The 70,138-nt window shown below is 52.5% G+C and overlaps 1 protein-coding gene across 4 annotated transcripts; it reads left to right on the top strand.

The window, feature by feature from the left end:
* The first annotated feature begins 16,086 nt into the window (after positions 1-16,086).
* Positions 16,087-67,188, top strand: PRDM11 (PR/SET domain 11). Of its 4 annotated transcripts, none has more exons than XM_057750901.1 (8): positions 16,087-16,191; positions 17,734-17,858; positions 18,222-18,325; positions 18,914-19,176; positions 43,558-43,625; positions 58,326-58,513; positions 62,453-63,079; positions 64,116-67,188. In XM_057750901.1, the coding sequence occupies exons 2-8, from the start codon at positions 17,740-17,742 to the stop codon at positions 66,278-66,280; spliced, it is 3,534 nt and encodes a 1,177-aa protein (XP_057606884.1). In that variant the 5' UTR covers positions 16,087-16,191; positions 17,734-17,739; the 3' UTR covers positions 66,281-67,188. The 4 variants fall into 4 exon arrangements, with proteins under 4 accessions (XP_057606884.1, XP_057606883.1, XP_057606882.1 ...); XM_057750900.1 differs by lacking the exon at positions 16,087-16,191 and adding an exon at positions 16,530-16,577; XM_057750899.1 differs by lacking the exon at positions 16,087-16,191 and adding an exon at positions 16,951-17,130.
* Positions 67,189-70,138: the final 2,950 nt, after the last annotated feature.

Genomic DNA, 70,138 nt, shown 5'->3' with positions numbered 1-70,138 from the left:
TTTACTGAGCACTTGCTCTGTGCCAGGTGCTGTTCTATGTCTTGACCCATAATATTTCACGTAATCGTCTGAATAACCTCATGAGGTAGGCACCATTATTACTCTCCGTTTACGGAGGCAACTGAGGCACGGAGAGGTGACTTCCCCAGGTCACGTGGGGGTGAAGCTGGGGTTGGGACCCAGCAGAGTGGCTCGCGGTTGCCTCTCCTCCTGGCACCGTGCCTGGTGCAGGGCAGGCCTGGGTGTACCTTTGCCAAGTGAAGAATTGCGTGAATGGACGTGAGGCTTTGGCCAAGTGACAGCCTCTCCGCGTGTAAGTAAAGTGAGGACTCAGCCACCTCTCCTCCGGCGCTGATGGGGAGAGTCCGGTGCAGTGATGTGGGAAAGTGCGGGGCCCGGGGCGGGGCCCACGGCAGCTGCGGTCCTTCTGGGGAGACGGCGCCTCTGAGCTGCTCTGAACTGCGGGGTGCGGGGGGAGGTGCGGCGCTGAGCTGGGTCACAGGTGCGCAGCTGGCCAGCCCCAGGCACAGAGGCAAGTCCTCTCTGCATGGGTGGCTGCGGGGTGTCGCCTGTGGCTGGCCTTGCGCTTCCTCTGAGGAACGCCAGGGGCCAGAGGGGCTGAGGGCGAGCACCGTGGCCGGGCTTGTGCGGGACCCCTGCCTTCCCGTGGGGCGCTCACGGCCTGCTGGGTGGTTCACACACACGTTTTCCTTGTCAGTTCCCCGCGCCCGTCTTTCATCCAGGCTCAGGGAGGCGAGGTGACTCACCCAGGTTCCCACAGGTGTGGAGCGGGATTCCAGACGGCCTCACCTACCGCCTTCTGAGGGGCCCCTCCACGTCCTCACTGTGGGCTCCTAAGGTGGGGGCAGATGCCTGGAGCAGGCCCAGATCCAGGGCCCCTGGAGGTCTCGGGTGGCTCCCGCCTCAGCTGTGCCTGCGTGTCAGGAGCCCCCATTCAGATTTGCTCCCTTTGTGAACAGCTCTGACAGTGGGCTCTCTGCAGTGGGACTCGGGAGATGCAGTTCCATCCCAGGCTCTGCTGTAGATCTGCTGTGTGGCCTTGAGTAAGTTGCCACCCCTCTCTGGGCCTTGGTGTATGGCCCCGTGAAGTGGGACCATGGGGCTCACTGATACCTGCTGTTCTGTCCTTCCCTTTTAGGGGTACGATTTCGGCCTCAGGGCCCAGATTGGCATTTTCTCAACTCCTTTTGAAGATACTGGGGACTGCCCGCCTTGCCAGTTGGGACAACTGGGCTTGGAGTCAAGGACCAGGTTCTGGTCCCAAATGGTCCTGAGACTGAGAAGCACATGGCAGGACGAGGTTGGGCCTGCCAGGGAACCCTGCTGGGGCCGCCCCCCTCGCCCCACCCTGAGAAACTGGGGTTCAGCAGACAGCACCCTGCGTGGGGGGGGGGCAGTGCTTCTTGGAAGCCACAAGATCTGGGTTTGAACGTGAGCTTTGCCACTCCCCTTTGGCCGCTCACCTGGCCTCTCTGAGTCTGTTTCCTCACCTGTGGAAACAGGAGGTGAGACTCTCCGCCTAAGGTCGAGGCGAGGATGAAACGTGTGCGTGCCTCCCCAGCCACCCGCTGACACAGCAGGCCCCCAGTGGCATGCGCGGATCTGTTGGGGGGGTGTAAGGGGGTCAGAGAAAGCTCCGGAAGCCTCGCCAACAGCCCTGGAGGCTGAGTCCAGAAAGAGAAGACCCCAGAGGCAGAGGCTCCCGATGGCCAGGCTGGCCTCCGCCAGCCCCCAGGAGGCCACCCTGAGCTGGCAGCGGGGGCCGCCGCCCTCCTGGGGCTGCTGGCTGCATACATTACTCGGCAGCCTCTGGGCTAATTTTACCTTCTTGGTTTTCATGAATCATTTCCCATCCGGGGGCATGTGAGAGAAATGGAAACGGCTCTGCCAGCTGGATGCCCGGGCGCCAGCCACAGTGAAACGCCTGTGCCGAGCCCTGCTCGTGTGCTCGGAAGTGAGGACAGGACACCCTGGGGTCCCCAGAAGGGCCCCCGAGGGCCGGCTCCTTCCAGCTGTGTCCCTGTGCTTTTGGGGTTATGATTTGGAGTAGATGAGCCGCAGCAGGTCTTGGGACTGGAACTTGGGCTAAATCTAACTGAATTTGGAATCAAATGGTTATATGGAATGTCTGTGATTGGACATTCGGGTCTGTTTTGACCTCTGTGGTGGAGTGGTTTAGGAGAGAGACCCCTGTGACCTGCTGGGGTGCTTCTTTGTGGCCCAGCTCTGGGAGTCTGCAGGAATGCGGAATTTTCATAGTCACGGAATACCAGAGCTGGTAGGTTCCAGCAGAAAGTCAAACCTAACTGCCTTGGGTAAACTGAGGTTCAGCGAGGGAAAGGAGGTCACCTCAGGTCAGCGAAGGGTGGAAGAAGTCAGGCTGATCGTCACTTACAGACTGCCTACCATTTTGCTCACAACAATCCTCTTTGACTGTTATTCTCCCCCTTTTATGGAGGGGTAACTGAAGGCCCAGAAGGTGAGATAACTTCCCCAGGGGACACAGTTTTATGTGGTGGAGCCACAGTTTGTGCCCAAGCTGTCTCACTCCGCAGCCCAGGTTGTTCCCGACTTCTACACCAGGCTGCGTCTTGGAGTGGGTTTGTAAGGTCGCTGTGAGGCGGTCCAGGAAGCCCCCGGCTCACGCTCTCATCTTCTTCTTCCCTCCACCAAGTGTGTATTGAGCCCCTGCCGAGAACCGTTCTGGGCCCTGGGGACTCGGGAGCAGCCAGAGGGCACAGAGGCTGGGGGGCTGGCAGGGCCCCTCCCCAGCACCCCATCTCACCTGAAGCTGGGTTCTCAGAGGACAGCGGCTACACAGCACTTTGGTCTCTGCCACGCAGGCCGCACACTCAGCAGCCCAAGGGGACGTCCCTGAACGACATGGGCCGGCCGGAGATCTGGAAAGTAAGTGCCTCGCCTGATGGGCACCACCACCCAGCTCTGGCAAATTGCTGCCGTGTGGGCACCCCTGCCTGGCGTTGCTAGTGCTTCTGCGTCTCCAGAAAAGCTGAACATCCATGTTTTCACATGAAATCTTCTGTTTCCCTACAGTTGGCAACCAAAGCAAAAATAAAAATTGGAAAAAAACCCAGCCACCAGTTTGTAAGCTGTGGATTCTTTCCTCTGCTGCCTCTCTACGGGCCCGTCTCTGGTTAGAACAAGTCTTGTTCTAATCATCCCTCAGGGGCCACCTCTGCTAGGAGGTCCCTTCACTCCCTGCCGTGGAAGACCCTACCCCACCCTCGAATTGTAGTTTATCACTCAACACTAGACTGCCACCTTGGAGTAGTGGAAAAGGCATAGGCTTTGACTTGGAGAGTTTGCAGACAGCTGCCGTGTATCCTTGTTCAAGCCACTCAACCTCTCTGAGCCTCCATTTTTTAATCCAAAAAACAAGTAAAGTAAAACTGTACTCGGTAGATTGTTGAATGGACTAAATACAATCAGACAGAAACTCAGGTCAAGCAGGATTAGGCAAAAGTGGAATTTATGGGCTCAGCAGAGTGAGACGTCCAGGAGCCTCTACAGCTTCAGGCACAGTTGGATCCAGGGCTCATACAGTGTCCTCGGGACTCAGCTTGTCTATCCTAGGCTTTCTTCAGTGCTGGCTCCATTCATAGGCAGGACGCAGTATGTGGTGACAGTGGCCGGCTGCCAGCAGATCTGCACTTACGGTCTGTTCTTTCAGCAGTTCCTCTTCCCAGCAGGTTCCTCCAAAGCCCCCAAACTGCAGCTCGCGATCCCCTGGGCCCTGCACCCTTCACTGTGGTGGCCAGTTATGCGTGCTGATGGGTTGGTCCTTGGGTCAGCCAATCAGAGTGAAGCATTGTGAGATGGGGGCTCCCCAGGGACACCAGGGGGCTTGGTGCCTGAAGGGGGAATGAGTGCTCGTGGGGAAACGTACAGACATTTTACCCAGGCTGCACGCCTTACGAGGGCAGGGACCTAGTTCACCCCCGGTTCCCAGCACCTGGGACAGTGCCTGGCACCCCACAGCACGCAAAAGTCAGGAGTGAATGGATGGGTATCCTCCACAGTGCGTTTAGAACACCGGGCACAGAGCCTGGCATCAGCCGCACCCGCGTCCCCCCACCTCCTTCCCGGAGGACCGGGATGAAGGTCTTCCGTCCTTGCCGGGCTCACCCCCGTGGAGTGTCACGGTTCCGCAGAGCCTCTTCAGTGTGGAGCTTGTCAGCCCAGCTGGAGAAGCCCCAGGACACTGTTTGTTTGGTCCAGCTTGACACACAGTCATTATAATAATTAGTGATCACAGTGCCTTGCGCTCACAGGTATCCTCCAAAATCATCTCACCCCTTACTTCTTTGTGTCCAGATAATTTATGTTTGCTGCTGTTTCGAGATTGAGGGGCTGGTAGAGCTTCAATTTCTTCACATGTAAAACAGGGATAGAATCCACCCTGCAGATTTGCGAAGAGGATTAAGTGCAATAATGAAAAAGTGGAGCACCTGGCCTGCGGCCTGGCACAAAGTAGGTGCTCAGGAAGGGCCAGGTTCCCTTTGAATCCCCTCAAATCGAGGTCCTAGTATAAACCCACATGTGTGAAGATAATGAATTCTTCGTCAATGGCCACTCATGGTACATACACACATATGAATGGACCTACACACACACACATATAGTTAGGAAAGAGCCCCAATCTCTTGGCGTAGAGGCTACACGTGGCCAAGACTCCATGGGCCAGCAAGACAGGTTATTACCCCCAGCACAGAAGCAGCAGGATCACTGCCATGGTAGCACCAGGTCCTGTGCCCCCGAGTCCCATGGGGTGACAGGAGGGACCCAGATGGTGACTGTGGCTTACACCGCACTGGAAGAGCTCAGGGCTGAGGAAGAGCTCAGGGCTGAGGGCTCGGCACCTTTTGCAGCAAGCAGTAAACAAGCCAGTTCCCCTTCCCCGGGGAGTGACCAGTTGTATGGTAGTATTCATGCTGTGGTCACCACGACCTACGACGTTACCTATGTGGCTCGCTACAGAAATGGCTAAGGGTTGCCAGATGGTGTGGGCTTGCAATTTGACAAACTCAGCAGGGGACGCTCAGGACCCCTGGTGGACCTCCCCTCCCATCACATACACACATGCACGCACGCACGCACGCACACATGCCTTACTTGTCCAAAGAGGGGATGGTGGCCCGGCTGCTTGGTCCCAGGTTGGAGGTGTTCGAGCATGGTATGCTCAGTGATGATATACGCTGTGGCTTCAAGCTGCGTACAGTTTAGGTTAGTGCTTCTCAAACTCTGCTGTGCATAGAAATCACCTGGGGTGTCTCCTCTTTTAAGGCAGACTGTGATTCGGGAGTACGGCCTGGGGTAGAGCTCGGGACTCTGTATTTCTAACAAGCGCCGTGTGATGGCCCTACTGCTGGTCTGTGGACCAGATCTGCAGAAGCAAGGATTTAGGTGACTTTTTTTTTTAATTTTAAAAATATTTTATTTTGTGATAATGGTACATACAGCTGTAGGCAATAATACAGAGAGACCCCCTTATAAGGATTCAGGTGACTTTTGAGGTTTCTTCTAATTCTGCGACTGTGGGCAGGACGGGGTGAACGAGCAGCCAGTGAGATGGCAGGGCGGGGCGGAGCAGCGAGGAAGGGAGGGCGCAGAGGAATCTGCAGAAGTGAAGGCTGGCGCCGGGGCCCTGCAGCCTCCCTCCATAGGCTTTTCCCGCTGGGCTCGTGGTGCAGACAGTGGGGGCCCTCTCCGTGTGGCCAGGTGTTTCACCAGGGTCCTACCTGGCTACACAGAGGCTCCAGGTCCGTGGGTGAGTCAGGAGGCGTGTAGAGGTGAGAATGCTGAACACCGTGGAGAGGGGCACGGAGGGCAGAGCTGGGGGAGGGGTTGCCGAGTTCCTCTGGGAGGCCTTGAGCAAGTCACTTCCCTTTTGGGCCTTCCTCTCCTCGTTTCCTCGTCTAGAAAGGAGAGGCTTGGACCGGGAGGCCTGGGTACATCCTGGCAGCTTTAGCAGCCTGTCGGAGGCAGCCAGATGTGAGAGCACGCCTTCCCCAGCCCTGCCCCTGAAGATCCACAGATGCAACGTGGGGGCAGACGAAAGACTCTCTGCCTTCCGCATTAGCATCGTAGGGGTGAAGAGCTGAGGACACCGGAGGACTTACACCTGGCAGGCTATCAATGCAGAATGCCTCTGATTATCGTTAAATGAATATATATATCCAGGCCTTTTTCCGTCAAGACCTTCCCTTCCTTCCACTTTGGCATCTGCACGTGTGGCCTCCCTGAGCCTCTGGTAGCTCAGTCCAGCGACCCTGTGCTGCTTGCAGCCTGACCGGGCCCTCCACAGCCACGTCCCCTTCTCCCCCAGCCATATTTGGCTGTGGTCCACTTGGTGCTTGGAATCCTGGAGCCAGGTGGGCGTCAGGGAATTTGTCTGGACTCCAGGGTCCCCCTCCATGCGGACAGCAGGCGGTCGAAAGGAGCCCCTCACCCCCACGCCCGCCCACCCTCCCTCCAGCAGCAGATGTGGTCTCCCCTTCTGCTCCGTTCACTGGCACGCTGGCAGGGGAGGTGGCAGGGGAGCCTGGGACTTATTTTTTAGACTATTAATACTGATATGTACTTTAAAACTTTTTTCCTATACAAAAAAGATAGATAGAAGGTATAATAAGCTTCCATGCCCCTGTCACCCGGCCTCGACGATAAATAACACCTAGTCGTTACTAATCTGTTGTTTAAATTAGAAATGCATGGATCTGGTATAAAATTCAGTGAGAATTTTCCTCCCTTTGCCCTCAGTCCCAAGAACAGTAGCTCTCATAGCCTAGAGCCATTCTATACACACATAAGCATAGACAAATGTGTATGCCCTTCTAATTTTATTAAAACAGGGCCTGTTTATCTTACATAGCACACATATATACAGCTTACTCACTTTGTGTCAGACACCATTCTAGGTAGATAACAAATATTAACTCCTTTAACCCTCATAACAGCCTTACCAGCTAGGTGCTATTGATATCCCCAGGCACAGAGAGGTTAAGGAACTCCCCCGACATCACACAGTGGTTGACACAGTTGGGCGTTGAAGCTACGCAGCCTGGTCTCAACCACCATTTTCTGCTGCCTCTCAGATTATACATAGTCTTCTTTACCTTGATTTTGTTTTCACCACAAGTTATGTAATCCATTTGGCACATGTGTATCGTGTGCTTAACTTTGCACCAGGCACTCTTCTAGCGGCAGAGGATACAGCACTGAACAAAACAGATAAGTATCTCTGCCTTCCTGGACCTACATTCTAGCCAGCCAGCCCTATAAATAAGTATGCATATATTTGATGGTGAAGAGTGCTCTGGAGGCAAGTGAAGCAGGGAAGGAGGGCAGGCAGTGTAAAGGAGTTGCAGTTTTATGCAGGTGACCCGCAGAATGTGACATTGAGCAAAGGGCTGAAGGGCATGAGGGAGTGCGCCCCATGGGCCCCTGGGGGAAGAGCATTCCAGGCAGAGGGAACAGCCAGTGCAAAGGTGCAGACACAGCGGGCCGTGTTGCAGGCTGAGCAAGGCAGCCTTGGGGGCTGTGGTGGCAGTGAAGGGGTAGTGGGAGGAGATGAGGTCCAGAGGGAGTGGGGGCAGACTGGGTCCGCCTGGCACGCCAACTGAAGAGCTTTGCTGTTGGCTCCGCGTGAGAGGAGGCTCCGAGAAGGGTTTTGAGCTGGGGGCCATTTGATCCGACCTAGGTTGTAACAGGTTCACCCTGGCTTCGGGATGGAGAGTGGACAATAGGGGCAGAGTGGAAGCAGGGGGTGGAGTTTGTTCCATCGCTTCCTTCTTTGAAACAGCTGCCTGTTGCATGGATATGCTATCATTTATTTAACCAACCTCCAGATGGACACGTTGGTTGTTCCTTGTGATTCCAGACAGTGCTGCCATGAATACACTTACACACGTGTTTTGGAGAAATTCCTAGAAGTGGAATTGCAGGATCGAAGATTATGTGCATTTTTGAAAGGTTCCCAGTGTCCAGTCCCAGCTCTCCCTAAAGGTACTAGTTTACGCTCCCAGCAGCAGGGCTTGAAAGAGAGAGCTCAGTTTATAGCTTCAGGTCAGATCCTGGGCTTAGGGGAGAGGGGTGGCAGGGGGTGTAATGCACAGCCCCCCACTTGCCGCTTTGTAGTCCAGGGCACCATTGAGGAGGATGCTCTACAGGGGCGCAGCCAGAGTTCTGATCCCTGCCCGATTGGACCCGTGGGTTGGTGGAGCCTGCGCCTTCGGTAGGGGTACCCGTGAGGATGGCTAGGGCCGCACGTAACAAAGACACTGTCCTACTCAGCCTTGAGTAAAAAAAAGTAACAGGAAGTGCAGGAGTAGGGCAGCGTTCAGGACCCGTTGATTTAATGCCTTAACCACGTCAATTAAAGTCCCCGTCTCGGGGATGTTTTCCGATACCGAGTGAACCATGCTCTGATTCTTCGACACCAGCTGAAACTTAACTATGCAGAAAGAGCACAGATCCCACAGGTTGGGGGCCTACTCCCTCAAGATTGTCCCCACTTCAGTCGCCACTTGCAAGTCCTGGGCCACCCATACTTCTGACCAACATAAATCAGCGGTTCCCACGCCCCCCTTCCCAGGTTCTATAACTTCCTAGAACAATTCACAGAACTCAGCCCCCAAGAAAGGGCTTCCCTTAAACTGTTTTTGGTGTATTATAAAGGATACAACTCAGGAAGAGCCGAGTGGAAGAGCTGCATAGAGCAAGGCATGGGGAGAGGGGCGTGGCACTTCCATGCCCTCTCCAGGTGTGCCACCCTCCCAGCACCTGGCTGTGTTCACCCACCAGGAAGCTCTCGGAATCTTAGGAATTTTTATAGAGTTCAATCTTTAACCCCCACCCTTAGCCCCCACCCTGACTCCCAGGTCAGTGGATGGGACTGAAATTTCTAACTCATCTCTTGGTCTTTCTGGTGATCAGCCCCATCTTGCATCTATCTAGGGGCCCCATCCTAAGTCACCCAGGGGCCGCGTCCTAGGGGCCCCATCCCAAGTCACCCAGGGGCCGCGTCCTAGGGGCCCCATCCCAAGTCACCCAGGGGCTGCGTCCTAGGGGCCCCATCCCAAGTCACCTCATTAGCATCAGCTTAGGTGTGACAGCAAGGAGCTCCTTGTGAATAACAAAAGACACTCCAGCTGGGAAATGCCAAGGGTTTTAGGAGCTCCGTTCCAGGAACTGGGGACAAAGACCAAATAGACTCATTACTGTACCACACGTCTCCTCTGCTCTGCTGGGCTAGCTCCATCCTAAAGGTGATTCCTGCCAGGGTCTTCCACAGGACATGGCTGCCATTTGTAACAAAGGCTGCGTGCCTTCTCCCAAGGGTAGGGCAGGAGGTCTGGTGAGGAAGGTGTAGCATCTATTTGAACAAAGTCCGAGTCCGTTAGTGGGAGGAAAGGGGAAATGGGAGCCAGGTAAGCCACCAACAGTATCCGCGGTAAGAAGCAAACTCCTAAAAAAGGTGCCATCCCTCACCAGCTGCGCCCCTTGACGCACGAACCTTTACACCGTTTCCTCCAACTCCTCACCAAAGTGTTGCCACGATGGAGTCCACACATTACCTCTGAAAGGTTCTGCAGGAGGGACCACCTTGGGAGAGTGTGTTCTACAGGCCTGGGCCAGCTGCACCGCGGACGCTCAGTGGAAACTGGCGTGCAGATAAAGGCCTGAAACCAGATCTGCCGTGACTGAGGCAGGAGCCTCAGCTGGCTGCACCCCAGTTCCCCCAGCTGCAAAGTCAGGGGCTGGATGGGGTTGGAGGTTCCCTGTGGGAGTTCCTTGCCCTGAGGGCCCCTGGGATTTTTTTCTTTGTTATTATTAATACACATATAAAAATGCACATATTATAAAAGCATGGCTCAATGTATTTTCACAAACTTAACACACCCATGGAACCGTACCCAGATCCAGAAATAAAGCATGACCACCACCCTAGAACCCCCTTTTCTGCCCCTTTCTATAATAATTATTTGCAAGGATAACCAGTAACACCTGCAACCACCATAGTTTTGCCTATTTTTAACTTCACATAAATTGAACCACACAGCATGTGCTCTTTGGGGTCTCGTTTCTTTTCTTGGCACTGTGACTCATCTATACTACAGCGTGCAGTTGTGGGCCAGTCTCCTTTCTGCGTAGTATTCTATCCACTGAGCTATTTTTTGAACACAGAGAAGGGTAATGAAAGTCGCCGGCTTCCTGTAATAGCAGGACAAGTGAATGAGCGAGCCAGATTTCTTTGCTTTTGCTTAGAATGACAGCAAAGAACCCACGTGTTCACCCTGGTTCTCACATAACCTGTGTGTATTAGAAAAACTAGGGAAATGATTGATCACACAACACATGCGGTATGTTTAGTAGACAAAATCTTTCCAACGGGAATCATAAAAAATTAAAAAGAGGTGCTTCGTGGTAGGAATATCGGGGCCCTTATTGCTCGGTGGGTCCACTGATTGATTCGTTCATTCATCCAATGTGCGTCAAGTGACACTTACATGCCTGGTGTCAAGTCTTTAATTTGGATTCCTTCTTCCTCCCAAATAATAGATTAGATCTCAGTATCTAATGACAAGTGGGTAAAGATGGAAGAACCTTAGTTATTGTCTTCTCTGGCCATTTCTCAGCTGAGTATAAAGAGTTCCTTTTGAGAAGTTTTAAGTGACTTTTATTCTCTTGAGCGAAAAAGAAGAAAACAGAAACTCTCTTTAACATAAGCCCCGCAGCTAACCACTAGTGATATCCCAATATGTATCCTCCCAGATCCGTGTGTGCTAAATATACATTTTTATATGGGATTATTTTGTATCTATCTTTGCATAATAGACTTTAAAAATAGACGATTTTTTAGAGCACGTTTAGGTTCACAGGAAAATCGAAGGGAGAGTAGAGCGTTCCCCTCTGCTCCCTGCCCCCACACATGCATGGCCTCCCCCACTAAGGACAGCAGCACCGGTCTCGGGACTAGCCCAGGCTCCGAGAGCTGGAGGTGTGCTTGGACCCATCAGTCCTCAGCTATGTGCCGGTCCAGTGGCCACCCCAGCAGGCATTTAACTGTTGGTTATACCGTTAAAACCAGAGGCACATACTTTTTTTTTTTTTTAGAGGCACGTGCATTCGTCACGACTGCCGAACCTACACTGACATCACTATCACGCAGAGACCACAGTCTACACTCAGGTTCGCTGGTGCCCCATCTTCTGTGGGTTTGGACAAATGTATAATGACCTACCCACCATCACAGTATCATCCAGGGTCGCTTCACTGCCCTGAAAATCCTCTCTGCTCTGCCTGTCCACCCCTCCCACCCTCTAAACCCCTGGCAACCACGGATACCTTTACTCTATAGTTTTGCCTTTTCCAGAATGTCATAGAGTTGGACGCGCACAGGATGTAGCCCTTTCAGATTGGCTTCTTTCACCTCATAACTTTCATTTTTCTTAACAGTATGTTGAGCATGTGTTTCCGTGTCCATAAATAATCTTCTAAAACATTGTTAATTGCTGTCTAATATTTCATTGTATAACATGTTATATATGAACCTCTCTCCTGTTTTCGAGGTTTAAGTTGTTTCCTGTTTTTTGCTACTAAAAATAGTGTTGCCGATGACAGCCTCGTGGGTAAATCTTTGCACACAATTTTAATTGTGACCTTAGGACAAATTCCTGGCTTTGGGATTGCTCCTACAAAGGTTTTGCTCATTTCAAGGCTTCGGATATGCATTGCCAAATTGCGCTGCAGAAATGTTACACCAATTTCGATTCCAAGTAGTAAGGTATGCAGGGTGTTTCCCCCACACTCTTACCAGCTCTGAGCAGTATTGAGATTTTTAATCTTTGCCAATTCAATAGAGGAGGAATGATAATTATTTGTTTAGTTTATATTTATTTGAGCATTAAAGTTTTGTGGTTTTCCATAAAGCATATGCGCCATTTGTCTTTTTTTCTTTTGCAAATTGCTTTTTCATGTTCTTTTCCATTTCCTTCTATTGGGATAATCATCTTTATAGTATAGATTTATTAACAGTGTTTCTCTATTAAGGGTATTGACTGCTTGTGAAGGCCCTCTTTTAATGTCAAAAAAATTTCACCAACATGCCCACCTGATGTGTGCCATGCTATTACATAATAAATAAAATGGATGATAAGAAGAACTCATATTTATAGAACGCTTCTTATATGCCAGGTGCTATGCTATGTAAAACAACCCTGTGAGACAGGTTCTCGTATCAGTCCCATTGGACAATGGGCAAACAAAGGTAGGAGAGGGTAATTCCTCAAGGTTACGCAGCTTGTGAGTGGCTATGCTGGTATCCGTTGATTAACAAAACATATGGTGACATAGGGCTTCTATGAACCAATAACAGTTTTTAGTAAATTGACCTCTTGTTCATCACAAAATTATCCACATACATTTGCAAATCTTAAGTATAAATTCAAGGCATATCGTTTATTCTTTCTATAGGCAATGCTTGCTGGATATATAAATCCAACAGCTCCCTGTAATAATCCCATGCTTTCCCCCAGTTACCCCGTGGTTTACTGTTAAGAACCACGTTGGAACTTTTATTTTTCAGGAAGAGGAGACTGAGGCTCACGGCCAGGCAGGACTTTGCTCAGGGTGACCTAACAAGTTTACGACACAGCCAGGACTGAGACCCAGGGCTTGGGATACTGACCCAACCCAGGTCAGTGTGTGACTTGGGCCAGCCCCCTCACTGCACGTCCCTTGGTCATCAGAGGAGACAACACAGGATGCTGTGGGGGTACAAGAGAAGACCTGCCAGATTTTCATGGTGCCAGCCTCTAGGGTACCCAAGTGGGTACAGACTCCTGGTCCTCTGGCCACACTGGCTGCCGGGCATTCCAGGACCTTGGCCCCCTGCCAAGGGTGAAAACAGAGCTGCAGGCTCCTGAGCTGCATTCTGCCCCCTCCTCTTGGGTCTGCATCTCGTTGCTGGGTTTGCAACGTGCCTAATCTCTGCGTGTGCAGACTCAGAGGAGCCAGCTGAGAGGGAGCACTGCCAGCAGCTCGGAGTCCTCCATGAGGCCTGCCGACCACCCCTCCCCCAAGCCCCTCACTGGGCAAGCGGGGCCAGAGCAGTCTGCGGAAATGGTTGCTGGAGCTTCACCTGGCTCCGGCCTTACAGTGCCTGCTGAGATGGACCCAGTGAAGGAGACAAGCCCGTGTTCTCCCTCTCTTCCCAAATGGAAGTTCATTCAGTACTGCCATTTCCCCTCTTCTTCCTCCCTGCTCCCATGGCTTTCATTACAGACACAGAAAGGAGCTGTAATACACATCGGTTATGTAAGTGAGAGTTGATTCTAGTTCTCCAGGCAGCTGGACCCCTCCAAGAATGAAAAGAAGTTAATTGTCTAGACAGTCAATAAATAGGTATCAAATCATGAGTACCTTGTGGCCCATCGAGTTTCCCTTTTTGCCTTAGCTGCCAGGGGGCTCAGAACTAGATGGAAAGCTAGATCACTAACCATCTTACAACAGATTGTGGGTATAATGGGCATCACTCCTTCTCCATGAACTGTTTCTGGTTGTTCAACTGTCATGTTGAGTATGGGTTTATGTTATAAATCATCACAATTTTTTAATGGGATGAAGGTGGGATGTAAGTGAAAAATAAGACATGAAAAGAAGTGGCCCATGGGCATCTCCACTTGGAGATTCAAATGAATGCATTTCTCATAAGGGGATGGTTTCCCCACACCATTTAAGACGTAGAAAAATGTCTGTGTGCCTTTTCCCTCCATGTCTCAGTCTCCCTCTCCCTTTCCACCTTCTTTTTTCTCTGATTTCTTCTCATCTCCCTCTTCCTCTCCAGCCTTTATTCTCTTACTATTGCCTACTTCTCCCTCCTTCCCTTCCCCCTTGGTCTCTTTTCCCTCCATCCCCTCTTCTCTCTCTTCCTGCTCACCCCCTTGCCTCTGGCAGCCAGTTTACTATTAATATCCCTTGCACACCCTTAGCGCTTGGCTCTTTCCAAGGGACCCAGCCTTTGTCTCACTGATTTCCCTGGAGCAGTTTTGATTATTTCCATTTTACCAAGGGAGACACTGAGGCCTAGAGAGTTGGAGTTGTGTGCTCATGACCGCACAGCTTACACTTTACACTTATTATCCGATTCCGGCTCCAGGCCTCGGGGATCTAATTCCGTCCCCCTCTCGCTTTCCCTCCCTGCCTCTCGATGCCAGCCTCACCCACCTTGTCTGGCAGAAGTCACGAGAAAGTACCCCGTGAAGAGGGGTTCCAAACAATAACCCACCCACCCTGTCTCACCCTCTGAGGTCTCTTACAGAGTTGAGATTCTCAAAGGAGCCAGAAGGACATATTAGTGGGAGACAGCGAGTGATGACATGGGTCATTTGGTCATGAGTTCACTTGGCAAATATTTATTGAGACTATGCTATGTGTTAGGCACGGCTGAGACCGGGATAAGGCAAGCAAGGCACCTAGGATGCAAAATTTAAGGAGGCACTCACTCTCAGGTGCCAATCCTGCAAGCACATGACCCTGAGAATGGGTGCCTCCTTAAAGTGTATGCCCTGGCACCTTGCTTGTCTTACACTTGTTCTGCCCCGATGTCAGGCACTGTGACAAGTGCTGGCTATACAGCGGTGGGCAAAAAGGCCTGCACTCTGCCCTTGAGGAGCTTCTGATCTATTATGGCAAACAGATATTAATCAAATGATCATGCTAGCAAAAGACTGCTCTAAGGGTGACAGGTGCCATGAGGAAAGGGACATGGGGCTACAGAGGGTATTAGGGAGGGGGGCCAGTGAGTGCTGAAGGATGGGTAGGAGTTTTCCAGGTGTGTTGCAGGTGGAGTACACAGAAGGTTCACAGCCCACCCCCACCCCCCACCCCCCGCGGTGGGGTGGAGCATGGCATACATGTGGAGCCCGGGGAGTGCAGAGGAGCTAGAACAGGAGAGCTCAATGTAAAATGGTCCCAAGGGGTCAGTTCCTCATATGGCACCAGAGTTTGCAAACGATTGACTTACAATAAGTCCAATCCAATGGAGAGAATTCAAAGCCACTCCTTAATGATGTCACACCTACCCACCTGCCTGACGGGCTTTCTTTTCTTCAGTGGGTGTATGGAGACGGTGCCTAGCTCCCTAGCTCGCTCCAAACTCTTCTCTGTGCATTTAATACAGCAGCGTCTGTGATAGAATCTAACACTTGCCACATCTTCCCGATGAAGAAATGGGAGCACAGAGACGTTCGATAACCTGCTGTCTTGGTCAGCTCAGGCTGTCACAGCAAAATGCCACACACTGGGTGGCTTAAGCAGCAGACATTTATTTCTCACAGTTCAGGATGCTGGGAAGTCCAACATCAAGGTGCTGGCCAATTTGGTTCCTTGTGAAGGCTCTCTTCCTGGCTTGCAGCCTGTTGCCTTCCCACTGTCCTCACCTGGTTGGGGGTGGGGGGGGGGGTAGGGACTCTGGGGTCTCTTCCCCTTCTTAAAGGGCACCAGCCCTATTAGATTAGGGCCGCATCCTTATAACCACATTTAACCTTTTCACCGCCTCACAGGCCCCCTCTCCAAATACAGGCACCCTGGGGCTTAGGGCATCAATATAGGAGATTGGGGGAGGGGGGAGGGGCACACACAAACTTTCAGTGCTAAACACCTGCTCCGGGTCACACAGCCAATCACTGGGGTATGAACACTGGCAGGGGGCTCTGGGGGCCCAGGCTCCCACCCTCCAGGCGAACTGCCTCAGGATGTGTGTGTGTGAATGCTGTCCACCCAGCGGAGGAGCGCTGCTCAGGGCAGGGGTGTTCAGTGACCCTTTACAAAGCCGTTGGGTCCTGCCCCCACTTGGCAGCTGGACCTGCGGGCGGAGTCCTGGACCCACCCGAGGCTGATTCAGGTGATCCTTCTGCAAGAAGACTGGGCTGAGGGTGTGGCATGGAAGGGAACCAGTCCCGGAGCAAAACGCTTATGTGTGGGGGGTCCTCCTGTTTCCAATTTACTCGGGCTCCAGGGCGGACTTCACCGGGAACGGCCTGTGTGACCGTGGGCGAGTCACTTGACGTCTTCCAGCCCTGGGCTCCCGCCGCCCTGACGGCTGGCTGGGGGCCCCTCGCAGACGCGGCGCCCGCAGCCCCGGCCCCGCAGGTGGGGAAGGGGCGGGCCGGCGGCGCGGGGCCCGGAGGGCGCGCGGCGGGCGGCGGGGCCCAGCCTCCCCGGCGCGATCAGCCCCAGCGGCCGCCCGCGCGGCGCCCCCCGGCCGGCGTGGGGGCCGAGCCCCGCGGGAGGGGCTGCACTGCCCCCCCCCCCCCCGGGCGGGCCCCCCGCCGCCGCCGCCGCCGCCGCCGCCGCGCCCGAGCCCGCTTCCTCCCGCTCCCCGCGCGCCCCCCTCGCGGCCGCCAGCCAACTGCGTGCCCCCGGGGCCGGCAAGAAGCCACATGCCCCCGCAAGGAATGCCGGGCCTGGCGGGCGGGGGGCGGGCGCCGGGCAGGGCCGGGCCGGGCCGGGCCGGGCCGGGAGCGCCCGCCGGGAAGGTGGGTGAGAGGCAGGGGGCGGCCCGCGCCCTCCCCGGCCCCCCGCGCCGCCCTCGCGCCCGGCCCGCTGCGCCGCGCGGGCCCGATCGCCGGGTCCCACACGTCCGCCGCCGGGACGGCCCGCGCGGGCTCCGGGGCCGGGGGTCCGGGGCGGGGGTGGGGGGTGGGGGGGGTCCCGGGGGGGTCGGGGCGGGGGGCCGAGGCGGGGCGGCTCCGGCCCGCCCCCGCCCCCGCCCCCGCCGCGCGCCCCCCGGCCCCCCGCCGCTCGGCGCAGGGGGCCGGCCGTCACGTCTGCCCACACCCCTCCCGCGGCCGGCGGCTCGGGGGCCCCGGTGGGGAGCAGGGGGCTGATTAGCCGAGGCGCAGGGGTGTGGCCAGCGGGGCCCCGCGTAGTGAGTCACACGCGCCGCTCGCCCAGTCCCGGGGCCGAGCGCGCTCCCCGCCCGCGCCGGCTGCGCGCTGTCCTGGCCCGAAGAGTGTCCCCGGGCTTGGCATGAGGACCCTGGGGTGCCGAGGGAGGGGCTGAAGGCCGGCGCGGTGGTGCAGGAGGGCGGTAAGCTGCGGGCGAGGGAGGCTGCCCTGGAGAGAGCTGGGTGGGGCTTGGAGTCAGGGCCGGCCCCCACGGGGACCCCCGGGCCCCGCCTGTACCTGCTCCGAGCTGGCAGGGCCAGCCGGGCTGCATTCCCTGGCAGCCCCTGGGCGAGAGGGGCTGTGCGGCCGGGCGCTCAGGGCCCGTGTCGTCTGCCTGCCCCCTTCGGCCCGAGCCCAACTTGAGTGGAGTGGATCCCTCCCCAGCTCCCCACTGCAGAGTTTTGTGCCCAGGCCCCTGTGGGTCCCTCATACCCTGTGCCCTTTGATCTTGGGATCCAGGCTGTGCTTCCCAGCCCTGCCTCCTGGCCTGAGCCACTCCCGGCCCCTGACCCCATGGGGCTGGTGGCTCCAGTCGTCCCCAGGACCAGCCCGGGATAGAAATGGCATTTCCTCTTGGCCGGGCTACAGCTGTTTTTGTTGTCTGTGTTCTCAAGCGCTTCCTCTGGGGATGGCAGGGAGGGTAACCAGACTCCAGGGGACCCCCGCTTGCCCTCTCCGCCACTCACCCCTCTTCCCCTGTCTCTTTGATCCTTTTCCTGTGCCGGTCCCGCCTTCGCGTCCCCAGGACAGAATGACTGAGACCATGAAGGAGTGCTTGGCGCAGACCAAGGCGGCCGTGGGGGAGATGGTGACGGTGGTGAAGACAGAGGTCTGCTCACCGCTCCGCGACCAGGAGTATGGCCAACCCTGGTGAGGCCCCAGTGTGGGGACAGGCGAGGGAGAAGGGGGGCATCGCTGGGCTGGGCTCACGGGAGACTCTGGGAAGATATCCCACGCTTTACACATCTTCCGTACCCTGCTCTGGGCAACTCCTAGGACCAGGGTTGAGCACAGGCCCTAGAAAAACCCAAGCGGTGGCCCAAGAAGGCCTCAGCTCAAGCCTCAGGACGCCTGTCTTTCCACCACCCGCTGCACCGAACGAGCAGGCTGCCTGGGGTTCCTCCACCTGCCCCACATCCCCGTGGCCTCCTGACCAAGTCCTCAGCTTATCTGCCCGCCAGCCTCTCACTCTGGTCGCTTTGTGCTTTCTCTGCTGGTGCCTGTCCTGGCCAGCTCTAGGAGACCAGACCCGTCCGCCATGGAAGTGGAGCCCAGGAAGCTGAAGGGGAAGCGTGACCTCATCATGCCCAAAAGCTTCCAGCAAGTGGACTTCTGGTGTAAGTGCAGCTGGGGGCTGTTCCTGGCCACGCCGCGCACCCTTCACCCCCCACCCCGTCTCTGCTTAGGAAGTTTGCAGTCAGGATACTGAAGGTAGACACTCACCTATTATGTACCAGACACAGGTCCAGGCCTCAGTTCATCCTCACCGTTAGCCACTGAGGTGTCTACTGTTTGGTCCCACTTTCCAGGGGAGGACACTGGGGCTTGGTGAGGGTTAAGCACCCCTGCCTCAGGTCCCGCAGCTCACAGATGCCCAGCTGTAATTCAAACCCAGACCCATCTGACTCCAGGCATGATCTTTCTTCCATTTTTTCAAATTTGAAACAGAGGGAGCTACTGGCTTCCTTGGTGTTGGCACGTGTGTTCCTTGAGTCCTCAGGGAGGGGAATGGGTTATTGCTACTGAAGACTCGGGGGCTTGTGGCCGGCTGGGGTGGAGCCAGGGTTGGGACTCCTGAGTCCCATGCTGTGTGCTTTCCACTGGCCTACACTGTCCTCAGGGTAGGCTTCCCATCAGCCCCTCAGCCACCTCATCGGGGTCCTACCTCCCAACTGAGGCTCTCTTTCCTCTTTCCATCCCTCCAGTCTGCGAGTCCTGCCAGGAGTACTTTGTGGATGAGTGCCCGAACCACGGTCCCCCGGTGTTTGTGTCCGACACGCCGGTGCCCGTGGGCATCCCAGACCGGGCGGCCCTCACCATCCCCCAGGGCATGGAGGTGGTCAAGGAAGCCAGTGGGGAGAATGACGTGCGTTGCATAAATGAGGTCATCCCCAAGGGCCACATCTTCGGCCCCTATGAGGGGCAGATCTCCACCCAGGACAAATCAGCTGGCTTCTTCTCGTGGCTGGTGAGTGTCTCCCGGGCTGTGCCTCGGAAAAGGGTGCCACGAGCATGGAAGGAAACCAGCAGGGGGCGCCATCGGCTGGCCCAGCCTGGCCCCAGAGCTTTTCTCCATCACTCCTGGACACGTGGATGATGGATCTTGCTGTCCCCTTGCCCCTGAGACCCTTGGCGGCCAAGGGCCATGGAGAGGAGCCCCATCTGGCAGTAGTCAGCACAGTCAGTGGTGGGGCAGTTTCCCCACAAATCCTCACGTGTGTGTCTGGCGGGCCATTCTATGACATTTATGAAGCGTTTACCCAAGCCCTCTGCTGGAGTGGGTGACCTGGAACTGGGGGCTGTGAAGATGCAGAGCGTGACATTCAGCTAAAAAAGCAGTAATATCCAGAGCTAGAGGTAAAGCCTCCAAGACAGGCACGGTCCCTGCCCTCAGGGAGTGGACCGTCTGGTGGGGAGAACAGGCAGTGAACAAACACATGCACGTGTGACCGTTGCTACTGAAGGGAGGAAACAGGACACTCTGGGTACACGGGGAGGTGGCATTGTTTGCAGTGCTCTGGAATCTGGGGCCTGGAGCCTGAGTTCATCATGTCAGCCAGGTTTGCTAGTTACTATCTAACGCGACCTTGGACGAGTCATTGAACCTCTCTGTGCCGGGTAATCATAGCTGATGGTGAGGCTGAAATGAGTCGGTGCTGCGCAGTTCTTAGAACCATGGTTGCCTTTAGCAAGCACGCAGTCAATATCAGCCGTTGTTGTTGTTCTTGGCCTGCCTGAGGGGTTTGGGCAAGTTTCCCCCTGGTCCGAGACTTGAAGAATGAGTAGCAGGTAGTAGAAAGGGGATGGGAAACTGCTCCATGTAGACGGAACAGCTGAGAGAGGGGAACCCAGACAAGTCCGGTGTGGAGGCAGCAGCGAGCCTGAGAGGCAGGGCAGGAGAGGGAGGCGGGGCCAGATCAAGTGTGTTTCATAGGCCGTGACAAGCGCAGCCTCCACACTGCGGGCCGGGGAAGCCTTCGGAACACGTCAAGCAGAGGTGTGACTTGGTGGGTTGCAGAATGGAGAACTGGGATTCTAGGTAAAAGGCTGGGGTGAGAGTTCACATAGGGAAAGATGGTGGCTTAAGCTCAGGTGCTACAGGTGGGCACATTTGAGAGAGATTTACGGGGGGAGAATCCCCAAGATTTGTTGATGGACAGGATGTGAAGGTAAGGAAGAGGTATTTTCAGATTCAAAAAGGGATTATGAAAGATGACTTTCAGGCAATCAAACTTGAATGGAGACGGGGGACGTGGGACAAACAGAGAAAGCGGGCGGGGGGGTAGGAAGATGATTCATTAATCATTAAATAAACAGTTCTTGAGGGTCTCCTTTGTGACAAGCACTGGGCTGGCTCTGGGGACACAGTGGTGGACCAGATCAGACATCAGTCCTGCCCACATAGAGTTTGCTGTGGGGAAGATGGAAGGAATTAAAGAATAAGTATCAATAAATGTAACATTGTGACTCTGAAAGGCAATGGAGAGATGGTGAGGCTAGGAAAAAAGTGATCACCCAAGGGATTTGGTGTAGCCAGAAGTCAGGGAAGGCTTCCTAATAGTTGAGCTGTGACTCAAGGAAGAGAACTCCCACCAGGTGATCATTGGTGAGGGGGTCAGGATGGATAGAATAGCATGAGCAAAGGTCCTGTGGCAGAAGACAGCATAGAACATATGTGTGAGCAGCTGGGAGGTCAGTGTGCCTGGAGTGCAGCGAACACGGGGCCTGGAAGAGACGGAGGCCTGGTCATGTAGGGCCTAGTGGGCCAAACTGGGACTTTCATTCTCTATTCTAAGAACAATGGGACGCTTTCATTTATGTTTTGAAAGGATGACTTAGCCTGCAGGCTGGAGAACTGATGCAGTAGAGGCATTGGTCAAGAATGGACGTCTGCACCCCAGTCAGAGGGCTGTGGTCGTTCTCTGCGTCGGTGATGGTGGAGGCTTAGGCTAGGGTGGGGCAGAGACATGGAGACAAGTGAACTGGTTTGTGAACTATTTCAGAGATGAAAGAGATTTGACTTGGGAAGAGACTGATTGGCCCAAGTAAGGCAGAGGGAAGTGTCAAGAACCACTCCTGCAGTGTTCTCCTCCCTACAGGTCAGGAATGGTGCCTTCCTGTGAGAAATGGGGGCTGCCAGGAGGGGACTGGGTTGAGGGAAAGATCCTGATTTTGGTTTTGGACTTGTTGAGTTTGGAGTGATGTCAAGATATCCAAGTGGTGATATCAACGAGACAGTTTTATATATATGGATTCAGGGGGAGGAAAGGCATTCTGGAGATGTCACTTCAGGAGTCACCTGTGCATCGGTGGTCAGTGGGGCCAAAGGGCTGGAGGACAGCCCCCGGGGAGAACAGGCAGAGTGAGAGCTGGAGCGGCCTAAGGACTAAGCTTTGAGGAGCTTCAGCAGTGAGTAGTCCCGGGGGGAGCTCGACCCTGCAGGGGAGACAGAGCACGAGCAGCCTGAGAGGTGGGAAGGCCAGAATGTCCAGCAGTGTCCAGCTCTACTGAGAAGCCAAGCAAGAGAAGGGCTCACGTGTATCCACTGGATTTAGTGCCAGGGAAGTCACCGGAGACTTTCGCAGGAACTGTCACTATAAAACAGTGGTTTTCAACCCCGGGGCAATTTATAACCCCTGCCCCCTCTCTGGGATAGTTGGAAATGTCTGGAGACATTTTTGGCCATCATAACTTAAGATGGGGGTATGCTACTGGCATCTAAAAGTAAGAGGCCAGGGATGCTGCTAAACCTTTTATAGTACACAGAACAGCCTCCTACAAGGGAGAAAAAAGTGATCTGGCCTCAACTGTCAGCAGTACCAGGGTTGAGAAATCCTGCAGAAGAGTAATGAGATGGGAACCTCATTAGAGTGGGGGTGACTGCTGTAGTCATTTCTCAGAAGTCTGATTAGAAATAAGAAGTGGAGGGACTTCCTAGGTGGCACACTGGTTAAGAATCTGCCTGCCAATACAGGGGACACGGGCTCAATCCCTGCTCCAGGAAGATCCCACATGCCGTGGAACAACTGAGCCCTTGCACCACAACTACTGAGCCTGTTCTCTAGAGCCCGTGAGCCACACGTATTGAGCCCATGTGCTGCAACTACTCAAGCCCACGCACCTAGAGCCCGTGCTCTACAACAAGAGAAGCCACTGCAATGAGGAGCCTGTGCACCGCAACGAAGAGTAGCCCCCACTCACCACAACTAGAGAAAGCCCGTGTGCAGCAACGAAGACCCAATGCAGCCAATAAACAAACAAACAAACAAATAAATAAATTTATAAAGAAATAAGTGGAGGTGAGAGACAGGAAGGGTGATGGTTGAGGGAAGACTGGGGTCAAGGGAGTTTGTTAATGAGACGTTAACTTCCTTAAAAAACCCAATGGAGGGAGTCCTGCTGAAGAAATGCTTGAATATACAGTGGAGATAAGGCAAGGTGGGTAAGCTTTTATATTACCTGAGAAGGTTCACGTGGAAACATCAGCTATGCAAAGGAGGTGGGTTAACATTTGTTCTGTCCCTGGAGGGATATCCTAGCAATTTGGAGCAGATGAAGGGAGATAAGTGCAGTAGGCCAAATAACAGCTCTCCAAAGATGGCCATGTCCCGATCCCTGGAACCTGGGAATGTCTTATCTTATGTGGTAAAAGGGACTTTGCACATGTGATCGAGTTAAGAATCTTGAGATGGAGAAAGTATCTTGGGTTATTGGCGTGGGTCCAGTGCAGTTGCAAGCGTCTTTATAAGAAGGAAGCAGGAGAGTCAGAGTCCGAAAGAAAAGACTGGAAGATGCCATGCCACTGGCCTTGAAGATGGGGAAGGAGCCAGGAGCCAAGGGATGCAAGCAGCCCCCAGAAGCTAGAAAAGGCCAGGAAACGGATTCTTCCCTCAGGCCTCCTGAAAAATCTCAGCGCTGCCGACACCTTGATTTTAGGATTCCTTACTTCCAGAAAAGTGAGACAATACATTTGTGTTGTTTGAAGCCACTGTGTTTGTGGTCGCTTGTGATAGCAGTAGTAGGACAGGAATCCAGTGGGCTTCTGTGTTTGGGGGGGACGTCTGCTAAAGTGTGCGGAGAGGTGGAGAGAGGGGGCCTGAGACTGAGGAGAAGGCGAGTTCAGGTTGGGGTGGGTAGAGCCGGAGGCGCCCACGAGATGCCCAGGTGGAGCTGTCCCGGGGCACATCGGGTGTGTGTGAGTCTGCAGCCGAGGGCAGGTGCCTGGGTATCGGGGATGGGGGTGGGAACCAAGTACATAAATGTATGCAGCTGAAGTCCTGGGAAGGATGGGCGGCGGGGTCCGTGCTGCAGAGGGCGAGAAGCTTGAGGAGCGAGAGCCCGGTGGCGCAGGCAGCACACAGGTCTGGTGTCCTTGGCAGGGGCACTTTCACAGCTGGAAGCCACATTGCTGTGCACTGAGGTGTGAGTGGAGGTGAGGAGGAGGAGCCAGCCAGGGTGATCGGCTTGTTTTCAAAGTCTGGCTGCTCATTTAGCAATTATTATATGCCAGGTGTTTACCACACTCTCCCTCAAAACAGTCCTGCAGGTGGGGGTGGCTGCCCTTCTCGTTCAGATGAGGGAACCTGGACTGAAGAGGTTAAGTAAAGCAGCCCCAACTCCTGTAGCTACGACCTGGCAGACCTTGGGTTCCTTCAAAGACAGTGTCCCTCCATGATGCCCGGGGCTTTAAGGAGCTCCTCGGTGGGGAGACGTGCCTGAGGAGGAGGAGCAGTGAACGTGGTTACATGTCCAGGTTCCATCCAGCCTCAGACACAGAGCAACCCCCCTGCCCTGGGCCCTGGCAGGAAGTTCTGGAGGTAACAGAAATGCATGAAGTTTGCTCTCTGTTCTTGCAGAGCCTGTGGTCCAGCCACAGGGAGCGGGGGCCGAGATAGATGAGAGGAGAGGAGGCCAGTTCCCAGCGCAGAGTGTTGCTGGTGACTGTGGTGCTGCAGTAGGCTCTGGGGGCGGGGACAAGGGGAGTTGTTTTTGGCTGGGTGAATTGGGGATGGGTATTGAAGGATGGGTAGAAATTCAGCAGAGGAGGCTGATGCCTTCTCAACCTGTGGGAAAGTCTCAGGGGAAAAAAATCTAGTGTCTTGCCCAGGAAAGGGCTAGTAGGATCCCCTTCTTTCCCACCAGAGTCTACCCCTTGGGACAGCCTAGCCTGGCAAGCTTGGGGTCTCTGAAGCAGGCAGCTTCCCCAGGTTCATGGCCTGGCATGGGTCTGGGGTCCGGAGAAAAGGGAGAATAGGAAGCCCTGGAGTTAGCAGCCTGGTCCTAGACCAGCTCCCCTGTCAAGAGTGGGTGTGGCCCACCGTTCAGGGGTGGGGCCAGAAGCAGCAGTGTTGCTTCCTTGGAGGTTCTTTCCAAGGGCCCCTGATCTGTGGCATGCACATGGGTGCTGACGGTGTGGCTGGAGGTCTCAGAACCTCATGGAGGCTTGGACCTTTGTGATGCAGAGAAGTAAGAGGCATCGAAGGCCTGGAGAGATGTGCAAAATGGCTCAAGCAGTGCCCGTGCGTGCGTGAGTGTGTATGTGTGTGTCTTTCTGTTTGTCCTCAGCTGAGGCCTCAGTTGGGGCAAAGCAAGAATGAGGAACAGCTCTGCCTGCTCAGACGATGGGTTGGCTGAATGGTGGGAGGGGGGGAAAGGTGGGCTGAACCACGGCCCTGATTTTGGACCAGCATCTGGAAACTCCACATCCTAAATAAACTGCATTTATTTGTCAAATCCTGTCCCAAAGCCATAGTTGATCTTGTCTGTTCTTGACCTTCTGCCTGCCTTGCAAAGCTCTGGCCCCCATCCAACACAACACATTTCCTTCCGTACCTCAATGTGCAGTCTCCTCCGGTAGAAACGATGGTGGTGCTATAAGGATAAGCATGGCCGTTATGATTGCTGAGCGCCTACTGTGTGTGTGGGTCTGTACTCGCACTTCACGGCATGATCTCATTTGATCCTAGTGATGCCCCTGTGAAGCAGGTATTGTTCTATCCATTGCACAGCTGAGAAAACTGAGGCCTGGAGAGGGTGAATTATTCTGCACAAAGCTAAACAGCTAGTGAGGAGCTGAGCTGGGATTCAAACCTGGGCAGTTTGACTTTAGAACCTACCCTTTCATTCCGCCTCCTGGTCCTCTCCAGCTTCCTTACTTGTCGGGCCTAATCCTACCTCCTGGCCTTGGTTGACTCTGTCCACTCATCCTTCCTGCCCAGTGCAGGGTCCCTCCCCATCTCCCCTCAGCCTGGAGGAAAGCTCGTCCCGCTGCATACAGCGTGATGCAGGGACAGGGCCTGGGTGTAGATGAGCCAAATGGCCATTTCCACTTTGCATCTCTCCTTCATGGGCCTAGCCTCCTCGGAAGGAGCTTTGCTCTCACCTCTGACTGCCAAGCTTGCCAGGCTGCTCTCAGACACTGCAGGCCCGAGAGGGTGCTGCAGGCCTGAGGTGCTTGAGGAGTGCCAGGCAGCCATGTGGTCTGGTAAAAGGCAGAAGAAAGAGAAGGCCCGCATAGGGTTTCTATTTAAGTTTTTCACTAAGACTCAGTCTGGTTCCAGAAGGGATTTAAGGCAGCCTAGCAGGATATATAAAATATAACATGATAGCATATTAAAACTGGGAGAGTGAGAAGAAAGCAAAACAAGGGTGGAGACCCTAAATGAAGCCAGGAATGAGGCTAAAAATGTACACCGTAGTGACCTGTGTGTGCACTTTCAGCTCTAGAGGGTCCAAATCTGGCAGCCACTGGGAAAAGGCAAGCCCGCTCAGCTACCAGTGCTTTCTGTCCATGCTGTGAGAAGTCCCAGGTGACTCCCAAGGCGGGCTGCTTTTCTGGGTAGGATGGGAGATTTCCCAGGGCTCGTGATAAAGAGGACACTGTGTGGTGGGATTGCTCCCCCACTGTCAGCCAGCCTCTCCGCCTGCCAGACTCCTACTGTTCTGGGGAGAAGCAGACGTGAAATGGGGTTTCAGTGTTTTCCATTTCAGCTTCCATCGTAAAAATGGAGATTTATTTGAAAACTCGAAACTGGATGTGCAGAGGCACACGACACACCCTCCAGAACAGTGTCTGAAAAACCCCGAGTGGCTGGGATAGATGAAGTGTGAGCAGATGGTTGCAATGGTGCAAGATGTCAGGCGGAGCGGGCAGGTCTGACTGAACTGGGGGAGGGGCTCAGAGAAGAGCAAGGGGCTGGTCCAGGAAGGAGAGGAGGACCATTTGAAACAGGTTGGGCTTTTGTGTGTGTGAGAGTCTGAGCAGGTACGTTTCATGCTTATTTGTTAATTTCTATTAACTCTTTATTCTGAAAATTTCAAACTCTACAAAAATATAATAGGAAGATCAATAGCCACTCACCCTACATACAGATTCACTTGCTGCTAACATTTTATAATAATTGCTTCAGTCTATGTATGTGTACCTACAGGCATGTGCGTGTGTGGGCAGGAGTGCACACACACACACAGACATTCTTTTTTTGCTTGTTTTTTCTGAACTGTTCAAGCTATAGTTGCAGACACCATCAGGCTTCGTGGGCCATGCAGCATCCGTCACTGCTGCCCAGCTCTGCTGTCGTAACGTGAAAGCAGCCACCGACAGCACATGAATGAATGAGTGTTGCTGAGCTCCAATAAAACTTTATTTATAAACGCCATGTGACTTTCATATAACGTCAAATGAAATGTGAATTTCACATAAGTTTTGAAAATCAAACAAAGGAAATAATATGGAAAAAATTTCAGTTATTAAAACAAACAAGCAAAACCATGCTTAGCACACAGGCTGTATAAAAACAGATGAGACTTGGTGTACCTCAAAAACTGGTACAAGAGTGTAATGCAATTATATTCCAATAAAAAAAAAAAGAAAAAAAACAAACAAACAGATGAGGGGCCGGATTTGACCTGCCGGCAGTAGTTTGCTGACCCCTGTCCTATCTAATCACACTGTAATTACTATATTCAGCAAATTTAACCATGGATACAGTACTGTCTCAACTACAGTTCATATTCAGATTTTCCCAATTGCCCTGAGTAACGGCCTTGATAGTGCCCCCCACCCTCCCCATTCAGGACCCACTCAAGCATCACACATTGCATTTACTTGTCACGTCTCATTAGTCTCCTTTATTCTAGAACAGTTGCCCTGCGCTGTGTTTTCTCTTTCACGATGTTGCTCCTTTGGAAGAGTTCAGGACAGTTGTTTGCAGGACGTTCTGCAGTTTAGACTTGCCTGATTGTTTCCTCACGATAGATTCAGATTATAGATTTTTGGCACAGAGGATGTTGTGTCTTTCTCACCGCAGATAGCAGGAGCACGGGATGGCCGTTTGTCTTGTCTTTAACCCAGTGCTTTTAGCAACTATTGATGATTCTTGCCTGTATCCATTATGTTTCATGGTTTAAAATGATTTGTAACCGTTTATGACCTGACATTCTACACTTATGACTTGACATTCTTCTGCTAAAAAAACAAAAAAGCTCTCCACTTTCTCCCCCACCCCATCCCTTAAAGTTACTTTTAGTATCAGTACGGACTCATGGATTCTTTTCTTTCGTGTTCTAGTCCATTCCTGTCATTATTCATTTTGAGCTGTAAATTGCCCTAGATTTGGCCAGCAGGAGCCCATTCAGACTGGCTTCTTGACCTTCTTTTAGTACTTCCTTACTTTCTGGTACAGAGAAGTTTTTTTTTTCTTTTTCTTTTTCTTTTTGTCACGCCGTGCGACATGCATGATCTTTAGTTCCACGACCAGGGATCGAACCCGTACCCCCTGTAGTGGAAGCGAGGAGTCTTAACCATTGGACTGCCAGGGAATTCCCAAAGAAGATGTACTAGCCATCTCTTAGCAGCTCTAATTTGTTTTAGTGAGAAATGGTATTTAGAAACCAAATCTCTGGGCACTAAGTGTACGCATTGCTCCCGGGTTGTCCTTGCTTCTACGCCTGAACTAGGTTTTGAGGGATGAGTTGAAGTGAGTGGCCAACAGAGTCAGGAACTAAAGGAGCATGGAATCCCAAGTAGTGGGCGCAGCCTGTATGGAGGCCCGGGGGCCCATGTGAGATGTTGAGGTGGGGAATGGTAACAGGGTATAGCAGAGGTGCAGGGTGTGCTTAGAAGGAAAAGTGGAAGATTATGCTAGGAAAAAAGTTGCCTTGCTCGTGTTCTAAGATGTTATGGATCTTAAAACACTGTTGATCCACTATCAGCTTTTCCAGGAATAAAAATATGTACCTCAATTCTTAAGATTCTTCTTAATACCAGAAGCATTAAATGGCTTGGCTTGTATAGCTTTTATAAGTGCTGGTAGTTTGGTTATTGAATCATGAACCAAACCAGAGATATCCGCCTTCCCCTCCCCCCTCCCCAGATACATGCTAGCGAACTAGTTTTGGCTGTAACTGAGCCTGTATTTCTGAAAATCTATTATATGGGACAAAAATAAGGCATGAAAAACTATTCTGAACTATTCTGAATTTTCATTCTAAGCCAGCTCGTAACATGACCTTTAACTGTCCTTGTCTCCTCAGCACCTCTCCTGCAGTTGTGTTTCCCACTTGTGTTATACTGAGGCCACTTTTAAGAATATATATGTGTATATATCACTGTAGTTACCACACTGTGTGTTTCATAGCCAGGACTGATTTATTTTGACCACATTCACCCGTTTTGACAACCCCTCACCCCCACCCCCTGCCTCTGGCAACCATCAATCTGTTTTCTGTACCTGTGAGTTCAGGATTTGTTTCTTTTTTGTTTTACATGTAAGTGAGATCATACAGGGTTTGTTTGTTTTTTGTTTACATATAAGTGAGATCATACAGTATTTGTCTTTTTTTTTTTTTTTTTTGGCTCTGTTGGGTCTTCTTTGCTGTGTGCAGGCTTTCTCTAGTTGCGGCGAGCAGCGGCTACTCTTTGTTATGGTGCCTGGGCTCCTCAGTGCAGTGGCTTCTCTTGTGGAGCACGGTCTCTAGGCGTGAGGGCTTCAGTAGTTGTAGCACGTGGGCTCAGTAGTTGTGGCACATGGGCTCTAGGGCGCACGGGCTTCAGAAGTTGTGGCTCAAGGGCTCTAGAATGCAGACTCAGTAGTTGTGGTGCACGGGGTTAGTTGCTCCACGCATGTGGGATCTTCCCAGCCCAGGGCTTGAACCTGTGTCCCCTGCATTGGCTGGTGGATTCTTAGCCCACTGGGCCACCAGGGAAGCCCCCAGTGCTTGTCTTGATCACACTTGTCTTAGTACAATGCCTCAGGGCCCATCTATGCCATTGCAAATGGCAGGACTTCCTTCTTTTTGATGGCTGAAAAATATTTCCTTGTGTCTCTATCCACATCTTCTTTATCCATTTATCCGTCCATGGACACCTAGGTTGTTTCCATTTCTTGGCTGTTATAAATAACGCTGCAGTGAACATGGGGGTACAGATATCTTTTTTGTCTTAAGTTTCCTTCAGTTAAATGCCCAGAAGTGGAATTAGTAGATCATATGGCAGTTCTATTTTTAATTTTTTAAGGAGCCACTATACCGATTTCCACAGTGGCTGCACCAATTTACATTCCCAAAACCGTGCTCGAGGGCTCCCTTTTCTCCACATCCTCGTCAACACTTGTTATTTCCTGTCTTTTTGATGCAAGGCATTGTGACAGGTGTGAGGTGACATCCCACTGTGGTTTAGATTTGCATTTCCCTGATGGTTGGTGGCGCTGAGCATCTTTTCATGTACGTGTTGGTCAGGTGTCTGATTTTTATTGTTTATGGGGTCCCAGTGTTACATTAATTTTATTCTCAAGTTACTATAAACAGTTTAAACATAAAAATTAGATAAACACAACGTTTCTTATAGCTTGTGAACAACTATAAAATCGAGACAGACTTACAAATATAAAGTGAACAGAACTACACAAAGCCAACATAGTTCAAATGAACAAAATGAGTGTCCTGGGTTGGATACTATTTTCCTGAAACGAAATTGCTGTTTATAGGGCGAACATGATAGTGGCTGCTTAGACCCAGATGCATTTGGCACGTCTGGGCTTCTGTGTGCCATGGGACACTTTTATTTTCTTTATTTGTTTGTCTCTATTTAAAACACTGCGAAGTCGTTTGTTAATGCAACCGCCACGATGTTTCCTAGTCTTTGCCAGAATGCATCATTTACACGTTAAAGTTCGTATCTGTTCTTTTCTCATTGGCTCATGGCAAGTAGTAATGATCGGTGCTGCACTGTCAGCTGTCGTGATGTAACAAGCAGTGGAGCAGAATGGGGCTTTGTGTAAAGGGCCAGAGAGTGAGTATTCCAGGCTTTGTGGCCCCTGCAGTGTCTATCACACTACTGCGTCCCCACACCACAGTGTGCGAGCAGCCAGAGCTGTGTATGCTCTAGGGAGACTTTATTTATGGAGACTGAAATTTGAATTCCGAATGTGAATTTGAATTTTCACGAGATGAAGTAGTCTTCTTTTGATTTATTGTCAATGATTTAGAAACACTGAAACATTTCTTAATGTTCTAAGGAAACAAACCATTCTTAGCTGGTGGGCTGGACAAAGCAGATGGGGGTCTGGACTTAGCCTGCAGGCCCTGGTTTGCTGACCCCGGTGTGTAAAATAACAGTTGTTGATCCTCACCTGGGTACCTGCTGGTTGAACGCAGAGCCTCACCGACTGATGTGTCGCTGGTTGCCTGCGGTTGGGCTGGTTTAGCTGGGCTTGGCTGGGCTGCTCAGCCTCCAGCCGCAGGGCGAGCTTGGCTCCTCAGCGAGGGTCAGGTCTGCTCCAAGTGTGTCTGTTCTGGGCCCAGACTGCAGAGGCAGGGGCTCCCTGGGGAAGCTCTTCTCACAAGGAGGCAGAGGCCCTGGAGGCAAGCCTGCCCTCGTAAGCGCATTTCAGGCCTGTGTCTGCATCGTGTGTGTTAACACCCATTGGCCAAATAAGTCACGTGGCTGAACCGAAGGTCAAGGAGTGAAGAATTATGGGTCACCTGTAAGACAGAGTCTAACAGAGTCACACGGCCAGGGTGATAGGGAGGGGTGAGAGCTCGGCCAAGAATTCAGTCTGCCATGGGTGCCAGCTCGGTCACAAGATCAATCCTTTTTTTTTTTTTTTTTTTTTTTTGGCCATGCCACACAGCTTGTAGGATCTCAGTTCCCCATCAGGGATCGAACCCACGCCTCCTGCAGCGGAAGTGAGGAGTCCCAACCCCTGGACCACAGTACTCTTGCGGGGCAGAGATCTCATGCGGATTCCCCCACGTTGAGTCTCTTTTAAAATGAAAACATTGAATGAAACATTCTTATAGAGAACTTTTGAATCTCAAGAACACACCCAAAGAGCCGACTTTGAGAAAGACGAATTTCTAGTACACTTCCTGACTTTAATAATAGGGGTTTATGGGTTTCCTGGGTTTGAAAATCCCTCCAGGAGAGGTCTTGTCTACTTTATACCCCCAGAGCCACGCATAGCACCCTTGCAGCCTGGTGAGTCCTCAGCAAATGCCCATTAGGGTTGGGGGACAAGCACTGTAATAATAGCAACAGTGCGGCTGCTGTTTGCTGGGCACTAAAGGCTTTGTGTGTCTGAATTCGTACATCCCCACCGCTGTTCTGTGGGATAGGTATTATTATCCCCGTTTTACAGATTGGGAAAGCTGGGCTGAACGGGCCAGGATCCTTGCCCGAGGCCATACAGTATGGAACCGGGACTTCGAATCAAAGCTTGGACCCCTAATCTCCACCCCCCGTATGCGACTCTCTAGATGCCCACCTGACATCCCTTTGTTTTCCCGCTCACACGGACATGCCTCTTTCTCTAGGGAAGACTTTTCAAGCCAGCGGTATACAATGGTTTCCTTTTCTTTGTCTGATTGCTGCTGAGGAAGATTCGGTGGGTATTTTTAACCGCTTTACTGAGATGGAGGTCATGTACCATACAATTCGCCCGTTTAAGGTGTGTAATTCAATGGTCTTTAGTACATTCTCAGGTATGTGCAGCCATCACCACAGTCGATTTTAGAACTTTCATCTCCTCAGGAACAAACTCCATCCTTTAGCGGTCACCCCTCTTCCCCTCTTCTTTCCCTCCCAGCCCTAGGCATCCACTCCTCTACTCTCTGTCTCTATCCCTATTCTGGACTTTTACATGAATGAAATCATATCGTTTGTGGTCTTTTCTGACCAGCTTCTTTCACTTAGTTTAATGTTTTCAAGGTGCCTCTGTGTCGTGGCAGGTATCATTCCTTTTTATGGCCAAACAACATTCTATCGCGTGGATATACCACGTTTTGTTTATCCTTGCATTCTTTCATGGACAGTTGGGTTGTTTCCACAATCTGGCTATTTTGGATGAGGCTACCGTAAACACTTGTGTACACGCTTCTGTATTTCCCATCTCCCGTGTCCACGTTTAGGAGTGGAACTGTCGGGTCATGCGCTAACTCTGTGTTTACTCGTTTGAGGAACTGCCAGACTGTTTTCCAGGGATGTGGGACCATTTCATGTTCCCACCAACAGTATATGAGGGCTGTGACTTCTCTACAGCCTTGCCAACGTTTATTGTTCCCTGACTTGTTGATTCTAACCATCCTAGTAGGTGTGAAGAGATATCTCATTGTGGGGCTTTTCATTTTTTTCTCTGCTTTTTTTCTGACTGTCTCTTGTTCACTCCACTGGTTATTGGGGGAGAGTCGCCCATGTGTTCTGAATAACTCCATAGGGTGAGTTTCACATCCGCCCTGTCACCTGCCTCCCTCTGCCTCATTCACCAGAAGACCTTTCAGATCTGCAGTGTAATGTATAAAATTTGTTCCCAGCTAATTTCTCTCTGAACACATGCCCATTGTTATTTGCATTTTTGCTGCCTCCCAGATGGGCAGATTCTCCTGGATCTCTCCCCCACCCTTGCCCCAAGACCCTCCTGTCAGGCGTAACGAAGAGACAGGATTCAGGCCAGTTTCCTGACACTGCTTCTCAGGTCCTGGCCCAAGGACTCATTTCACCAGTTTCTTTCTTTCTTTTTCTTTCTTTCTTTCTTTCTTTCTTTCTTTCTTTCTTTCTTTCTTTCTTTCTTTCTTTCTTTCTTTTTTCTTTCTTTCTTTTTCTTTCTTTCTTTCTTTCTTTCTTTCTTTCATGCTGTTTCTTTTTTTTAAAAATTTTTAAAAATTAATTAATTTTTCTTTTATGGCTGCATCAGGTCTTGGTTTTGGCATGTGGGATCTTCGCTGAGGCATGTGGAACCTTCGGGGCTCTCTAGTTGAGGTGTGGGCTTCGTTGCCCCGTGGCATGTGGAATCTTAGTTCCCAGACCAGGGACTGAACCCGCATCCCCTGCATTGGAAGGCGGATTCGTTACCACTGGACCACCAGGGAAGTCCCTCATTTCACCAGTTTCACGCACAGGCAGATTTATTACCAATCAGAGTGAGGCTGAGTGTGTTCAGGGTAGGGGGGTGGTCGTTTCTGTGGCTGGTTCCAAGGCCGGGCACCTTTTCCAAGAGCAGAGGGACTTTGGAAGGGAAGAGCTGCCTGCATTGGTGACAGGACTCCGCACTCCTGTTCCTCCCACTGGAGGGAAGTGTGTCTTTGGGCCAGTCACCGTTCTCTCTAGGCTCTAGTTTTCTGATCCATCAAACGGGAACGCGTAGTCTGTGGGACACACCCCGCGAGCTGCGAGTGTCCGCGCTGGTGGCATGCATGGTGTGTAGCGGCTGACGTGCACGTTCCAGCAGCGTTGTCTCCAGTTAGCTCCGCCTGGGTTTCAGGCCTGGCTGGGGCGATGAGTGAAGTTACAGATGTAAAGCCTGGATATGGAATTTGGGATTGTATGTAAACGTGCCTCATTCACCAGGTCTCCAGGGCCTTTTTGAAATTTGATACATAGAATAATGAAAAGAAGTATGTACAGTTGTTCCTCCTGGTTCCAGGGACCTCCATGGACACCCAAATCCACGGATGCTCAAGTCCCTTATGTAAAGTGTGCATGTTGGCATATAACCTACACGTACCCTCCTGTATACGTTAAATCATCTCTAGAACACTTATAATACCTAACACAATTTAAGTGCTATGTAAATAGTTGTAAATGCAATGTAAACGCTATGTAAATAGTTACCCGTGTGTGGCAAATTTCAATTTTGCCTTTTGGAACTGCTGGAAAAAGTTTCTTTCAAAATATTTTTGATCCTTGGTTGTTGAATCCGTGGATGTTGAACCTGTCGGTACATAGGGCCAACTGTACTAGTTCCATTATCGGTTAAATGGTGGTAGTGGTGGGAGGTGTGGGAATGGGTTGGATTATGGTTCTTGAGCCTTCCTGAGTCACCTAGGAGGTTATACTCATATACCAATATTCATAAAATGCTGGGCACATTTTAAGGGACCCTCCCCCATTTTCTCCCAGCCAAAGTCCTTCTGTGGACACCAAGTTAGGAACCCAGGGCCTGAATAATCTCAGAGGCGCCCTTCTAACTTAGGTATTCTTCATTCTATGTTTCTGGGCATAGCAGAGGCCAGAGTTCAAGTTCAAGTTCAGGCCGGCCTCTTCGTCTCTCTGCATTTCAGCTTGCCAGCCTGGGAAGCGGCTGGGGACAGAGGTGATGCCGTCTGCCTCCTGGGCTTCTGGGAGGAGCATCTGAGATGTGAGAAAGAGCTTTGTCAACTGTCAGTGGCTTCCCAGATCATTTTTGTAACCGCTTTGCTCTAAGAGGAGTTGCAGAGCTGAGAGTCAGAATGCTTTATGGATTCATTGGGTTCCTGGAAAGTTGCCAGCAAATCAGGTTTTTAGAAATCCAACCTCGGCAGCATCTGATCATGGCACCGTTTAGAGGCGCCCGACAGTGGATCCTCGGTTGTGGCCGACGTTCCGCCGCAAAGCAGAATGTTCCTCCCTGTAGATGCCAGTCTTCGCATAGCTCAGATTGACTCAAACCAGCAGCAAAGCTGAAAAGTCCAGAGAAGGCCCCAGGACATTCCTGGTTGATTCTGATGAGGTCATTCGGGGGAGCCTGGGATGACATCCGTCATTCCACAGAGTACTTAAGTGCGTGGGTTATACCTGCGGCGTCTGAACTCCAGCTGCCCCGCACATTTCCTTTGTGGCCTCAGACAAGTTGCCTAGGCTCTGAACCTCAGTTTCCTAGTCTGTAAAATGGGGATAATAGTTGTGAGAATTTATGAGACCGTGTACCAGAGTACTTGGCACAGTGAAATTGCTCCATCAGCGGCAGTGGGTGATGTTTTATTATTGATGTCTTTGTTAACTGTTACCGAGGTCAGAAATAGTGTTCTAGTCCACACAAACCCATGCTTGACCCAGGGAACCACACTTTATGCTTTTTATATTATTTTCTGAGGATCTGTCCCCATAGAATCCTAAAATTCTTAGACAGAATTTTATACATCATTCAGGACAGACTTCTACTTAGTGGGGAAATTCTTTCTTCGGCTTCCCTGATAGCAAGTCATCCGGCGACTGCTTAAGTGCCCCCAGTGACAAGAAACTCACCACCTCGCAAGGCTGCCTGTCCCATTGCCTGACTATTCTGCGTGTTAGAACCTGTACCTTAGGACTGTCACGCATGCATATTCCTCTCGCCACGTTCAGGCCTGCGTCCCTCTAAGTGGTCCTGGTTTTGCCTGCCCTCCCCCACGTGGTGGTCCTTTCTGCATTTACTGACGGCTCTGCTTTCTCTCGCCTCTTCTTCTCCAGGCCGAGGGACCCTCTTACCATGCTGTTCACCCCTCTCTGGTCAGGCCCAGGTTATCAAAGTCCTTCTCATATCACAGTGTTCAGAGCCTGGGCTGGTCCAAGAAGGGCTGGGTTCAGGGGGGGCCAAGGAGTTGACCTTGAGGGATGAGGCAAGGAAGGATGCTGGGAAACCAGCGTTCTGGGGCTCGGTCCCAAGCATCTGGCCCTGGCTGGCCCTTCCTGGACCATCTCAGTCCCAGGACTTGAGGCCCAGAGCCCTCTGTCTACTCGGATGGCGGGGGCTCATCCGTAACACGTTATGTTTTCCAAATACCCTCTGCGATCCTGCCCGCCCCTCGTTCCTCTGTCTAGAACCCCCACCTTCTTCTTCTCCAAGACCTCAGCTTAGATTCCACACCCCCCAAGGCAGTCCTCGACGGACCACCAGGTGCAGGGCTCCAGCTCTGCGCTCCCGTGGTCCACAGAATTCCCCACCACACTACTGATCATGGGACAGCACAGTGGCCTCTCTTCTGTATCCCCTGGACTGTGCGTTTTGTGAGAGCAAAGACATTGTCTTCCCAGATCGCCATTTCTTCCCCAGCGTCTCTCACTGTAGCTGCTCCCTTGGCGATATTTGTTGAATGGACGAAAGCTTGATTGGAGAAAGTCCTGACTGATGGGAAAGATAAGCCAAGAAACATCCCTCAGTAAACCTGCGGATCTTAGGGGGATCTGAACCCAGCAACAGACGTCCTGGGGGCTCCCGTGTCCCTCCCAATTCCACCCAGGCCTCTGGGCCCAGCGGAAGCGGTAGAAAGTCTGATTACGACTAGGTGTTGCCCTTCAGACCTCCCACCACCCAGAATTGATTGTAACTAACATTCGGTCCCTTTAAGAATCACAGTCACGATCACAGGGCGGATGGTGACCGCTTCTGGAGTGCCTTCCACATCGGTCATTATGGCAGTGCTGCAAGGCTGGTTTTTACTGCATTTTACAGGGGAGGAAGCTGAAACCCGGCCAGTGACGTCACCTGCCCAAGGCCACTCAGCTTGTCCGTGGTGATGCTGAGATTCTAGCTGATGCGCTGGGCTCCGTGGCTCTCACCACCCACTAGGTGCTCTTGCTGCTGGCTGCGGGACCTGTAGATGCTTCTCTTTCCCCCCGCCAGAGAGAAAGGAGCACTCAGAAAATGAGAAAGCAGGGTGACTAGTGTTATGATAAAGTACAGGGTTCCGTGAGGTTCCAGGGGAAGGTCCCTGAGAATGGGGCGTCATCTGGGGAGACTGCCAGGGCAGGGGGAGCCTGAGCTGCATGTTTTCTCGTTTTGTCCAAGAGTTTTAAACCATGGAGACAGCGTAGCCTCATAAATAAACAAAGTAAAAGCTTCATCCTCCTTCCCTCTTTCCTCCCCTCTAGAGGTAAGCAGAATTGCGAGTTTGAAATGCATCTCCTAGACTTTCTATGCACACAGAAACATACACGGAGTGATGTGCTGGGAAATACTTAACAACCTGCTGGTGATGGCTGTGGTTGAGGGGGAAACATGTGCCAGTGTTCTTGGTGTCAAGGCTCCCACCATGACTGGTTTCCAGCTGCCAACATGAGGGCACTAAATGCACAGCTGAGAAGAGATATGTCATGGCGATTATTCTATAGTGTTTCTGCTGTACAGATATAGTAGAGGCCAGTACCCTCAGGAACATCGATATCGTAAAACCTAGTAAAATAATTAGGAAGCGTTGGGAATGTATTACCTTTGTAAAAATAGAGTGTATTGAATTGTAAGTTTATATAATTTAATTTCTAGTGATGACTGTGTTTCACAGCTGGTTTGTGAGATTCTGGAAAATTTCACCGTCAGCTCTCGTTCACCGGCACCAGGCAGCTCCAGTGCGCCATTTCCTTTCCACCATATAATTATTTTCTTTAACGTGCTTGCTATTTAAGAGGCTCTTCATCCAATCATTCATTCATTCAAGCAGTGTCCGACTGTGTGCCGTGCTCCGTGTGATGCATTGGGACCAGGCCACCACCGTGAGCAGGTAGCCGTGTGCTTGGTCTTCACCAGCTGGTGGCCTAACGAGGGAGGCAGTCAGTTACCACATTGACAAGTAGACAAACCCTGAAATTAGGTCTCTAAAAGGAAGCAACAGGGCAGTGTTACAGCAATAATGCTGAGAGGGACAGGCATGTGGAGGTCAGGGTGTGAACGGGGAGAACCTCCTTGAGGTTCAGGTCAGGAAAACCATCTTCTGGGGAGGTGACAGAAACGGAGACCCAAAAGATAAGAAGGGACCAGCCATGCAAAACTTAGTGGGGAATAGTTGCCAAAGCATTATATGTTCACTTGGGTGCCATTTCTGTAAACTTTACAAACATGCAAAACAGTTCTGTATGTTGTTTCTAGAAAAAAATCCTTGTATAGTAAAATCAAGAAGGCTCCCCCTCAGCTTCAGGATGGAGGAAGGGTCGGAATGAGAGTGGGTTGGAGGCAGAGATGGTCTTCAACAACATCTGAGTATTTTCCTAAAGCAAGAGGAGACAGAGGTCTGCGACAGAAATGGCTGGTGGTCATTTTTGTTGGCTCTCGCCGATGGGTACAGGGTAGTCAGTTACATTGCTGTTTATGATTTTTGAACGCTTGAAATATTTCATGATTATTGTTTTTTTAAGAGTGGGGAAAAGAGGTGGTAGGCAGTGTAAAGTCTCACTCTTATAGCATCGTGGCTGCAGAAAAATGAAGGAGGAGAAAGAGGCCCAGGAGAAGTTGGGAGGTAGGCAGGGACTGGACCGTACGCGCTTTTTTTTTTTTTTTTTTTTAATTATTTTTTTTGGGGGGGGTACACCAGGTTCAATCATCTGTTTTTATACACATCCGTACGCACTTTGAAGGCGGCATCTAATTATGAATTTTACTGTGAGTACAGTAGATGCCTTCTTGAGCTGGTGGGTGACATGATCTAATTCACATTAAGAGAAGATACCTCTGGCTCCTTTGAGGAGAAGCAGTGGAAAGCTGAGATGGGCATCAGGAAGTTAGTTGGGCTCTCTTCTAGTTTTCTGGAGGAGAGCTGATGATGGCAGGAAGCGGTGGAGACAGCAGCAGTTTTGATATCTGGTTTGGAGGCCTTGCTGAGGGATTACATATGGGGGGATCAAGAGAGGGAGGCAGGACTCCTGTGTCTATAGCAGCACTATTCACAATAGCCGAGACATGGACGCAACCTGAATGTCCATCGACAGATGGGTGGATAAAGATTTGGTGTATATATATGCAGTGAAGTATTACTCAGCCATTAAAAGTGTGACATAATGCCATTTGCAGCAACATGGATGGACCTAGAGATGATCATACTAAGCGAAGTAAGAAAGAGAAAGACAAATACCACGTGATATCACTTATATGTGGAATCCAAAAAACAACACAAGTGAACATATCTACAAAACAGAAACAGGCTCACAGATATGGACAACAGACCTGGGGTTGCCAAGGGGGAGGCGGATGAGGAAGGGAAGGACTGGGAGTTTGGGATTAGCAGATGCACACTATTATGTATGGGATGGATATACAACAAGGTCCTACTGTAGAGCACAGGGAACTGTATTCAATATCCTGTGATAAAATACAGTGAAAAGAATATGAAAAAGAACATATATATGTGTGTGTGTGTGTATATATATATATATATACACGTGTGTGTGTGTATAACTGAATCACTTTGCTGTACAGTGATTTGTTTCACACGTTTTGTTGTGTGAAATTACACACAACGTTGTGAATCAACTATACTTCAATAAAATTTTTAAAAAAAGGAAAGAGGGAGACATGAAAGATGACTTTCCTTTTTTTTGTTTTTGTTTTTGTTTTTAACAATTTTATGGAGATATAATTCACATACGGTACAGTTCATTCATTTAAAGTGTACAATTCACTGAGGGGTTGGTAGGAATGACTTTCTTTCTGAAACCTGAGTGGATGGTGCTTTCACATACTATGATGGGGAAAATAAGAAGAATAGGCTTGGAGGTGGGGCCTGAGGTGAGTTTGAGCCACCAATGAGACATGCAAGGGGGCATGTCACGTGGGAAATTGGATATTCACACCCGAGGCTTGTGATAAAAATCAGTGAGTAGTGAACAAATTGAGACTGTGGGAATGGATGTGAACATCCAGAGAAAGAGGATAGGTAAGGAAGGTGTGTGTGGAGGAGGCAACGGAACTCCAATCCAGATGGAGAGTTGTTTGTGCTTTTAGCCCCTGCCAAAAAAGAGAAGAAAAGGGGGAAAAAAAAAGAGAGAGAGAGAGGAGAGGGAAACACGAAGTGATCACAGAACTGAAAACAAAGGCCGTAGGGCTCTCATCTAGTGCAGGCAGAGATGGCAATCTGTTTTAGCTCCTGTGGGGCACTGTAAAATAGAAGTACCCATGTGAGGGGAGCCAGGTTGACTGCTTAAAATGAGAAAAAGCAAGAGGTAGGCAGACAGACCCCTACTCAAGAGGAGCCTCTGGACCAAACCTTCAAAATTAATGAAGAAAATTAATGTTACAAAGACGGCCTTCAAGAACAATGACAAATGAATTCACTCTAATTAAAATAAAAATAGAGTATTCTGAAAATGAACTTAAAATAAGGGCTGTTCAGAAAGAGAAAAACAAATACTGTATGCTAACTCGTATATATGGAATCTTAAAAAAAAAAATGGTACTGATGAACCCAGTGACAGGGCAAGAATAAGGATGCAGATGCAGAGAATGACTGGAGGACACGGGGTTGGGGGGCAGGGGGCGAAAGGGAAGCCGGGATGAAGTGAGAGAGCAGCATAGACATATATACACTACCAGCTGTAAAATAGATAGCTAGTGGGAAGTTGCTGTATAACAAAGGGAGATCAACTCGATGGTGGGTGATGCCTTAGAGGGCCAGGACAGGGAGGGGGGGAGGGAGTCACGGGAGGGAGGGGATATGGGGATATATGTATAAATACAGCTGATTCACTTTGGTGTACCTCAAAAGCTGGTACGAGTGTAAAGCAATTATATTCCAATAAAGAGCTTAAAAAAAAAATAAGGGCTGTTTATGGTCTGTATTAGGAGTAGGTTTGTGAGTAACTGAAATTCAAAATAACAGTGGCTTGAGCAAAACAGAAGTTAAGTTTTCTTCTGTGAATACATTCTGAGCCTGTATTAAGTCCTCAGGAACCAAGCTTGATCTAGCCAATCAGTATCTCAGTGCTTGTATTATAGCCTCATAGTCCAAGTTGATAGCTAGAGCTCCAGCCATTACATCTTTATTCCAGACAGCAGAATGATAGAAAGGCGTATATCAGCTGTCTTTTAAAGATGTTTTCAGGAAGATGATACATGACACTTCCAACTACATTCTATTGGCCAGAACTTAGCCAGAGGAGAAGCCAAGAAATGTTTTCTGTTATTACAGGTAGCCAGGTACTCAGTTATAATCCAGTTGCTATGGACGAAAGGCATAATAGATAATTAACACTCACAGCCTTAGGATCTTCAAAGAAATAAAGTAAGGATAACATCCATTAAGAAGAATAAGACAGCAGGTTTTTGTTTGTTTGAACTTAAAATCTCTGCTTTTAGAAAGACACCCTTAAGAGAGTGAATAAACAAGCCACAGACTAGGAGAAAATATTTGTAAGCCATATATCTGATAAAGGACTTGTATCCAAAATACATTTTTTAAAAACTCTTAAAACTCAACAATAAGAAAAAACCCTACTATTTAAAAAATGGGCAAAAGATTTGAATAGATACTTCAGCAAAGAAGATATGCAGCTGACAAATGAGTGCACAAAGAGATACTGCTTCATACCTATCAAAATGGCTAAAATGAAAAAACCTGTTAATACCACGTATTGGCAAGGATCTGAGTCAACTGGAAATCCCACGCTTAGCTGTTGGAAATGTAAAATGGTGCGACCACTTTGGAAAACAGTTTATCAGTTGCTTAAAAGTTAAACATATTCTTACCACGTGTCCCAGCAATTCCACTGCTAAGTATTTGCCCAAGAAAAATGAAAGCCTATGTGTTTATACAAAGATTTGTAAGTGATGTCTCTTAGCAGCTTTATTTGTAATAGCTAAAAACTAGACACAACTCAAATTTCCATCAGTAAGTAGATTTAAAAAAACAGTGGCACATCCTAACGATGGAATACTACTCACCAATACATACAGCAGAAATGAGCTGGTGTATGAACTCTGATACACACACCAGCAGGAACAAATCTCAAAATAATTGTGTTGAGTGAAAGAAGATAGACATGCCTTCCTTTTGAGTCCATTTTTATTAAGTTCTGGAAAATGCAAAGTAATTTATAGTGACAGAAAGTAGCTCACTGGTTGCCTGGGACAGGGAATGGAAGATGTGGAGAGAGGCAGGAGGGAGCGATTACAGGAGACAGAGAAGTTCTTAGGGGTGATGAATATGTTTGTTATCTTGATAGTGATATATACATTTGTCAAAATTTATCAAATGGTATATTATATGTTAATTATACTTCAGTAAAGCTGTTAGAAAAAGAAGGAACACAACATTATGAAACAAAAAAGAGAGAGAATAAGAAAAGATGGACATGAAAAAGAACCAATTGAAAATTCTGGGAATGAAAAATATTCATTGCATTAAAAGTAATCATTTAAAAAGAAAGGAAAGAAAGAAAGGAAACACATCAATAGACTTTGGACTGGACACAGTCAAAGGAAGAATGAGTGAACTGGAAGAGAGTTCTGAGAAATTTTCTGAGAGTATCACCCAGAAAGATAAAGAGGGGAATTTATGAAAGGGTAGTTATAAGACATGAAGAATAGATTAGGCTCCTACCCTATATGTTTAATAGAAATTCTGCAGGAAGAGACTGGAGAGAATGACTGAGAAGCTATACTCAAAAGCATAATAGCTCAGAATTTTCCAGAATTGAAAAAGATATAAGTCCTTATCAAGTAATGTGCTCAGCAAGTAATGAGAATCTTAAAAAGTAAATCTCCACTTCAAAACCATGTAGTGAAACTGCAGGAAATCAAGAATAAAGGGGAAGTCTTAAGATTTACTAGAGACAGATTATCCAGGAAAGGAGGACACTAGGCTAACAGTAGGTTGCTTAAGAGCCTGTGGCCGGTTTTTTGGCAGTCTTTGTTTGCTGAAAGAACATAAACTTCATCTGTCTAGAATTCCATATCCAGCTGAACTCTGATCTGAAAGTGATGACAAAATAAAGACAGTTTCATAGAAGATGCAGGGGCCCAGCCCAAACCCTGAGGCTCTTGAACATTTAGAGATCCGGGAGAGGCGGAGCCCTCTGAAATCACAGACACCTCAGCATCCGGTATCAGCCTGCATCTTCTGCGGAAACCGTAGAGAGAGGGGGAGGACTGTGTTGAACTGTTGTTGCGACATGATGCTATGGGAAATGCCACTTGGCCATGTTGCGGGGGGTACCATCAAGGTAGAGGAGAGGATGGGATTCCTGCCCCAGCTCGGGGCTCAGTCCTACAGCAGTGCGGGCGTCATAGCAGGAGGACACAGGGAAGGTTCTGTGTGGTGGTCCTGGGCCCTGGTCCGGGGAAGAGTCCAGGGACACGCGAGCCCCCTAAAGGATGCCCGTTCTAGACTCTCTCTCTCTCTCTCTGTCTTCCAGATCGTGGACAAGAACAACCGCTACAAGTCCATAGATGGGTCAGACGAGACTAAAGCCAACTGGATGAGGTGAGTCCTGCTTCTGCTGGTTTCCCGGGAGCCTTGCCTGAACTCTGGAGAGGAGGCCAAGGGAGCATCTTGGGCCTTTTGGGTCTCCAGTGGAGGAGGTCCCTGAAGGCCCCGGGACTGCTCTTTGCAGGGATGTGTCTAGCTCTGGGGGACCAACCCTCCAGCTCCCCCAGACCTCCTTCAAGGGGCGCTGGAGGAGGCCTGTGGCCAGGCCAGTCGTTTCCAGGGACACGCTTGTCAGTGTTTCTGGAGGTCGCAGGCTCCTGGCAGCATTCCCGCCTGGAGCTGGGGTTGTCCCCCCCCAGGACTGTGACACCTGTCACAGGCAGACTCCGGCTGGAGGAGTGCAGCCCCCAGTGGTTGTTTAAAAGGTCCCCAGGGAAGAGGCTACAGTTTTCAATTGCTAGAGTGGTTTTGTCCATCGTTTGGGACAGAAGTTTGTGCCAGAGGGATCCTTCACGGTCAGCCAGAGAGAGCAGGAGACCGGCCCACGGTCGCCCAGGGTGGAAGAGCTAAGCCCAGGACTGAGGCCTCTCCTTTGGGTTCTGTGCTGCCGCCTTGTGCGGTGTGCCAGGGCCCTGCTCGGCGGGGTCAGCGGGCAGTGTGGGAGGTCAGACTTGCCGCGTGGCCTCCTGGGTGGCCTCCCTCTGGGATTCAGGAGCCGTGACGGGGGTTAGGAGCTGGGTTGGGAGGGAAGGGAGGCCTCGGAGAGTTGGACCCAGAGGCAGAACCACACCGTGGATCAGGCCCTGTCGGCATTTGTGCAGTTCCGTGCCCCGTGGGGCTGGTGGCTGGGGGGTGGAGGAGAGATTGTGCTTGGAGGGAGGGCAGCTAGCGCCTTCCTAAGAGGGACTTTGCTGGGTTTAAACTCTGAGACTTTCCAAGCAAATGAGGAGAAGTTGGTGTGAGGTGGGGAGGCTGTGGTGAGCTCTCTGGTCCCCTTCCCTGGGGCTCCACTGCCCACATGGGCTCCCAGCTGAGGCCCGCTGATGGCCGGGCTACAGCTCACGCTCTCTGGGGGACTTTAGAATTCACCCTCTTATTTGTCAGGGCCACTCATCATCATTTCACAGGTGCAGAAGCAGAGGCACTGAGGGACAGGCGGGCCCCAGCCTTGTGCTGTGGGGACAGGCACCCACTCCCCAGCCCCCTTTCACGTAATCAGGCCAGCCGTGCCCTGAAAGTGGCTCCAAGAAGGTGGGTGGACGCTTCCGACTTCCCTCTTCTCCTGCCCGATCACTGGGTGCAGGTCAGCTCGATCCGTGCAACCACCACCCACTCCTGAGCACCTGTGGGAGTCAGAGCCTGTACCAGGCCCTGTAGACGGATGGGCCCAGCCCTGCCCCCTGGCTCTCCCAGGACGCGCACCTTCTGCGTGGAAATTGCTTTTTCTAATAAGGCTGTTTGATGGCGGCATGGACAGTGTGCTGGGAGGGCTCAGATGAAAACTGGGATGGGGTGGGGGTGGCTTTGAGCTGGGCCTTCAGAGGGGCCAGGATTTCATTTGAAGGCATTGTGAGCCAAGGCTCAGAAGTGGGACGTGGAGACCAGGTGTCCGGCAGGCTGTCAGATGGGCTGCATGGCCCAGACCCCTGGCCTGTGGCTCTGGTCTGGCTCTAGGCAAGCAAAGGAGAGTGTGTTTGAGTGCAGTCTGGGTCAAGCCTTTCTGCACAGAAGCTGTGGCCGGTAGAGCTGATTCTGTTCCACTCTTCCACCCATCTCGGATCTTTCAGCTGGGGGACGAGGCTTTACTGTAACCACGAAGAAGGGGATGCATCCTCTGTACTAACTGAGTGGTCATCTGGCACCCCAGCGAGTCTGTCTAACGTGGGCTGGGGCTGAGCCCAGGGCATTGGGTAGTGTTGAAAGCCCTCCAGAGGGATTCTGATGCGCCGCTGGTCTTGAGAACCACTGCTCTGTTCTGACCTCCGTGCTACAGTGCCAAACGGAAGCCCAGAGCAGGGCGGGCTCTTACTCAAGATCACGCAGTCAGTGGCACAACAGGACTGGAACCCATCTCCGAACGTCTAGGCCAGTGTTCTTTCTGTTTGTGCACAAGGGACCAAGCAAAGCATGGCTTCCTGGGTCTTGTGTGGGGCGGGTCCTGCTGCTGCCAGCTTGCAGGCCGGGGATCTGTCCTGTTCCTGCTCCAGGACCCATTCTGATCCACGATGGCGCACAGTGGTCACAGCTGGTGGGCCCTCATCTCATTAGAGACTTGAGGTTGGGGTTGGGTGTATGGTTTGTTGCCAGGGACATGGCCTTCTGGTGGTAGCTGGAGTGAGGGAAAGCCCGTTCATCCTGGGAACCCTCCTTCCCCCTTAAGGTACAGCTTCCGTTTGTGCAGCTTCTCCTAATTTGCAGACACTGTCGCCAGCGCGGACACAGCTTCGGGTCTTGCAGATGATCGAACAGAGTTGGTTACCTTCCTGAAAACCCGAGTGGTAGGCTGGGAAGCGAAGGGCACCCACCTGATGAGGGCTGCCCTGATGGCAGCACGATGCTGGGTGCTCTGCATTCATGAAATCGGTGGCCCGCAACCAGGGGTGCTTTTGTCCCCGGAGGCATTTGGCAGTGCCTTGAGAGGTTTTTGGTTGTCGCAGCTCTGTGGGTGATGCTGCTGGTTTCTATCAGCAGAAGCCAAGGAGGCTGATAAATATCCCACATTGTGCAGGATGCCCCCTCCCCCCTCAGAAAAGCACTTTCTGATCCCAAATGCTGACAGTGGTGAGAGTAGGAAGCCCCAGGTGACCTCCTCCGGGCAGCTCTTGGAGGCGGCACGAGGGGGGATGGCGTTGGCACAGGAGACTCAGCCTCTAATCCAAAGCCTGTCTGAGTGCAAGGCCCAGACCCCTGCCACGGTCGGCCAGGTGACAAAGCCCCAGACTTCCTCTTCTGCATCCTGGACTGTGAGCCTCTGGGTGCGTGGGGTGCGGAGATGAGGGCTGAAGCCCCTTGCTCCTCCTGTGGCTTCGGCAGCAGCCAGAGGAGTGAATCAGGCTCCGGGTTTCCCACCACGCTCTCAGATCCTCTCTTGGGTGGATCTTTGGGACCTGGGGCCTGAGTTAAGGGGTGGACAGAACCACACTGTGGAGATACTGAGTTGCCGAGCCAGAGTAGATGCCAGGCCAGAGGAGTAAGGGCTAGGCTGGGCCCGCGCCCAGGGTCCGCGGCTCCTCTGTGCGGACGGAAGCCAGCGTCATTCCTGGTCTCCATCAAAGTGGAACCTGTCTCCCGATGGGTGCTCATGGGGTCCTCACGTCCTACCCATGAGCTGCCAAAAAGCCACAGCAGCCCACCCCCAGAGGAGCTGCTGCCAGCCAGTGCTCCAGCAGGAGGGACGCCTGCACACACCCGCAGGCAGGGACTTGGGAGCCTGGGAAGAGGAAGAGCCACGGGACAGAACAAGCTTCTGTGGCCCCATCCTCATCACAGGCATCACCAGAGAGGCCACAGCCCGTGGAAGCCCCTGTAAATGGTCTCGCTGTTTAAAGAGTCTTCCTCCAGGCCACTGGGCTCCGTGGCCCTATGTAAATATTGCTTTGTAGACGCCATGGCCTCCTCCTAACCCCAACAAGGATCCTTTATTCCTGTTTAGGGCTTTACAGCTCTTTTACATCTCTATGCTTTTCCCTCCTTGGTACCAACCCCCAAGGTTGGAGTAGTTGGTACTTGGGTTCTGGATGGGGAGCGTGGGGCCAGGAGAGGCTGCGGAGTGGCTCTGGCTCTCACAGCTAGGCAGAGGCGAGGCAGGGCTGAAACCAAAGGCATCCGGCTCCATCCAGCGCCCCCGTCGTGTACGCCGCGTCTCTCCTGCCCTCCCAGCAGCAGTGGGAAGGGGCCTGTTGCTGGAGGAGGGTGTGGTGGTGGTGAGTGGGCGAGGGCGCCCAGGTGCCTCCTGGCTCCCCAGCTGGGGGCTGGCGATTAGGAAGGAGGAGGCCCGCCGCGTTGACGGTCGTTGACCCAATTGTGCTTTGTGGGATATTCAACCCAAGGAACGTGGCGCCCCTGGCCGAGCGTAAGAGGAAGCCCAAGTTCTCCAAGGAGGAGCTGGACATTCTGGTCACGGAGGTGACCCACCATGAGGCGGTTCTCTTTGGGAGGGAGACCATGCGGCTGTCCCATGCCGACAGGGACAAGATTTGGGAAGGCATAGCTCGGAAAATCACCTCCGTCAGCCAGGTCCCCCGCTCCGTCAAGGACATTAAGCACAGATGGGATGACATGAAACGCAGGACCAAGGACAAGCTGGCCTTCATGCAGCGGTCCCTGTCGGGCCTGGGGGCCGGAGGCCGGGCGCCCACCGTTGTGCTCACCGCCCACGAGAGGGCCATCGAGTCGGCGCTGCGCACGGCCCGGTCCGGGCGCCGCTTCCCTCGGGCGGACCTGGACGGCACCGAGAGCCCCTCGAGCAGCTGTGAGTACCCCCCTCCCCCGCCCGTCCCCGCCCCCTGCGCGGCCAAGTCCCTTGCACCTGCCTTCTTTCTCCTGGCCCTCCCTGCCTCGCCCGGTCCTCCCATCCTTCCCTCCTTCTCCCGCTTCTGTCCTCTCTACCTCTTCCTTCATGTGTTCTAGAATACTTCCTGCCAGGCAGTCGTGCCGGGAGCTGGGAAGACAGAGCTGGGTATAAAACCTACCCCGGCCCTGCTCTCAGGACGTTCCTTAGACTTGTGAGAATACATGCACTTTAAGTAAATAATTGCACAAGGAAATTTGTAAAGAAGGAACTAAGGACGAATACGGGAGGTCCTGAGAGCAGGGCTGACTTGGTGGGCCTGCGACCTGTCCCTTTCAAGGGCTGGGAGCTGGGCTCCCTGCTCTGCTGTTGCCTTCCTGAAGCTCACGCTGGGTTTTGAAAAGAGCCCCCCCCCCCGCCCGCCCGCCACCGCCCCACTTCCCTGTTGCATTCGGCCCTGCGCATCATGGAGCGGCCTGTCAGAGAGCAGGTGTGGTGGGCTGGCCCTCCATCGGGGCTGGGAAGGCTCCCCGGCGTGACGGGTGAGAAAGGGTTAAGCGGCCGATGCGCGTGGATCGCAGCGCAGGGGAGGGAGGGGAGCGGAGGGCCTCGCAGGCAGAACAGCATGTACGGGGCCCCGCATCAGGAAGGCGCTTGGCACGTTCCAGGAACTGAGAGGAGCCAGGGAAGCCCCGTGTAGCAGGCGAGGGGGAGGGGCGAGAGAGGAAGCCGGCCAAGTCCCAGGCCCCGAAAGCGCAGTCCTTTCTGTCTGTCTGTTCCGAGTGTCCTTATTTCTGTATTACTTCTGCACTCGCCTCTGCGGTGTCCTGCTGCCTCCCCTTCTCTCGGCTAGATTCAGAATGAGGGCTTGCACCTGGGTCTGCCAGCTCCCTGTGGATCCCACTCCCAAGTCTCTTTCTGCCCACCCCCAAGGCTGCCTCTAAGACCCCTCTCTCTGTGCTCTGGGTTCCCTCCCCGTGGCCCCTTGCTCCCCTTTCTCCCTCAGCGCCCGTCTTCCTCTTTCCCCTCTGCGTCGTCCTGTATCTCAGGATGAACGTTGATGCCAGGGGCTGGGGGGTGTGGAATCTCCTAGCCTAGAGGGGGCGTCCTTTGGGGCTGCCGTTCTTGTCGGGGCTCACCAGAAGGGGGAGTGCTCGAGGCCTTTCCTTGCTGGGGCTGCACCCCCCCGGCCCTGCTTCTGCACACACCTGCCCCCCAGCCCACCCCCGCAGCCCACCGTGCCAGCTGAAGGCTGTCTGGCTTCTGAGAGACCAGCAGGGCAGGAGGGCTCCAGGGACACCAGCTGGGCCAGCCCTCCAGAAGATGGTTCACAAAGGCCCAACCTTCCTTTCCCAGGCCCCTGGCCGCAGGGAGCGTGCCGATTTCCTGTCTGGCTGGGGCTCCTGACAGGTGGCCATCCAGAGTCAGATATTAAGAACTAGGAAAGAAGGAGGCGGCCATCCAGTCCGACTTCCACGTCGTCCAGATGAGGCAGCTAAGCTTCAGACACAGAGGTGGTCTCAGAGCTAGATTCAGAAAGAGGACTTGCACCTGGGTCTGCCAGCTCCCTGCAGATCCCAGCTCCCAAGTCTGCATGATGCTACCCCATGATGAGAAAAAGAAGGGGGCCAGTGTCCAGTGGAGTCTGTTTCCTAAACTCCGTCTCGCTCATCCTTCTGTCTCCTTGACACTGAAGGTAATGAGGTTACCAAGTGTGACCCGAGCTGGGCAGCGGGCCCAGGACCCCTCCACCGCAGGCCGGACCAGCCCCCCTCTTCCCAGCTGCTGCGGCGCTTGGCCAGGGGCTGGGTGGAATGAGGCCCTGCAAAGGAGGGAGCAGCATCCCGGCAGCCCCTCCCGCTTCTTCCAGCCCTCCCCTCCAGCATGGGTGCCGCCAAGCGCGGTGCAGGAGGCCCTTGGCTCTCTCACTGCGCTGGCCCAAGTGAGATGCCGGGACCCTTGGGAGGCAGGCAGCTCAGGGCAACATGATCTGTCTTCCCGTCACCTCCCCTGGGGTGGTTCTGATCTCAGCCCTCGCCCTCCCCAGGTACAGGCAGGGAGGTGCACCTGTCAGGAGGGTCAAGAGTGTATTTTTCCCTCTTGCTGTGGGAATCAGCTCACAGCCTTGGTCACAAGAGAGCCGCTGAGACCCGCACGTGCAGGGCTGGGCCCCTCCCAGGGACGGGTCACGAGCAGCAGTTTGTCTGAGGGTCCCTGTGTGCCGTCAGGCGCTCCGGGGTGGGAGGGATGTGTCCGCCTGGGTAGCCCACCTTGGGGGGCTTCGGGGGTGACAGGCTGGTCGCCCAGGTGGACCTGCTCTGCATCGTCTGGGCTTGGCTGTCCTGGAGCCATCCCCTGCCTCCCTCCTCCAGCCTGTCCGCTTCCCCTGCCAGGACCTAACGTTGCAGATTCTAGCAAAGCCACAAGGTGGCCCCAAGCAACTCAGAAACGGCCGCATGGAGGCTGGAACTCAGGGCAGCCAAGAGCATCATAGCACCTCAGGGCGGGTGTCACTCTTTGAGCTTTGCAGAGTGCCTTTCTGTCCGTCCTCTTGTGTAGTCTTAACAACCCTGCGAGGTGGGCGGGTGGGCGGGGAGGCAGGTACAGCAGTTGTTATCTTTGCTTTGCAGAAACTGAGCCACAGAGAGGAAGCGAGCCCTTGGGTTGACATGCCGTCACTGGGGCTGGGGTCCTGCTACAGTGTCGCTGTTCCTGTGGAAGGAGCAGGACGCGGGGCCCCAGGCCCTGTGCGTGCTCACCTGCCTCCCCAGGGCGGCCTGGCCCGAGCACCTGGGGCCCTAGGGAGCAGATGCCTTTCCATGGGTGGGTGGGGAGGGGGCAGGTGCCAAGGCAGGCGGAGGGGCAGCCGGGTGGGGAGAGGCTAGGTAGCCCTGGGCGCGCGTCCAAGCGCAGGGCTGCCTGCTCTCTCCCGATGGTAACCGTTTGCCCTTCTTTGTGTTTTATCCCCCAAGACGATGAAGATGAGGAGACACCCGGGCCCTCGAGGCAGCCGCTCCGGGTGCCCCTGCAGCCTTTGCCAGAGGAAGAGGCCTGCCTGGCCAGGCCCACCCTGCTCCGCTCCTCTTCCTCCTCCGACCAGTCCGAGACAGTGGACCCGAAGCCGGAGGCCCTGCCCCGGCCCTCGCCCCAGGCCCAGGCCACCTGCAGGACCCCTCAGCCGCACCCCAGCCTGCCCAGCACAGGCCTTGACTGGCAGCTTCTCCACGCCCACGCCCAGCAGACTGAGGTGTTTCGGCAGTTCTGCCAGGAGCTGGTGACCGTGCACCGGGACGTGGCAAACAGCATGCAGGCCATCGGCCAGGCCATGGCCGAGCTGACCAGCCGCGTCAGCCAGATGTGTCAGACGCTGGCAGAGATCCGGGATGGGGTTCAGGCGTCTCAGCGGGGGCCCAACGGGGCAGCCCCCACGGGCTCTACCCAGCAGGCTGAGGCTCCCCCAGTGGAGCCCCCAGAGATGGCCCCGGCACCAGCGCCCACACGGACTACCAGGTCTCGGAAGAGAAAGCACAATTTCTAAGCCGGCCAGTCTGCACTGGGAGGAAGAGAGATGGAGGAGGGGTGTCTGGCCTTGAGAAAGGGGCCCGTCTCTTGTGTCCAAGATCGATGACCTTTGTAGGGTGTTGGGGGGACCGTCATCTCCTCCCTGAGTACAGGTCCGCTGCCCCGGGCTCAGCCCTCCTCCCTCATCTTTGGCAGGTGCTCACGATGCAGGAAAAGCTACCTGCGTGATGCTTGCTTGGCCTGGAGGTCGGCCTCCTCTTGGCATGACCCCGACGCCAGCAAGCCTTGCAGGGAAAGGGGGAGCCAGGATGGGGAGCATCGGAGTGGAGTCCCGCTCTCCATCCTCAGGGCTGCTGCATCAGCCTCTCAGGCCCTGATTCTGCTGCTTTTGAAGGGGGCGAGGCCTGAGGATGGGCAAGCAGCGCTCAGCCCTCCCAGGAGGGGTCTGTCCTCCCGTCCCCCAGGGCTCCGCGCGCTGGCGGGTGGCGCCCCGCCTCGGCCTTCCGCTTGCCTTCGCGCGTGTGCTCAGCTGCCGTGCTTGCCTTCCGCGGAGTGGGGAGAAGCGTGGGGCGAGGTCGGAGGAAGGGGACGACTGCCTGGCGTTCTCAGAGCGCGTTGTGCGTCTCCCTGCGCTGGCAGGCGTGTGGTCTCCGCGGGTCCTCGGGACAGCGGGAGAGGCAGCCGAGCAGGGTCCTGTGCGCATCATCACGCCATCACCATCTGCATTGCGTAGCTGACGAGTGAGACAGCAGCCGGTCGGGGGGCCCGGGCCGGGAGCCCGGTCTACGGATTTCTCCAGCTCCCCCGTCAGAGACCAGATCTGGGACTTGGGAGGGGTGTTGCTCCTCTGCTGCCCCTGACAGGCTCCTCGGGGTTTGACCGGGAGGCCCCAGCAGCCTGTAGGATGTGAGTCCACCGCACCCGGCACTCAGGCTGACAGCCGGTGGCTGGGGAGGAGCAGGGCTCACGGCAGGATCCAGAAGGGGCCCCGTCTTCTGGCTTCTGAAGAACCAGAGCCCCGCAGGGCTCCTGTCCCGTCCCGGGTCCCAGCATGCCTTGCCTCTGCTTGCTTGGGCTGCGTGTGCATTAGCTCCACACGTCTCGAAGCTTCGTGTTTGGTTTTGGAGTGTGGGTTGGAGAGAGCCGGGTTCTTAGGGAGGGCGCCGGGCTCTTAGGGAGGGAGGTGGGGAGTGGCAGATGCAAGCTTAGCTCTGACGTGGGTGTGGCTCAGCTCTGTGTCCTCTTTGCTCCCCGGCCCTGAGGCTGACTCGTACCCCAACCCTCCACCCTGCCACACCTGCCCCCTAGGACCCCAGTGGGGGCTGGGAGGACTGCTGTGCCCCGTGCCTGCCGCGGCCATTCCTGAAGTGCTGCTTCTAAACCCAGCCCAAGCTTTGCCCCGTGTCTGGAGAGTGGAGGGTAATTGCAGCGTCCCTGTGTCCTGGGCTCCTTCTCCCATTCCGTGGTTCTTTGGGGGCTCCCGCTCCCCCAACCTGAACACTCCCCTGTCCAACAGCCTGATGGCTTGACTCTTGCCTGGCACTGCCCTCTGATGCTGGAATCAAAGATTGCCTTCCCAAGCATTTTTGTTAAGATGGCAATAAAAAGAAATTGATCTCACACTTGGAACATACCCGGTCTCCAGGATCTTTCTTTGGTGTATATTCTCTTTCTTCACTTCCTGTAAAAACCTCAGAGACCCCAAAGCAGGGATTAGATGATCGAGGAAAATTGTGTTGGCAAGAGGGACTCAAGTGCCCCTGGCACTTCCCAGATCTCATCAGCTCTTAGATGCCCAGTGTTCAGCACCCTTAGAGGAAAGGAGAGGACCTGATGGGCTGAGGGAGACAGAGCTGCCACATATGAAATCATTCCGCACTATTTAATTTCTCTGCACATCAAAAGTGAGATGTTGCTCAAGGGATTTGACCTTTTGTTCCCTAAAAGTATGTTAGGGGTCCTGGTAAAAAAAAACCCCACCATTTCTGGCAGGAGACTCCGGAAGGATCAGGGGCTGTCCGTTTGCCAGGGTACCTCAGGGACCTCCCGGAGGCACTCATTTCTTTGGCCACCTCCTCACTGATCTGGGTATCTAACTGTCACAGGTAAGGCCATGCCCACCTAGAGCTGAGGCTTCTCAAAGTCATTGAAGTGGCTTCCTCTGGCTCCCCTTGGGAGTTTCCACGGCAGGAAAGGGGCCCCCTGACCCATGCATGGCCCTGGCTTACTTCCAGTCACAGGGAGAGGTTCTCCCAGGCAGGAAAGACCCATGTCCTGACCAGGGATCCATCCACTTTCTGGAAGATTCCAGCATGTTTTAACCTCTCGGAATCCAGGTCTTCCTCTGCCATTCTTGACCAAAAAACATGGTCATGGAAATCAAGGTTATCCAATCGCCAGGAGGTGCAAAGATGCTGTGAAACCGGGCCTGGGATCTATCCCACCAAGGTCAAGGTAGTAAGTGATGACTGGCTGGCCTCTCCCTCTGGTCCTGGGGAGGGAAGGGGCCAAGCTGGAAGCAAAGGGGACAGAGAGATGAAGAGACTTGTCAACTTCAGATGGAAGAGGTTTCAGTTTCTTTTTCTTGGCTGCCGTGGGTTGTAGGGCTAGCACTTCAAACAGGAAGGCGAAACTGGGGCCAGTGGATGCAAACGAATGGGCAGCTAATTTCAGCTCAAGATGGGGACTTCCCTGCTAAGAGTCCGGGGCCTCCAGCCATGCCACGGGCTGGCTGCGTGGTGCCTGTTAGAGTCCGGGTGACCGTCTAGTGGGGGAATGTGTGACCCAAAGACCTTCCCAGCTCAGAGAGCTCAACGCGTGAGAGAATACAGAGCCCGGCCTCTTCTTCATCCGTCTTTTCCCATCTCTGCCTCGGTGACTGGGGCAACTTCCTTTCCATCGGAGACATATAGACACTGAGTGTGAGAGTCTGAGCGTGGCCCTTGTCTAACCCCCCAACAAAATGGATGCCCTGGGGGTTATTTTCTCGCTTGAGTTGGAACTGATAGTCCTTTCCTGACCTAGCTAGAAAATACGGTGCACTTGATAAAGCAGCGGGTGAGGTCTGAGAAGTGTTTTCTTAGCCAGGACTCAAAGTCAGTGAAGGGCTGGGAAAGAAACAATCCAGTACCATCATGAAAGTTTCAGTCCAGAACCACACCCCCGCCCATCACCACCCACCCACCCCCTGGATTGCTTCAAAGGGTCTGACTTGAAAAGCTATCAAATAAGCACGCGTGTTTACAGTAGAGCCTGTGCTATGCATTTTCCATGGCCCTTCTGACATACTCTGTGCCTTCCCTTCAATGACGTAGGGACCTGGGAACAACAAATGGAAAGATTTTCACTCCCTGGAAGCCTTCTGTTTCAGGAAAGGCTCTTGTTCACCCGCAGCCGTGTAATGGAACAGGCGTACTTCTTCATACAGGGATAGATGTGTGGAGACAGGATCCACTCCCAGGATTGGGTGTTACTGCAAAATGCTTAGAAGGGGGAGACCTGACTAGAAGGAATTGGTGTTGGGACTTAGCTGGCCGCAGTTAGCTTTACCTTAAAAATGAAACAGCGTGAACATCTTCTCAGGGGAATAGATTGGTATGATTTACCAGGAATTGCCACGTATATCATATTTCAAATGCCAATTTTCAGAACAACCAAATACAACTGGATGCTGAACCGGTTTTGATCTTTGAAGATACTTCGTCATCCATACCAAGATTTGGAGTTCTCTTCCTAAATATTTTTAAAAATTTTATTGAAGCCTGGTTGATTTACAATGTTGTGTTAATTTCTGCTGTACAGCAAAGTGATTCAGTTATACATATATACATTCTTTTCCATATTCTTTTCCATTATGGTTTATCACAGGGTATTGAATATAGTTCCCCGTGCTATACAGGAATAGAGTTCCCTGTGCTCTCTTCCTAAATGTTGATTCTTGTTGGGTAGGAAAACACCGGAAGTTGGAAGGGGACATTGACTTGAATCTTTCTAACCCTTCTGACGTCCTCACCAAGTTGCTCTTTGGAATAAATCGCTGATAGTTATGTGTTTCTCATCTACCTTTTTCTCTTAAAGTTGAGTTCCAGAGAAAATAATTCTAGCTTTTAGAGCCTAACAGCTGTTTAGAAACTGAAAAAAGAAGAGGCTGTGTTCTTCTTTCCTTGTGTTCTATGAGTCAAGTGATTCTTAGAAAAAACATGAATGGATGGTTTGCCTTTGTGTCTGGGAGTAGGAAAGTTTGAATCTACCTCCGTTCTGTCTTGTGGTAACCGCTACAGGTCAAATCCCAGACGCTTGCTAAATTGGGGACTAGAAAATAGTTGGCACATGCAGAAGAAATCTCATGTATGAAGAAAAGGCAGGCTCCTGCAGTTGGAGAGTTGAGATTGTACGTGAGGGGCACTGTGCCCGGGGTGCCACAAATGTAGATCCCCAACGCGCCCGGCCACCGTGACCGTCCCCACTGCCACTCTGTGCTGGAATGTCTTTTCCTTTTTTAGGGGGTGGGAGAGGGAGTGACAGTAACAATTGCTTATTGAGGAAGACTTGGAAAGTACAGAAAATTATGAAGAAGCAGAACCATCTATAATGGATAATCACTGTGAAACCATTGGTGTAGTTTCTTCAAGTGGTTTACTCGGGCTTGTTTTTAAAGCATGATTAGAACCATAATATAAATAGCTTTCAGTCCTGTTCTCACTGTGCATTGGATCAGGAGCATTTTTCCACGTCATGAAATGTTCTTTGAAAACATCTTTCTGTAGACGAGTAACATTCCATCGTACAAATATACCGTGGTTTATGTGGCCGTTTTTTCTAGTATCAGACATTTAGACGTTCTTTGCTTTTGCACTGTCACACACAGTGGAGCAGTCAGTGTGGTGGTATGCAGAGTCTGCATTCTTGGTCTCCATCTTAACGTTTTGTTTTCTGTTTTTTTTTTTTTAATTTTACAAATATTGTGGAAAAATCCCCATGATGTAAAGTTTACCATTTAAGCCATTTTTAAGTGTAAAGTCAGCGGTATTAAGGACATGCACATTGTTGGGCAGTCATCACCACCATCCGTGTCCAGACTCTTTTCATCCTCCCAACTGAAACTCTGTGCCCATTAAACACTAACTCCCGACTTCCCCCTCCCCCAGCCCCTGGCAGCCACCATCCTACTTTCTGTCTCTGTGATTTTTACTCCTCATATGAATGGGATCATGTAGTATTTGTTGTCTTATGACTGCTTATGTCATTTAGTATGTGTCTTCAAGGATGATTCCTGTTGTAGCATGGGTCAGAATTCCCTTCCTTTTTAAGGCTGACTGCTATTCCATTGGGTGGATAGACCACACCTTGTTTGCCCACTCACCCGTCAGTGGCCACCTGGGTGGCTTCCACCGCTGACTACCGTGAATAGTGCTGCTGTGAACATGAAGGAACAAATGCTTGTTCAAGTCCACGTTGCCAAGTCGTTTCCCAAAGAGTTGTGCCCGTTTATCCTCCATTAGTATGGGAGACCCTTGTCTTGCCACCTTTACCAATACAGAGCTTATCATTTAAAAAACTTATCTGTGCCAATGAGACAACGTGCTGCTTTGCGCCTCTTTTCTTATTAGTGATGCTGGATCCTTTCGTCTGTTCACTATCCATTTGGATTTTTTTTCTGTGAATTATTGTTTCCCTTGGACTGCTCCAAGTATAATTCTTTGGGCTGTGCCAGTCAGACAGACTTTGATTTCTTGCCTGGCTTTTGAGACAAATCACAGCAAAAGGAAAAGGAATTTGTTTTGATTACAAATTTCCTAGGCACTTGGATAGCACAGAACCCTAAAACTCAAATAATCTCCTCTTGCCTTTCTGACTTGTACATCCCCACCTCTCTACAGATGTTGCATCATCTCACCTTTTGGAGGTGAGTGAGGTGGCAGGTTGGATGTTGGAAATGTCGTTTCAGGGAGCATGGGTGAGCGCTATAGATTCTGAGGGTTTGACAGAACTTGAGAGGTCATCTGGGCATTGTTAAGTTGGTGCTTTACATGCTCACATAGGAGCCATGAGTTCTAGTGGGAAAAGTATAGACCTCAATGCTCCATCTCCCATTTATTAGCTGTGTGACCTTAGGCAAGTCACTTAGCCTCTCTGAGCCTCAGTTTCCTTACCTTAAAACCCCTTAGTTAACCAGTGGTCACTCACCTTTCCTTGCCGCTTATTTACCTACCTCCTTTGTCCCCACTGGACCCCCTATTTTTAAAGATTTTGATCTTTAGCATTTATTAATTGATCTCGTGGGCACCCTTGTCACGTGGGTTATTTCTGTTAGGCTTTGTGACATTCTGAGAACAGTTCAAGGATCTCGCCCTTACTGCCGTCAGAGGCCTGCGGGTATCTGGGAACCCCTACGGTTAAAAGTCAGCGAAGAATAGCTCTCCAGTCACCTTTACATCTGGTGGTGTATCTTGTATCTACCAGAACCTAGGAGGTAGGCAGGGCAGCTGTCATTTCCATCCTCAGAAAACAGGGATTCTTAGAGGTTCAGAGGCTTGCTTGAAGTCACACAGAAGAGTGAGACAGGGACTGGCCCCAGCTGGTGGTGTGCCTGTCCTCGGCCCAGCGGCTGCACTGTAGACTTCTGCAGATACCCACGCCCTCGTGGACATCTACCCCCCAGCCCCCGCCTGGCACCGTGCCTGGCCCCTGCGCGTGCTCACCTGTCGCCCCCTCGCCCCCAGGTACGTGGCCATCTCCCGGGAGGAGAGGGAGCAGAACCTGCTGGCGTTCCAGCACAGCGAGCGCATCTACTTCCGGGCATGCCGGGACATTCGGCCCGGGGAGCGGCTGCGGGTCTGGTACAGCGAGGACTACATGAAGCGCTTGCACAGCATGTCCCAGGAGACCATCCACCGCAACCTGGCCAGAGGTGAGCACCACACCCGGGGAGGACCACGCCCACCGCCAAGCCCCGGGGGGCCGGAAATGCTTCTCTAGGAGCTTCCTGGGAAAATCGATGGGAGATACCGCGCGCCAGCTACAGGGAGACCCAGAGGGACTCGGCGGAGCTGATGGGCTCGATAGGAGCAGCTGCTCCAGCACCGGCCGTAGCCACCTGGAGTGTTCTCCTCCCTCAGACACGGTCAGAAGCCCTACTGTAGGTGTTTCAGGGGATCAGGGAGAGAGCTAAGTCTCCGATGCCAAGCATACAAGTTTAATCAAAATGGATTCTGTTTCCCCAACTCAAACTGATGGCAGGATGTTGTAAACTGCCACTGGCTCAACAATAGCAGCAATAATAGGTGACATTTACTGAGTACTTAATATGTGCTAAGCAGGTTTTCTACGGCGTCCCAGGTAATCATCCCAGGAGCACCTGCCCCGCACGTGCACAGTGAGAGTTAGATGGGTGATATACGTACGCATTTGCAACGACGTCTGCCTTGACCGTCTTAAGCCCTCCGTTGTAAACCTTTAATACTAATGATAGCATGCGGAATATTATCCCCATCTTACAAACGTAGAAACTGAGCATCAGATAAACACGGTGACTCACCCAGAATCCCATGACTAGCAGGGGCAGAGCCAGGTTCCTAACCCACATCTGTCTGAGTCCGGGGTCTGAGCTCTAATCTACAGTATTATAAGGCCTCCCAGACAAAACTAGTTTCTTCCCTGCTTCCTCCTGGCCTCATTCTTGGCAGTCCTAATGATACGCTGTGAAAGAACAATCTCTATTAGAAGAAGACTGGAAGGAGGTGGTAGTGGCCTGGTGGGTGGGTGTCTATCCAGGCTCCATTCAAATGAATCATTTGAACGTGGTTTAAAATGCTGCCCCACTCCTAGCTTTTTCCCTCTTTACTCCATCCTCAGCCATGCCAGGGCCAATGGGTGAGCCCAGGTCCTTTTTCCCGCAGGACCTTCCTTGCACTAAAACCACACATCCAAAGACCCAGAGTCCATCCAGTCCCAGGAACCAAGCCTACACCCGGTCCCCACCATATCATGTTTCTGACCCAGCCTACGTATTGGAGATAAAGCTCCGTTTGGAATATGAGGGGGAAAGGTGAAAAGGGGTGAGAACGACCCATTGGAATTAAGCTATCTTCACAACCAAAACAGAGCCAAGCAAATTGTGGACATTGAGCGCACAGCTGCTGCCTGACTTGGTAAAAGGTATCTGGTGATTGGATGGGCAGTGAGAGGAGACCCAGTAGATACCCTCATCTCTTGCCTTCTTTGGAGCTGGGTGTCGGGCACATAACATGCCAATACACTTGGGAAGGCATGTTTCTGTGATGTGATTGCGATGGTGTCCACTTGACCTCTGGAGGTGCCGTGTGAAAACAGTGCGGTGCGTAGTAGGTGCTCAGTAAATCCTTGTTGAATGGATAAAAGAAGACATGAATGAGGACCACCGAGAAATCTCCAGAAGAATCATATCACCAGAAGAGAAAACCAAGAGAAGTCATACCTGAGGGACATGAGGTCCATTCTTTGGTCACGATCTTCTTGAATTCCTCGGGATTTGTAATGTCCTTTCTCCCCCGGTGTCTTCACCAAAGCGCCTCCAGCCACATCATCCTCATAGAGCCCTGAGACCCAAGGGGATGCTCAGAGAAGGGCGTGAGCTTTCAGGAGTGGTCCAAAAGAGCGTGGCAGACAGACTTGAAATGCCATAAGCCAAGACGTGTGAAGATACGGGAGGAAGGCGAGTCTATTCCTGGCCAGGCTGAGAAGTGGGAAACAGGAAGGAAACTGGAAGCCACCCTGGGGCAGGGCCAGAGCAGGGGGTGAGTTGACCCTAAAGCCCTTGGGAAGCAGCCATGGAGCTCAGTGGCCTTTAGACGTGTGTCCCTGTAGCCCGTAGCTTTGGCAGACACTGATATGGTTAGTGGTGTCATAGATCTGTGTGCCAGTCCTGCTCTGGAGGGGGCATCCCCCACGCTCAACCACTCAAGGTCTCACGTGGAAGGAGGCATCTTCGTAATTGGAAGGCTGGAGCCCTGGTGAAGTCCAGAGCATGGATTATTAGTTCGTATTAAGTAGTTGGAGCCCAGAACTGCTTTCTGAAGAGTATAAATTATTTCTTTGTGCTTATCTTTTAAGAATAGGATGCATCCAATATGTGTATTCAAAGAATTTATGTTATTTGTCTACTTTGGGTCATTGATTTACTTTGTGGTGTTTCCCCCATGTTTTATGGAGGCTTTAGAATCAATTTCGTAATGCTTAAAGATCTTTTTTGACCCATAGATTTTTCCGGGAGCCCTGAGCACACATAAACCTACTGCCCACCCTAGGAAATTTGAATAACCTTGTCCCTGAGCAGAGAGGCATGAGAAGTCCCCTGTGATGTATAGCCTTGACCTCCCATCGTCCTCAGCTATCTGCTGCCTGATCGATCCGTGAGAAAGAGAAAGGGTGGCCCTTGACTTTCAGAGATTCTGATGGGCAAGTGTCCAATCTGTAATACGAACATATTGCATTTTTTAAAAGTTCTCTTCGCCTCCACCCTTTGCGCCCCTTAGCTGTTACAGAAACGAGGCTGCGGAGGGCCACCCGAGTTTCAGGAGCCTTGGAGATGAGGTCATCCCCTAGGCACTCAGGCGAGGACAGAAGAGGAGTGTCCTGAATAGGTCACTCCCTCCTGGGCTGTGACCTGTGGGGACCCTGGGGTCGTGCACGGGCCGGGGACCCCATGGCAGCCGTGGGTGCCAAGGCGTGGTCACAGCGTGGAACACCTGGGTTGCATGTGGAGAGCCCTTGGCCTTCACTCGGAGGCCTTAAGTAAACACGGCTCGCAGAAGCCCAATTACCGCATATGTTCAGGTCACGTTGTTGGTCAGAGTCACATCTCCCAGGGCCCCGCCCCGATCTAGGAAGCCCTTGAGGGTTCCTAGCTCCAGAGACGGCTGTCTGGACCTTCAGAGGGTCCCTCTTAGCATCTGCTCCCCCCCCAGGCAGCATCTGTACAGCTATAGCAACTTAGGCAACTGTGTTGGCCATTTTGAAGAATCAGGCTAACATTATATATTATTTGGGAATTCACCAAGGTCTTTGACGTCATTTCCATGATAGAAAGAAATGGAAAAGGAAATGTCCCTAGAGTTGTCAGGTAAGGGAACAGGGCACGTGTTGGGTCTGCACGGGCACGTCGTGCTTTATCGTGCAGATGGCTGCCATCTTGGAGCCCACAGCGGCTACAAGTGTCCCAACGTCCCTTTTCTTCCTGCCTCGGTCGTCAGTGAAAACCACAGAGGTTCGGGCCATGCTTCCTCACGTAATCCTAGGCTTCTGATTCCTGGGAGAATCAGAAAGGACAGTTGCTGTAGGGCAGACTTTGCCCTAACAGGGCTGTCTGCCGAGAGTCAGGGAGGAGGAAGGCATGACCCGGTGTTTTGTGTGTACCTTTTACCAAGTCGAAGCAGCCATCTTCCAATTGCTGGGACTGGTGGAGCGTCCTGGAGGACTGGGGTCTCCATACGCACCTAGCTGAGCTCTGTTACCACCCACCTGGCTGATCACGTGAGATGTCATCTTCTAGGATGACAGGACGGCCAGTTCCTTAACTTCCAACTCCCCGCCCCTATAGCATTTGCCTAACTTATAAACACAGAGCTTCTATATATAAAGCTCCATTGACATGATCTCTTTAAAAAGAGTTCTTCCCACTTTTTCAGGTCCTTTAACTGTAGACCCCGTGATCCACGGAGTAATCCACCTCCCTTCTTGCCACACCTGCTCCACAAGGCCAGACCCAGAGGGATGCGTCGAGAGATGTCCTGACAGGAGCGCTTAGTTTTCTGTTGGTTTCTCACCTTCAGGGCTTTTCCCCACTTCCTCACACCCTGGTTTTCCTTCCTAGGAGAGAAGAGGTTGCAGAGGGAGAAGTCTGAGCAGGCTCTGGATAACCCAGAAGACCTGAGGGGTCCCCTGCAGCTCCCCCTGTTGAGACAGGGCAAAAGTCCCTACAAGCGTGGCTTTGACGAGGGGGACGTGCACCCCCAGGCCAAGAAGAAGAAAATCGACCTCATTTTCAAGGATGTGTTGGAGGCCTCTCTGGAATCTGCAAAGGTAGAAGCCCACCAGCTGGCACTGAGCACCTCGCTGGTCATCAGGAAGGTCCCCAAGCACCAGGACGACGCCTATAGTCAGTGTGCAATGACCATGGCGCACGGCGTGCAGAGTGTCGGCCGGACCCAGGGGGAAGGGGACTGGAAGATACCCCGAGGGGCTTCCAAGGAGGCAGGCCCACTGGAGGACGAAGAAGAGGAGCCTTCGTCGTTCAAGGCCGACAGTCCTGCCGAGGCCTCCCTTGCGTCCGACCCTCACGAGCTGCCCACCACCTCCTTTTGCCCGAACTGTATTCGCCTAAAGAAGAAGGTCCGGGAACTCCAGGCCGAACTAGACATGCTTAAGTCTGGCACGCTTCCTGAGCCCCCCACCCTGCCAGCTCAGGTGCTGGAGCTTCCCGAGTTCTCAGATCCCGCAGGTAAGTTGATGTGGATGAGACTGTTGTCAGAGGGAAGAGCACGCAGTGGGCAGTGTGGAGGGGGCCTGGCACCCCCCGGGGGAGCCACCCTCGGGGAGACCTGGGGTGTGGAACTCGGAGGTGGGCACCGGCCGCAGCCCACGCCCTCGGTACCTCCGACAGGCCGCCCTGCATCTCTGGCGGGGGCTTCGTGTCTTGCCCTTGTACCCTCCTCACGAATAAAGGAAGTTCCGCTGCAGGAGGGGTGTGTGCTGTGTTCTTGACCCGTTGCCTTTCTCCGGTGTCTTACCCCAAAGCCCAGCTTCTAAACCCAATCTTCCTCTCTCCCAGTCCCAGGCAGGGTGGCCCATCAGGGAGAGCCCCTGGCCTTACCGACAGGGATACAGGGCGTTTAGCTGCCTTTGCCGTTTTCTGTTGGCTGCCTGCATCTTTTTGAGTTGCTCAACTACGGGGAAGGTTTCTTAGTACACATCTGCAGCTGAGTTAGAGATTTACATAGCACTTCCTATTTTAACCACCTCGCTTAGCTCAGAATGAGGTGTTTCAGATATTCAAAGCACGCATCTTAAATACACTGCGTTCTGATCCTGAAATCACTTGGGGCCCAAGCTGTCTTCATTCGAGGGCAGCACGCCTCCCCCGACCACATTAGTGGTGGCACAGACGAGTCCCCCGTCCTCGCTGTACCACTCTGGAACCCTTGATGTGCTTTGTTGCTTCATCAGCTCTGCTCTCCTAGCTGTGCTGTTCGGTTGATGCACAACATTTACGTTCCTTGAGCACCTGCTTGTGGAAGGTGAGGGCAGACAGCCTGGAGCGTGGCGGCCCCCAGGGCTAACCCACAAAGAGGATGAGACACGCGTGGACGACAAGAGTGCTTATGAATGAGTTCCAGGCTGGGATTCAGTCTGTCGTAGGGATTGGCTTCTGTTTCACAGAACGCGACACCTCCCTTTTGGGCTCTCTCTCCTTCCTTTTGGAAATGTCTGTGTTTTTCCCAGCAGGTGTAACTGCTTCTTTCCCATTTGTCTTCCAGCCTCGGAGAGCATGGTTTCCGGCCCCGCCATCATGGAGGACGACGACCAGGAGGTCGACTCAGCAGACGAATCCGTCTCCAACGACATGATGACGGCCACCGATGAGCCCTCCAAGATGTCGTCGGCCACCGGGCGCCGGATCCGGCGCTTCAAGCAGGAGTGGCTGAAGAAGTTCTGGTTCCTGCGGTACTCGCCCACCCTCAATGAGATGTGGTGCCACGTCTGCCGCCAGTACACGGTGCAGTCCTCCCGCACCTCGGCCTTCATCATCGGCTCCAAGCAGTTCAAGATCCACACCATCAAGCTGCACAGCCAGAGCAACCTGCATAAGAAGTGCCTGCAGCTGTACAAGCTCCGCATGCACCCCGAGAAGACAGAGGAGATGTGCCGCAACATGACCCTGCTCTTCAACACCGCCTACCACCTGGCCCTGGAGGGCAGGCCCTACCTGGACTTCCGGCCCCTGGCCGAGCTGCTGCGCAAGTGCGAGCTCAAGGTGGTGGACCAGTACATGAACGAGGGAGACTGCCAGATCCTCATCCATCACATCGCCCGGGCGCTGCGGGAAGACCTGGTGGAGCGCGTCCGCCAGTCGCCGTGCCTCAGCATCATCCTGGATGGGCAGAGCGACGACCTGCTGGCTGACACCGTGGCGGTCTACGTCCAGTACACCAGCAGCGACGGCCCCCCGGCCACGGAGTTCCTGTCCCTGCAGGAGCTGGGGTTCTCCAGCACGGAGAGCTACCTCCAGGCGCTCGACCGGGCCTTCTCCACCTTGGGCATCCGGCTGCAGGACGAGAAGCCCACCGTTGGCTTGGGCGTAGACGGGGCCAACGTCACCGCCAGCCTGCGGGCCAGCATGTTCATGACCATCCGCAAGACGCTGCCCTGGCTGCTGTGCCTACCCTTCATGGTGCACCGGCCCCACCTGGAGATCCTGGATGCCATCAGCGGGAAGGAGCTGCCCTGCCTGGAGGAGCTGGAGAACAATCTCAAGCAGCTGCTGAGCTTCTACCGTTACTCGCCACGCCTCATGTGCGAGCTGCGGTCCACGGCGTCCACCCTCTGCGAGGAGACGGAGTTCCTGGGGGACATCCGGGCCGTGAGGTGGATCATCGGAGAGCAGAACGTCCTCAACGCCCTCATCAAGGACTACCTGGAGGTGGTGGCCCACCTCAAGGACGTCAGCAGCCAGACCCAGCGGGCGGACGCCTCGGCCATCGCGCTGGCCCTGCTGCAGTTCCTCATGGACTACCAGTCCATCAAGCTCATCTACTTCCTCCTGGACGTGATCGCCGTGCTCTCGCGCCTGGCCTACATCTTCCAGGGTGAGTACCTCCTGGTGTCCCAGGTGGACGACAAGATCGAGGAGGCCGTCCAGGAGATCAGCCGGCTGGCCGACTCCCCAGGGGAGTACCTGCAGGAGTTCGAGGAGAACTTCCGGGAGAGCTTCAACGGGATCGCCATGAAGAACCTCAGGGTGGCGGAGGCCAAGTTCCAGTCCATCCGGGAGAAGATCTGCCAGAAGACCCAAGTGATCCTAGCCCAGAGGTTCGACTCCCGCAGCCGGGTCTTCGTGAAGGCCTGCCAGGTGTTCGATCTGGCCGCCTGGCCCAGGAACAGCGAGGAGCTCATGAGCTATGGCAAGGAGGACATGGTTCGGATCTTTGATCACCTGGAGGCCATCCCCACCTTCTCCCGGGATGTCTGCAGGGAAGGGCTGGACCCCCGGGGCAGTCTGCTGATGGAATGGCGGGAACTCAAGGCTGATTACTATACCAAAAACGGCTTCAAAGACCTCATCGGCCACATTTGCAAATACAAGCAGAGGTTTCCGCTCTTGAACAAGATCATCCAGGTCCTCAAAGTCCTGCCCACCTCCACCGCTTGCTGCGAGAAAGGCCGAAACGCCCTGCAGCGGGTACGCAAAAACCACCGCTCCCGCCTGACCCTGGAGCAGCTCAGCGACCTGTTGACCATCGCTGTCAACGGCCCTCCGATCGCCAACTTTGATGCCAAGCGAGCCCTGGACAGCTGGTTCGAGGAGAAGTCCGGCAACAGTTACGCACTGTCGGCCGAGGTCCTCAGCAGGACGTCTGCGCTGGAGCAGAAGCCGGTGCTGCAGCCCGCGGACCACGGGGTGGAGTTTTATCCGGATGTTTAGGGAGCCGGATCGCAGAGTTCACTAAGCTGTTGAATATTTTTTTAATCTATACTCATAAGCTTTGATATATTATATAAATATATATTATATTATATATATATATATATATATATATAAACCCACACTGAAAAAATTTTAAAAACCAAGGTGACACGTCCACCAGAAGCTACTGGGAGCTTTCAGAGAGGAATAATGTCGGAAACGGATTCTCGTCTACAAAATTTGGCAGCTGCAACACACGTGGAAACTCATTTTCACTCACAGACGCATGTGCCGGGGCCACACGTGTTCCCCCCTGACGGCCAACCAACCACATAAGCTAAAATGACGGGTCTGTCGTCACCTTTAGGTAGCTCGTTTTGTTTTATGTCCTCGTTTGGGGGTGGAGGGGTTTGGGTGTGGGTGTATGGTCTCGCCTTTTTTTTTTTTCTCATGTGGTTTTATGAGGGGGGTTTCTAGGCCTCTTCACTGACGAGCTGGTCCAGCCGAATCAGATCTCTGATTTTGGGTAGGGTGGGCTGTGTGTCTGGATCGGGGTGTTTGACGTTTCCCTCTCCCACCCGACTTCAGCTTGAGAGATGTTCATTCCTTTCCTGACGAGCGTTCCTTCCCTGTCTCAGAAACAATAGCGTCCGTCGGACTGTGACCCCCGCCACTCCCCACCCGTGTCGCCTCGCCCGTCCCTGGGCTGTTGAGTCCCTCCTTGCAGCCCCCTGGATGCTAAACATTTTCCCTGTCCCACTGACGGCAAAGTCGCCTTCCCACCAAGCTTGAAGTCCTGGGGAAGGGGGAGGGCGTGAGCTCTTTGCATTCCTGCTTTACCTGGTGGGGGATAACATAATACAGTTCCATTCAGATCCAGGGAACGTGGGGGAAATGAAGAGCCAAGAAGTCCAGACCCCAGCAGGGCAGCGATTTTTGGCTAAAAACAAGTAAAATGAGAAGTATGTATTCAATTTACATGAATTATTTATACTCTGTCTTTATAATCATAGAATGTGTTTGGGGGTATTTTTTTTTCCTTTCGTAATCAAGAAATGCCTGCTCGGGTTCAGTGGCAGGAGATGTCCCCGAGAGTTGTGCCCTGGGTCACGCGTAACTCCGATGAGAGTCTCCAGGGATTGGGTCCTTCGTTGGCAGTAGGGCTGATGACAGGCCCTGCAGCCTGGCAGGAAGGAGTGGGAAAGTGCGTCTGTGCTGGCAAACGCTTCCTACTTTGAACAGGGTAGAGATGTCCTAAAAGAAAGGAATAAACAAGAGGAAAGACAGGACTCTCAAGGCATCCGCCTGCCTACACACACACACACACACACACACACACACACACACACCTGAGATGTAAGCTTTAGAAATAGCCACTTGCCTACTCCCTGAGGCAAGTAGTGGTTTAATCTAGAGGAGTCTTGATCCGTGCTCTTTTCTTCATTTAATTACCAGTATACCTCGCAAGGGAGTTTTTTAAAAACATGTGCGTGAGCTGTTAAAAACTTCTGTCCGTGTTTCCACACCTGAGGTATGCATATCTGATATGCAGAGATCCTCCATCGTGGATGCAGGTTACATCTGGGGGGAGGAAGGAAGACCTGCGTTGTCTGTGGTCTGTCGGGGGCCATCCCTCTCCGTGGGCAGAGGGCAGGCCAAGGATGGTGTGCTCTGGCCACAGGCACGGCCCCCGTGCCCCCCACCTGCTCGGCTCAGACATTAGAAAACTGTGGTGGCTTCCTTCCTTCTTGGTTTATCTTGTCTCCGAGGCCTCATGCCACCGTTAAGAACCAGAGTGTAACTGTCATCAACACTGAACATGTCACCCCTTCCTTCCTCGTCCTGCCAGACCTTCACCCCCTACAGATCCTTTCCCCCACCCCCATGGTCTTGGTGCTAAGATAACTTTAGAATCATTGCTGCTAGTCGATAGCTTTTCATTATATAAATATATTATATATATTATATATTATTTTTGAAACTTTTTTGTTTGTTTTCAACAGTGATGTAGCATGTTAAAAAAACAAAACAAAACAAAAAACCAACTGGTTTTCTCCGACTGTCCCACTGCCAGGCCTCATATGCTGCCTTCTTCAACAAATCAATGCACCCCTGCCTGGTGACATTCACCCCTCACCCCCTTCCCCAGTCGCACGTACTTTCACACCCACCTCTGAACAAGGAGAGAGTTAGCAGGAACTTGCAAGGAAAGATCCAGAGCCCTTTCTCGTGCTTTGAAATTCCCAGCCTCGTCCGCTTCTCCACGTTAAGCCGATGTCTTCTCTCCCCCTCCCCCTCCTCCCATCAGGGTCAGTACCTGTGGTCAAGTGCAAAGCACAAGGGTCCACCTTTCCCTCCCCGACTTCCTCTCCACCACGCACCCCAACCATGGTGTCTGCGGGAGCTTCCTTTGAGCGTCACACAGACTAAGATGGGTGAGGGCGAGACGGCTGGCCAGGTGGGTCAGGGGTCAGCGACAGGAGTCGGGATCCTTTCTTCTAGCCGACAGTTGCCTGGGCCTCCTCCCGTCCCCCTCTGCGCCTCCCCACCCACTGTGTCAGGAGAGAGGGCGTCCTCCCCTAGACCACTCATTTGAAAACCAGGAGGAGTGAACCGCTGATGGCCGCCTGAGTACCGCATCAGGGCTGCGACAGTTTCCTCTCAGGAGGCTGTGGCCAAAATGAACTCCAATATTTATCTCGAGGGGAAAAAAATCCTTTGGGCCAATGCCAGTGTCTACCTTGTCTTTTCAGAGGGGCAGGAGCTGGCCACCTGCCTCTGGGCCAGAGGCATGAGCGCCTGCTAGTAGCACGAGGCTATGAGCCGTCACCTGTCCAGCCAGACTCCAGACCTCAGAGAGGATGAGCTCTCTGGTGGGTCCTGAAGTTTGGCAAGGCATCTCTAAAACTCCAGGCGCTCGTGACACTCTGAAGGCTGCTTTGCCTTGGGACAGGGAGCAATTTGGGTGACACACCACTGCAATGTACACAGAGTCTTTACCCCTCGGAGGCTCCAGTGCTTCTATCCTGTGAATGCTGCGCGCGATGACCCATGATGTCCATCCCAGGCATTTCTACTCTTCTGCGTCCTTGAGAAGGACTCTTGGGTTGTGGGGACCCTCAGGGTTTGGCCTAGGGAACCACATGCTTTGGCAGTCTAACCTCCCTTTGATGAGTATAAAAAAGCTGTGGCCAGGCGGTCCTTGCATCCTGAATGTGGTCCCTTCAGATGAGACAGAGCCCTTGGCTTAGGAGTGACAACCATTGGCTTAGAAAGAAAGGTTTGTGTCTCTGGAGTCGAGACTTGTCCCCATTGGGTTGGCTGATCAGTGACTTTCTTCGGTTCTTGGAGGGGGTGGGAAGTGAGATCAGGTTTGCCGCCAACTGTGCCAAGTAGATACATCACAGAGCTTGGGAGCCAGAAGCCCTTGTGATTAAAATGGTCTGCTTTTCCTCAATGGAGGAAAAAAAAAAAAGACCCATTGCCATCTTGTGTCTATCTGTGAGACCTGAGGACAGCCCAGCTCTGTCGGCAACTCTTGCCATGTCCCAGTTTCCAAGTTTCACCTGCCTGGTTGAATGTGAGAATTCGGGTAACCACAACACCAGCTTTTTTTTCGTTTTTTGTTTTTTGGTGGCTGCGGGCGACATCCGGTAGTGCTGGGTAAACACTCATTTTCTCGTCCTAACTGAAGGATGAGACCAGGCTCGACCTCCTGGGTCCCTGGGTGGTCGCGTTCGGTGCTGGGCCCTGCATCCAGGGCAGCTGGCGGTGTCCACCGCCGCGCCCGCTACCTGTCTCCACGCTGAGTTGTCTTGCTAAGCCCCTCTCCTTGACTTGCTTACGCTGACCCTTTGATTTGGAGGAAGGAGCTTG

The sequence above is a fragment of the Hippopotamus amphibius genome, chromosome 9 (assembly GCF_030028045.1).
Source record: "Hippopotamus amphibius kiboko isolate mHipAmp2 chromosome 9, mHipAmp2.hap2, whole genome shotgun sequence".
In the NCBI taxonomy this organism is placed as follows: Eukaryota; Metazoa; Chordata; class Mammalia; order Artiodactyla; family Hippopotamidae; genus Hippopotamus; species Hippopotamus amphibius.
This window is presented reverse-complemented; position numbering and strand designations above follow the sequence as displayed.

Excerpts from the sequence above, each read along its gene's own strand:
- PRDM11 (XM_057750901.1), top strand. The coding sequence starts at position 17,740 with ATGACTGAGACCATGAAGGAGTGCTTGGCGCAGACCAAGGCGGCCGTG. Across the intron at positions 43,626-58,325 it reads ACTAAAGCCAACTGGATGAG|GTACGTGGCCATCTCCCGGG; the intron begins GTGAGTCCTGCT and ends CCTCGCCCCCAG. Across the intron at positions 58,514-62,452 it reads CCACCGCAACCTGGCCAGAG|GAGAGAAGAGGTTGCAGAGG; the intron begins GTGAGCACCACA and ends TTTCCTTCCTAG.